General features: G+C 42.2%; 2 protein-coding genes and 1 long non-coding RNA gene across 3 annotated transcripts; 1 reads left to right on the forward strand and 2 right to left on the reverse strand.

Annotated features, from left to right (window-relative positions):
• Positions 1-27,607: 27,607 nt before the first annotated feature.
• On the reverse strand, positions 27,608-34,532 carry hsd11b1lb (hydroxysteroid (11-beta) dehydrogenase 1-like b). The gene is made up of 7 exons (XM_023976956.2): positions 34,252-34,532; positions 30,074-30,204; positions 29,741-29,852; positions 29,545-29,636; positions 29,338-29,431; positions 28,545-28,710; positions 27,608-28,072 (listed from the first exon to the last, which is right to left on the reverse strand). The coding sequence occupies exons 1-7, from the start codon at positions 34,331-34,333 to the stop codon at positions 27,895-27,897; spliced, it is 855 nt and encodes a 284-aa protein (XP_023832724.1). The 5' UTR covers positions 34,334-34,532; the 3' UTR covers positions 27,608-27,894.
• A 3,878-nt stretch (positions 34,533-38,410) lies between these two features.
• Positions 38,411-40,922, forward strand: LOC139023516 (uncharacterized). Its single transcript, XR_011474638.1, has 3 exons — positions 38,411-40,709; positions 40,780-40,791; positions 40,912-40,922. It is a non-coding gene; the product is annotated as an uncharacterized lncRNA (long non-coding RNA).
• Positions 40,923-41,381: 459 nt separating this feature from the next.
• Positions 41,382-46,478, reverse strand: LOC111957309 (spindlin-W). The gene is made up of 5 exons (XM_023978120.2): positions 46,372-46,478; positions 44,883-44,924; positions 43,369-43,634; positions 42,262-42,495; positions 41,382-41,575 (listed from the first exon to the last, which is right to left on the reverse strand). The coding sequence occupies exons 2-5, from the start codon at positions 44,900-44,902 to the stop codon at positions 41,514-41,516; spliced, it is 582 nt and encodes a 193-aa protein (XP_023833888.1). The 5' UTR covers positions 44,903-44,924; positions 46,372-46,478; the 3' UTR covers positions 41,382-41,513.
• Positions 46,479-57,569: the final 11,091 nt, after the last annotated feature.

Genomic DNA, 57,569 nt, shown 5'->3' on the forward strand with positions numbered 1-57,569 from the left:
AAAACAGTAGCTATAAAAAGTGATTGAGTAGGCCGCATAGATTTCATGACTAGAAGCTCAAAAGACGAAAACGTCATTTTTTTTTGTAAATTGAAATTTGCTATCGTAAATGTTAGCAACACCTCCGCCTTTGCGGGATGCACGGGGGATATGGTCACTAGTGTAACCAGGAGGTGAGCCTCATTTAACACAGTAAATTCATCAGGCTTAAGCCATGTTTCAGTCAGGCCAATCACATCAAGATTATGATCAGTGATTAGTTCATTGACTATAACTGCCTTTGAAGTGAGGGATCTAACATTAAGTAACCCTATTTTGAGATGTGAGGTATCACGATCTCTTTCAATAATGGCAGGAATGGAGGAGGTCTTTATCCTAATGAGATTGCTAAGGCGAACACCCCATGTTTAGTTTTGCCCAACCTAGGTCGAGGCACAGACACAGTCTCAATGGGGATGGTGAGCTGACTACACTGACTATGCTAGTGGCAGACTCCACTAAGCTGGCAGGTTGCTAACAGCCTGCTGCCTGCCTGCACCCTATTTCATTGTGGAGCTAGAGGAGTTAGAGCCCTGTCTATGTTGGTAGATAAGATGAGAGCACCCCTCCAGCTAGGATGGAGTCCGTCACTCCTCAGCAGGTCAGGCTTGGTCCTGTTTGTGGGCGTAGTCCCAGAAGAAAGAGGGCCAATTATCTACAAATTCTATCTTTTGGGAGGGGCAGAAAACAGTTTTCAACCAGCGATTGAGTTGTGAGACTCTGCTGTAGAGCCCGTCACTCCCCCTAACTGGGAGGGGGCCAGAGACAATTACTCGATGCCGACACATCTTTCTAGCTGATTTACACGCTGAAGCTATGTTGCGCTTGGTGACCTCTGACTGTTTCATCCTAACATCGTTGGTGCCGACGTGGATAACAATATCTCTATACTCTCTACACTCGCCAGTTTTAGCTTTAGCCAGCACCATCTTCAGATTAGCCTTAACGTCGGTAGCCCTGCCCCCTGGTCCCTGCCCCCTGGTAAACAGTGTATGATCGCTGGGTGATTCGTTTTAAGTCTAATACTGCGGGTAATGGAGTCGCCAATGATTAGGGTTTTCAATTTGTCAGAGCTAATGGTGGGAGCCTTCGGCATCTCAGACCCCGTAACGGGAGGAGTAGAGACAAGAGAAGACTCGGCCTCAGACTCCGACTCGCTACTTAATGGGGAAAACCGGTTGAACATTTCTGTCGGCTGAATGAGCGACACCAGTTGAGCATTCCTACAGCATTTCCCTCCAGAAGCCATGAGAAAGTTGTCCGGCTGCGGGGACTGTGCGGGGGGATTTATACTAACGTTACTATCTGTACTTACTGGTGGCACAGACGCTGTTTCATCCTTTCCTACACTGAAATTACCCTTGCCTAACGATTGCGTCTGAAGCTGGGCTTGCAGCACAGCTATCCTCGCCATAAGGCGACCGTTCTCCTGTATATTATAAGTACAGCGACTGCAATTAGAAGACATCATGTTAATGTTACTACTTAGCTTCGGCTGTTGAAAGTGCTGACGAACCATGTCCAGATAAAGCGTCCGGAGTGAAAATGTTGAATGAGGGAAAAAAGTTGTGATGGAAAAACWAAAAATATAAACGGTAATTAAAAAGAAAAAAAAATAATAGTAAAGTTGTCAGCTAGCAAAGTAAGGTTGGCAACAAAACGCACAGCAACAAAACGCACAGCAACACGTCTGCCAACAATAAACACTACACAAACAAACCGTGAAGCTCAAAGGCTATGTGCCCTAAACAAATTCAACTGATCATGACAATGGGATGAAACTCCAGTCCTATTCATGCATACAAAAACAAATAATGAAAGAAAAGCAATGTAAGTTTTAATTTTGTAAAGTCAGTGTGGGAGAGGTGGAACATTATTGATAACAAACAATAATGACAAACCTCCTGGCACTGACAACTTAGATGGAAAGTTACTGAGGATGGTGGCTGACTCTATAGCCACTCCTATCTGTCCTATATTTAATCTGAGCCTCGAGGAAGGTGTTTGTCCTCAGGCCTGGAGGGAGGCCAAAGTCATTCTGCTACCAAAGAATGGTAAAGCGACCTTTACTGATCCTAACAGCCGACCTATCAGTTTGTTGCCAGCTCGTAGCAAACTGTAGGACAAAATGGTGTTTGACCAAATACAATGCTATTTCCTTGCAAAACGATTAACAACAGACTTTCAGCATGCTCATAAAGAAGGGCAATCAACATGTACTGCACTGACACAAATGACAGATGGTTGTTAAAGAGACAGTGATACGTTTTCACATTTCTGTTTTTCATAATGTAAAATGCATATTCCGTATTATACAGTCTATGCTTGATATTTTATTCACCATAGGAAGATTGTGGGAGCTGTACTGTTAGATTTCAGTGTAGCCTTTGATATTATTGACCATAACCTGTGTTATGGTATTTTCAACCTCTGCTATATTGTGAATTCAGAGGTATCTATCTAATAGAACACGGAGGGTTGGTTTTCTTTAACTTCTTATGGCTGCAGGGGCAGTATTGTGTAGCTTGGATGAAAGGTGCCCAGAGTAAACGGCCTGCTCCTCAGTCCCAGTTACTAATATATGCATATTAATATTGGTATTGGATAGAAAACACTCTAAAGTTTCTAAAACTGTTTGAATTATGTCTGTGAGATTAACAGAACTCATATGGCAGGCAAAAACCTGAGAAGTTCCACTTCCTGTTTGGATTTTTTCTGGGGGTGCCATATTTTCAACCAAGCTCTCATTGAAAATACAGAGAGATATGGATGGGTTTTCACTTCCTACGGCTTCCACTAGATGTCAACAGTCAATAGAACTAAGTCTGATGACGCTAATGTGAAGGGGGGTCGAAGGAGACAGAAATTAGTAATCACTGCCATGAGGTGACCATGCATTCAACACGCGCGTTCACGTGAGAGGCAGCTCCGTTCCATCTCTCAATTGAAGTCGATCTAATTCTCCGGTTGGAACGTTATTCAAGATGTATGTTAACAACATTCTAAAGATTGATTCAGTACATCGTTTGACATTGTTCTACTGACTGTAACGGAACGTTTGGACATTTCGTCACGTTATAGTGGTCGCGCTTTGAGACTTTGGTTAGGGTGTTTGGTAAACAATTCGAAAGTAGCTAATTGGACATAAATAACGGACATTAACGAACAAATCAAGCATTTATTGTGGACCTGATTCCTAGGACTGCATTCTTTTCAATTTAAAGTTTTATTAAGTTTTCAAACAACCAACCAAACACATTCCACATTCACAGATGTGACAGACTTAAAAAAATTAAAAATAATAATAATAATAATAAAAAAATTTATAATATATATATATATATATATATATATATATATATATATATTATATATTATACATATATACATACCTACATATACATACATACACACATACACACAAATAATAATATAACAAAATTTAAAATGTAGAACTTCAGCAGCACTATCAAGGTTCTTATTTGCTATTTCCAGCCTTAGCTGAGATGACGAGCCAATGATTAGTTTTTAGATTTTACAGCACCTTACACAACACGCATCTGCTCACCTCCCCGATCCCCCATTCACTCTGTCCAATTTGAGATATAGTGGAGTAGTGGAGACCAGAGTCTATCAAACTTGGGCTGTCTCTTGCGGAGGTCATAAGTGAGCTTTTCAAGAGGGAGAAAGTCAACAATCTGGTCAATCCACATTTTAAATGTAGGAGAGGTACTAGAGGCCCACAATAGAAGGATACATTTCTTAGCAAAGTATGTAATGGTCATGAGCAAATTTTCTCTGTCAGGATCAAGAACAAAGTCCTGCTGGGCATTAAGAAGATAGAGACACGGGGTCCTATCAAACTTACATCTAGTATTTTCTTGTGCAGCAGTATGTATAGATTGCCAAAATCTGGCAATCTCTCTACAGCTCCAAAATACATGCATATAGGTTCCACTTTCAGAGGTACATCTTTTACAGTTAGGAGAAATGTCTGTTTTCATTTATGGAGTCTCAAGGAGTGTAATAAAATTTGTACAAAAATTTGTAATTCGATTCTTTCATTTACATTAGTAGAGGAGCAGTATACCCTGTCGCAAACCTCCGCCCATAACTCATCACTGATAGTCAGACCAAGGTCCTTTTCCCAGATTATTTTCAAAGGAGTAAAGAGGAGCCTCCTTTCTCAGAAAGGAGTCTATAGATATAGGATATTTTGCCTTTAATGGATTGTGCTGTGACAAGAAGGGTTTCAACTTCGTTCAACTGAGTTCTAAACCTCCTCTTGGAAGTAAATGAGGAGATGACATGCTAATTTGAAGATATTTAAAAAAAATGGGATCTTGGCACATTGAATTCACTGCAGAGCTCTTGAAAGGATTTCAGTGTAGTGGTCTTCTGATGAAATAGGTCTGAAAAGGTCCTGATTCCTAGAGTATGCCAAAGATTAAAGTTGCATCCCTCAGGGCTTTTGGCAAGTCTGGGTTGCCTACTATAGGCGAGTGAGAGCATATTTGGGAGGAGATGCCCAGGTATTTCTTACAGTCCCTCCACGCTAGTAGGGTGCGTAAATCACAAATGTTTTGGCTATGTTGCCCACTTCACTAAAGTTATTAATGAATATAGTTGAGCTTAGTGGCAATGAACCACAGGATTGGGCTTCTATCTGGATCCACGTTGACTCTTGTCTGTTTGTGATCCATGTTAGCATGTTGCGGATTTGGGCAGACCAGTAGTACAATTGAAGGGAGGGAAGGCAAGACCGCCCAGATTCAGGTTTCGATAGAGTGGAGAGCTTGATCCTAGGTTTTTTATTGCCCCATATAAATTTGGTGATGCTTTGGTTAATGTTTTGAAAAAGGAAGCTGGGAGATAGCATGGGAGCATCTGAAATAAATAGTTCAGTCAGGGAGGATGTTCATACGGATTACATTAATTCTTCCTACTAAGCTAATTGGGAGGGGAATCCAGGTTTGGAGGTTGTTTTTGATTCGATCCAGGAGTGGAAGATAATTCTCCTTGAAAGCCTATTCAGATCTGGTGTTATGAATATCCCAAGGTATTGAAACCCCTGTGTCTTCCATTGGAATGGGCATAGTGTCTTCATAGAACTGGTGAGTGTAATATTGAGAGGGCAGACAGTGAGTTTGTTAAAATTTATCTTATAACCTGAAAACGTGCCATACTGAGCAATTGTGTCTAAAATGGGAGGAAGGGATTTCTCAGGGTTGGATATTTAGAGCAAGACATCATCCGCGTAAAGCGAAATCTTGTGCTGCAGGCCGCCTGCAGGAACACCTGTAATACTTGAATTGCTCCTTATCAACTCTGCCAGAGGCTCCGCCCCCAACAAGTAGAGCAGGGGGATAGCGAGCACCCTTGTCTTGTGCCCCGTCCCAAAGGGAATCTGTCAGAGTTCAGTCCGTTAGTAGTCACCATGGCATTTGGATGAGAGTATAGTGATTTGATCCATTAATAAAGTTTGGGCCCATATTGAACTTTTCTAAGACTGAGAACAAAAAGCTCCACTCCATCCTGTCGAACGCCTTCTCAGCATCCAGTGAAGCCAGCAGGACAGGGGTCTTCTGTGCGTTTACTTGATCAATAATATCAAAAAGACGGCGAATGTTATCAGAAGAGTATCTGTCTCTAATAAATCCAGTTTGGTCCGCTTTTATTATTTGGGAAGAAGAGTGTTTAGTCTTTTGGCCAGCAAATTGTAATTATTTTGTAGTCGAAATCCAACAAGCTTATGGGCCGGAAGGAGGAGCAGGATAGGGGGTCCTTGTCTTTTTTGAGCAACACTGTAATGCGAGCTGTGCGCATTGAGTCTGGGAGAACTCCGTTTTGCAAAAATCCCTCCAGCATTGGCATGAAATAGGGCTAAGCTGGGCCAAAAAGCTTTGTAGAACTCTCTGGGAATCCATCTGGGCCTGGGGACTTGTTAGGTGCATGGAGGTAATTGCCTCCAGGATCTCCTCAGGAGTGAAGGGGGAGTTGAGATCTTCTTGGTCAGTCTCTGATAGTTTAGGTAGCGAGATTCCCTCTAGGAAGGAGTGGAGTTCTGCTTCCGTGTGTTTTCTCTCAGGTATATAGTTTGCAGTAAAAATCATGAAAAGTTAATTAATGATCTTTTTTGGGTCATATGTGACCTCGTCCTCTGCTGTTCGGATAGCCATAATTGTACGCTCTGACTGCTCTTTTTTTAATTGATAAGCAAGCAATCTACTAGGCCTATTGCTATACTCATGGTATTCTGTTTTAGTAAGAAAACTTTTTTTTTAATCTCCCGAGTATAGTCCAAATTCAGTTTGGCTTGGCTGCTTTAAGTTGACTCCAGGAGGTGCTGTCTGTGGATTGTTTATGTACTTTTTCACAGCGTTCCAGCTCCCTCTCCAGATCTAGCCTGTGTGCTTCCATTGCTTTTTTCTTAGAGGAAGCATATGCAATTAGATGACCTCTTAGTGTGGCTTTAGCAGCGTCCCACATTGTGGCCAGAAACAGGAGAATCTTTGTTGTCTTGGTGGTAGTTGTCTATCCATGTAGTTACCAATGTATGGAATGCTTCGTTTGATAGCATGGAGGTGTTGAATTTCCAGCTCTTTGACCTCGGGATGTTTTTGCAGAGGTCAAAGCGGAGGTGGACAAAGGCGTGATCCGAAAGCGCTATGGGTCCGATTCTACACGTGGCTGAATTTATGAAACTCTTTGGGAAAAAATGTAATCTATACGGGAAGTAGTTATGGACATTAGAGTAGTATGTATAGTCCATAGATGAGCTATTAGTCTCTCTCCAGATATCTATCAGTCCCATCTCTTTAGTAAGAAGTTCAACATCTTTGCAGATCTAGGATTTGTGGTGGGACTTGAGATTATTTGTCTAGGGTTGGGTTCAGGGTACAATTAAAATCTCCGGCCAACACTCCAAAGGAAACACAATGCTATTTGAACAGGGTTATCATTTTCGACATAAAAGCAGGAGTATCTGTGTTAGGGGCGTATATGTTTAAGAGAGTAATTGGTTGCCCATACAGTGACCCAGTTATCAAAATAAATCTCCCCTCCGGATCAGATATGTTTTTGTCAATTATGAATGGAACATTCTTATGGATAAGTATGGCTGTGCCTCTACTGTTGGATTTGAAAGATGAGAAATACACCTGTCCCACCCAAGCTCTGCGGAGTTTGGCATGTTCAGCATCACAGAGGTGTGTCTCTTGCAATAGCGCGATGTCTGCTTTTTCCTTTTTTAGAGCACATAGTATCTTTTCCGTTTTATTGCATGACCTAGACCATGGCAGTTCCATGTCAATAGATTTAAGGTACTAGTCATCGTCATCGAACAGTAATCGAACTTTAGTGCAAGTCATCTCGGGTAAAGGTGGATAGTAGTTACAGCTGCGTTCACATAAAAGGAAAATAAATGGTTTACATAAAATAACAGTCTCTGAACACCCCAGCCGAGTTCCCAAACAACTCGCCATATCCCGTTGGATCTATTACCTCCCCGCTCAGTCACAATTCTGTGTTCAACAACAACAACAAAAAAAACCGGGAACAGTTAGCAACGCACAACGTCTCCCCTCCCCACCAAAGAAATGCCTCATCCTCTCCGCCCCGCATTGGGTAAATGACAACGTAGCCCCCGTCCAGACCACATTAAAAATGGGAGAAAATAAAATCAATAGCCCAGCCTACATATAGTAGGCCTAGGTTATAATATGGAGCCTATCCCTCTCAGCTAAAGGACATAAATATAGATTAGACGGCTATAATGACATTTAGCAGGGCGGGTGGTCTTTGGATATCGGCTATATGTTGTCTTACCTCCTTTAGTAATAATAGTAATCGCATTTAGCATTGTCCATTTCTCATTGACCGGGGTTGTCTTTCAAAAAACGTTTTGCCTCTTCGGGAGTTTTGAAGTGTCGCAGGGCTCCTTGGTAAAGAACTGAGCTCGTTTGGGTATTTGAATCCCCTAAAGATGCCTCGGTCAATGGAGCATTTCTTCACCTCGTCAAACTCTCGGCGCTTTCGGCGTATTCCAGCTGACAGGTCCTGGAGTAAGATGAGTTTGGCGTTTCCCACTGTAATGGTGTTGGTTTTCGCCGCCTGTAGGACTCGTTCCTTGTCGGTGAATCTCAAGAAACGTATGGTGATTGGCGCGGTGGTTGTCTGGCTGCTGGTGGGGGCCTCAGTGCTCGGTGAGCTCTCTCGAGTTCTATTGGTCTGTCGGTGACAGGTGGAGCCACTCGGGAAGTTTGTCTTGCAGGTAGCGGATCAGTGGCATGTTTCCTTCTTCTTTTCGCCCAGATTTAATAGAACACAATATTCCTTCGCCCCCTGTTTTCCAGTCCTCTGTTTTCTCTTCCAGCTGCTCTATTTTTTTTTAGCATATGCTATTGTTTCCATGGCGTCTGTCAATAAGTTTTCCGTGGATAGGATTCGCCCCTCTGCCTCGTCCAGGCGCCCCGCGTTTATGGTTATCTTGTTGTTTTGTCAGGCAAAGCATTTTCCAGGATTGTCACCTTGCCCCTATCGCACTGAGCTGAGCGTTAATGGCATCTAGTTTAGTGTTGAGTTCTGTACGTTGGGATCTCAGCTCAGAAAAGATGTCTTCGACAGAGTGCGAGGTTGGCCTTCGTTGGGCCTCGGGGGAACGGGTCCTCTTGCTCCTGGCTAATGGCGCTAGCTTTTTCTGAAGCTAGCTGCTTCTTGGAGGCTTTTTCCGTCGCTAGTGCTCGAGTCCGGGTAAAAATGTCACCTGTAGTGTCGCCTTTTGTAGCCGCCATGACTTTTTGACTAAAGCTAAATGAGTTTAAACTTGAAGTGGAGGTAAGATTAGGAATTGGAAACTACTTGTGCGGAGCTCCTAGTTCATGCGGCCATCTCGTTCAGGGTCACGTGATCCCTCCTAGGACTGCATTCTGATGAATTCATCAAAGGTAAGGAAACATTTATCATGTATTTCAGTCCAACATGGCGGCTAATTTGGCTATTCATCTGAGCTCCGTCTCAGATTATTGGCATGGTTTATTTTTCCGTAATTTTTTTTTGAAATCTGACACAGCGGTTGCATTAAGGAGAGGTATATCTATAATTCCATGTGTATAACTTGTATTATCAMCTATATTTATGATGAGTATTTCTGTTGAAACGATGTGGCTATGCAAAGTCACTTGATGTTTTTGCAWRTAGTGAATCTAACYCSTCAATGTAAACTCAGATTTTTTTATATAAATATGAACTTAATCAAACAAAACATGCATGTATTGTGTAACATGAAGTCCTATGAGTGTCATCTGATGAAAATAATCGAAGGTTAGTGATTAATTCTATCTCTATTCTGGTTTTTGTGAAAGCTATCTTTAGCTGGAAAAAATGGCTGTGGTTATTGTGGTTTTGTGGTGACCTAACATAATCGTTTGTAGTGCTTTCGCTGAAAAGCCTATTTGAAATCGGACACTTTGGTGGGATTAACAACAAGATTACCTTTAAAATGATATAAAACACATGAATGTCTGAGGAATTTTAATTATGAGATTTCTGTTTTTTGAATTTGTCGCCCTGCACTTCGACTGGCTGTTGTCATATCGATCCCGTTAACGGGACTGCAGCCATAATTAATGGAAGCTTCTCTAATGTTAACATGTCAAGTGTGGTGTACCGCAGGGCAGCTGTCTTGGCCCTCTACTCTTCTATTTTTTTACCAGGAAGTCAGCAACCACATATAGTGAAATCACTACAATCCTAAACAAATAGTTGCGGTCAGTTCTAGAATGGGTGGCCATTAATATACTGGTCATGAACATCTCTAAAACTAAGAGCATTATATTTTGTACAAATCATTCCCTAAGTTCTAGACCTCAGCTGAATCTGGTAATGAATGGTGTGGCTGTTGAGCAAGTTGAGGAAACTAAATTACTTGGTGTTACCTTAGATTGTAAACTGTCATAGTCAAAACATATTGATTCAATGGTACTAAAGATGGGGAGAGGTTTGTCTATGATAAAGAGATGCTCTGCTTTTTTGACACCACACTCCACATAGCAAGTCCTGCAGGCTCTAGTTTTATCTTATCTTGATTATTGTCCAGTCATATGGTCAAGTGCTGCAAAGAAGGACCTAGTTAAGCTGCAGCTGGCCCAGAACAGAGCGGCATATTTTGCTTTTCATTGTAATCAGAGGGCAAATATCAGTACTATGCATGCCAGTCTCTCTTGGCTGAGTTGAGGAAAGACTGATTGCATCGCTTCTTCTTTTTATAAGAAACATTAATGTGTTGGAAACTCCAAATTGTTTGCATAGTCAACTTACACACAACACTGACACACACACACTTACCCCGCCAGACATGCTACTGGTGGTCTTTTCACAGTCCTCAGGTCCAGAACAAATTCAAGGAGACGTAAAGTACCGTAGAGGGCCATGATTGCATGGAACTCCCTTCCATCTCATATAAGGCAAGTGAACAGCAAACCTGGATAAAAAAACTACAAAAGAAAGCAACACCTCCCGGCACAATGCCTCTCCCCATGTGACCTACCTTTTGTGTCTATGTATTGGCATGTATATGTAACTGACAGATGCTTACACACACACACACGTTTTAAAATGTATGTCAATTGTAAAGTCTTTTGTCTCTAATGTCTTTTTCGTTATGTGTTGGACCCCAGTAAGACTAGCTGTTGCCATTGGCGTCGGCTAATGGGGATCTTAACAAAATAAAATCCAAGCTAACGTTAGCATTAGCCACAACAAATTGTAATTCGTAACATATCATGTTTTGTAAATTCGGGAACATATAGTTTGAAATGCAATTCGTAACATATTGTACGAATTGTAATTTGCAACATATCATACAAAATGGATGATGAACATCCAGAAATGAATACATACTAAACAAACAAAAAAACATATGATACTACTTGGAGTGTCCGGGATTTACTTTTACTATGTTACGTCTACCCCTGAGTCCAGGTTGTGGATTATTCTGATTGGGTGAGTGTGCAATGACAAAAGCCTGCAAACACTGTGGCTGTCCAGAGCCCTTCAGAGCTATTTCGCTAGCTCCCACCCCTTCAGTGTTCACAGGTGTAAAATGACTGGGGAGGTGGGAGGAATATGGTGCTTCTGCTTCACTTAGTACCACAAATGGCTACAAAGATTTCCCACAATATTGTCCTTAGACACCTGCCAACACCAAAGGATCAGGAACTGGTAATGTTCCATTTGGGCCCATAGGACAGCTGCATCCTAATAGTATTGAATTGCTTCCTTTACTTGTCTCCTTTTCTTCATGACCACTGAACTGAAAGGAGAGGCCTCTTTACCTTTCACTGTTTATGGTGAGGTAGAGGGGATGGAGGCTCATTCTGAAAACAACCCTTACCAAGCTCCATCCCTTTATCTAACCTGGTTGCTTGCTTACTAATCTGAAGGAACACAACTGGTTTAAGCAATATAGTGACTGGTCCGACATTGCTTACACCTATCCAGTCCATTCAGATCTGCAAACACAGAGAGATTAGCAGACAGGGGTTTGTTTTTGGACCGGATAGACAATTGGAAACTACTGGAGATTATTGGACCACAGACACAAACAGAAAAACAATGAAGGATCAAAGCGGTGTGTTCGGCAGACAGATAATGGATTGTGTCCGCTGTCTACTGTAGAACCCAATCATAATCCAATGCAAATTACACATATGTATTGTGATGTAGGCATACAACAGGGCATGCAAAGTGTTACATCTCTGCACCCACCCGCTCCAGCTTAGTTGCTTTACCATTAAATTAAGCCTTGAGAGCAGGCTGGAGAATAGAGGGAGATGTGTTCATATGCATAATCCTGCCTCCCGATGAGTCTATCAGGAGACGGCCCAGAGAGAGAGAGGTCTTTAGGTTCCATATTGAACCCAGCTGTAGTGCTAATCACCACCAGACTGCTGGGCTATCAAAGACTCTGTTATACCTGCTGTTCACATGCGTCCTTCTTCCTGATCTTGTCCCGATCTTGCCTGTTTACACTTATAAGATCTGATCACAATTAGATTACAATGCGTCTTTTAATCATCTACAATTGTCTAAACATGTGGGCGCAATCAGAATGTGGACAAGATCAGGACAAAGGCTACATTTTAGAACCAGGTATAAACAGGGCTAAAGGAGCGTGGCTTTGTGTTGGCTACCCAGAAAGACCCAGGCTATATCTTGGGTTGGTTTTCAATACAACTGGGGACCAACGAACTATCATGGTCCAAACACACCAAGACAGTCGTGAAGAGGGCACGACAACGCCTTTTCCCCATCAGAGACTGAAAAGATTTGGCATGGGTCCCCAGATCCTCAAAAAGTTCTACAGCTGCACCATCGAGAGCATCCTGACCGGTTGCATCACCGCCTGATTTGGCAACTGCTCGGCATCTGACCGTAAGGCGCTACAGAGGGTAGTGCGTACGGCCCAGTACATCACTGGGGCCAAGCTTCCTGCCGTCCAGGACCTATATACTAGGCAGTGTCAGAGGAAAGCCCCAAAAAATGTCAGACTCCAGTCACCCAAGAAATAGACTGTTCTCTCTGCTACCGCACGGCAAGCGGTACCGGAGCGCCGAGTCTAGGACCAAAAGGCTCCTTAACAGCTTCTACCCCCCAAGCCATAAGACTTCTGAACAATTAATCAAATGGCCACCGGATTATTTACATTGACCCCTCCCTCCATTTGTTTTTTACACTGCTGCTACTCACTGTTTTTTATCTATGCATAGTCACTTCACCCCTGCCTAAATTACTTAAACTAACCTGTACCCCCACACATTGACTCTGTAAATATTTTCTTCACTCTTTCTTGAACTGCACTGTTGGTTAAGGGCTTGTATAAGCATTTCACGGTAAGGTTGTATTCCTGTTGTATTCGGAGCATGTGACAAATAAAGTTTGATTTGATTTGACACTACATAGCATCCTTAGTCCTTACAGACTCATGCCCAATATGACATATTGAGAAATAGGGTGTTCAAGTGATACAGTCAGAGATATGATTTTAAACTGCACCCATTTTGTACCTCACATTTGTATTTGTACATGTTTTTGAGTTTGCATGGCTCCGGCCTTTTGGGGCCCTCTTGAGGCGCGAGCGGGACTCTTCACAATTAACAGCGACCTTTACAGACAATGCTCCTGCGTAATTGAGTTTATTCACAGGAAGGGCAGTGGTGCACCAAAAACATCCTTCAAGGCCCTCAGATGGGAACATACTCACATTTTAGATTTTAGTCTACAACACATTGGCTATGAGACGGCTTCAACCTTTTTAGTAATTAGGTATTTGTGTGGTATAAGGGGTGGGGGGGTTAAAATGAGCATTGAAATGGAAAATAGAACCACTTGGGTTTTCCAAATATGTTTATCTGAGAGAGGAGTGAGATGAGCAGCATCCACAATAATGAGTCACACATAACCGTCGGTGGTTATTGAAAGTTTGGCAATCTATTTGAAGAGTGCACCCTTGCGATCTGTTTGCATATTATTTCCTATTTTCTTTATTTGTTCAGGTAATTCCAGGTAGAAAAATACAGTATGCACACATTCATATGATCATTCATCCTGTTGGTGTACTGCCTTTTAACTGTCTGTAAAGTGATCATACACTGTGGCCATTTTCTGGGGCAATTTGCAGAACATTGGCTCATGAATTTCACCTTTTCTCAAGATAGGGGATTTAATGCTTACAAGAACAGCCTTATATGATCAATCAATCAATGAAATCTATTTCATAAAACCCCTTTTCATCTATAATAAATGTTATACATTATATAATGTGCGTGTAAGCCTATTTGCCTTCTAGATAATTTATGTTTCACTCCATTGGTTTTTATTTGTAATTTCAGGTCATAATTTGTTGGGGCCGCACCCATGATTTTCAAAAATATATATATAAAAAAAATATCGAATCTCAATTGGTCTTTTCCTGTAGTCGTGATCTGCATTGATCCAGCCCCCTTTCTGGTGTCCGGACAATATATAAACGGACAGAATTTCATCTCTCGCTGAGCTACCTAGTAACATCCTAATAACCATTACGTGGACCGCAGATGCAGAGGGTTTACAGCTGAGATTGACGTGTGTTTCAATGGCAGCCGGAAAGAGAGAAAGCGGGGCGACAAGACAACCCAATAGAAACGGTACCAAGGAGTCACCTGTTGATCCGTAGGCTTTATGATGGTAAGTCAGACGTCCTCTATTTCACTTTCACATGTTAGACAGGTAAAAAAAATGTTAACTTGTTGTAAAGACGTTGCCATTGTAGAGAGAATTGTACAGACAATATATTGTGATGTTTACACAATTATGGTTGAAGGGATCCAGGACGTGCCCGAAAGAAGAAAACGGTCAGTGTGAGAAGTATATTTGTTAGTATCATTGGCAAATTAAGAGTGGACTCCATATTTACAGCAATTATTCTGAAATGCAATGTCATTCTCTCGCTCGTTTGCCAGCATATAGCTTGAGCCCCGAGAAAAATATTCCTGGTCCCGTTGCTGTTTTTTTTGTCGAACAAATCTCAAAATGTTGTGTACCGGTTAACTTTCAGTAGCCTATTTACGTGTTTTGTCTTCATTTACGTCGAATATCTAGGTTTTTTAAATCAGCATTAGATGGAAAACTTTCGTGCAACATGTGGTTTTCGGGGCCGGTGTAAGGAAAGGCGAGTCTGATGCTGGGGATAGGGCGTCATTCAGCACTGAGCCACTGGACAGCTCACACGTCCACAATGTCTATTCGACAATCAATAACAAATATCGTTTATAAAAATTTAAAAAAAATCGCTACTAGATTTTCAATTTGTTTGTTGGTCCTGTTAGCAACAAGATCAGACCATGTAATGACATCATTAGTAGAATACTGGTTCCTCCACAACACCTTTCATTCATCTGGCCTTGTTTTCTTCATTGAAATCCCCAGTTACTTTCAAGTGGAAAGCTTCATGAAATCCATGTCAAAAATAGCCATTGAGATGTTCATATATAATTTTACATTTGAGTGTCATTTAAAAAATATATATGTTACTGTCAACAGAAAATTAAGGAAAGGCATGACTTGGAAAGTAAGACCTACTTTTCCACATATGACACATCTCCTCTAAATGATCTGTTTTCCTGAGAGAGAGCTTTCTCCGCCTGTGATCAGCCAGCCTCTCTACAGACCATGGTTGCCAACATTTACTGTCATCCTTTCTTCCCCCCAACCTTCCCTTCCCACCCCCCAACCTTCCCTTCTCTTCACTTCTCTGTACTAAATTGTCACCACCACCCCACCCTCCTCTCCCAGTTGCTCCCAGTCCTGTTGCATAGCTACCTGCTCTGCCCATGAAACCCACTGGAGATGGAAGAAAATGATTATAGCTGTGAGCGTGCACGCTATCCAGATGATTAAATCAAGCCAAAAGCAAACAAAAATTGGATTTATCTCCTTGTGGAAGTTCAGTCTTTGACTGTCGTCTGTTTTCCTTAGTGGTGACAGTAACGTGTAGATAGTGTAACACAATATGAACACTATGATAATGTAGAACCGTTTTCACAACTATCTACAGTGTGTAGCTCAGGCAAACCCCATTATTAATTAAGGACATCTCTATTTCTTTAATATTGGAATTTGACGACATGCAGTAGCAGTGCTTTAGCAAATAGGGTTTATTATTAGTGCTATGTTCCCCTCCCCCATATCCCCTCATACTGCTGTCCTCCTCCTCTTCCCCCTCTCCTCCTATCTTCTCCTCTGCCTCTTTGAGAAGGGCTGAATGGTTGGCATTAGAACAAAGGCAGAACGGAATGTCAACAGGCTACATACAGAAACAGGTAGAGAGAGGGAGATGGAGAGAGAGAGAGAGAAAACACAGGGATACGAAAAGGACAGTGCCAAATAAACCTCTCACCTCTACACCCCTTGTCACTTTTCATATCTTCCACTAGAGTTTCAACTACAGCTCCCAATAAGTATGAGTAGTAGAGTGTGGTATTTACATGTTGAGTGCATACTGTATAAATGTGGATGTGCAGAGCGGGAATAAAAATGTTAGGTGGGTGCATATGTGAAATGTCAAGTGGAATGGGATTTTTTACCCTCATAATCTGTGTCAAGGCTCTGTGCTATCATGTCTTTCTTAATATTTTATTTCAGCTGAAGCAAGGGATCCGGAACATCAGACGGATGGATGGAGAGAGAGAGAGAGACACCTGATCCTAGTGCTGTGTGGAAGACTAGTGATTTTGTTGTGATGCTGAGCAATGAGAATAACAACAAGTCCCAGTCTGCCCCTCAGCACAGGGCACTGGCCTACAGTCTGCAGCATACTACAAGTTCAAGTCCCAGTCTGCCCCTCAGCACAGGGCACTGGCCTACAGTCTGCAGCATACTACAAGTTCAAGTCCCAGTTTGTTTTTTCGTCATATACACATGATATACACAGAGTACCCAGTGAAATGAAATGCTGACTTGTAGGTTCACGTCTTGACAGTGCAATAACAATAGAAAAAGTAAACAGGTAATAAAACAATCAAATGAAAACTCAATGGGATAAAATAGAGTAGTAATTTAGAAAGAATATATTATAAAATATAATGCAAGAATGCAAATTAAATTAAGACTGATATTTACAATATGTGGTGGGAATTGTGCAATGATAATAGAGTCTAGTAACATCAGTCGTGTGAGTGGGAAGGTGTGTGTTTGTGTTGTAGGTGTGTGTGTGTGTGTGTGTGTGTGTGTGTGTGTGTGTGTGTGTGTGTGTGTGTGTGTGTGTTGTGTTGAGTCTATGTGTATGTGTGTGGGTGAGTATACAAACACTACGTGTGTGTGTGTGTGTGTGGCTTTGTGGTCTAATGGAAGTTAATTAACACTGGAACATTGATAAAATACAAAAGAGGTACAAATGGTCACATCCATACAATCAGAAAATACATCAGAAATGTGAATCTCGTGATGACACATGCTTGATCAGTTTCCAGGCATTCTGCTCAAAGGGAGAGGCAGCCATTTCCCCTGGTAATCTTTTAAGACTAGCATTTTAATCTGATATATTTTGAACTAGGGCAAACTTACAGTTCAAAGTACAGAAGGCCCGCAGTGTATGGCTCTATGACTACACCTCATAGAAAAACACTTCTAGAATTGCTTTATCTGACATCAAAGGATGTAAATGTGGATGTAAAAGAGGACATTTTAAATGGTACATTGCTGAACTGGAATAATTCAATGACATGCTGTCCAGCGTGTCATAACACCAAGCCTGGGTTCAAATATGTGTATTTGAGTATCTTGTATTGAAATATTTTTAATGGTTATTTGAAAAATCAAATAGTCGACCAAATTGTATTTAAGAGGATTTTCAAATATTTATTTCAAATACTATTTTCAAATTCCTGGGTTAAACACATAGGAATGTATTTGAGTCAGTGTATTCTAGTTTTCAATACATTCAAAGTGATTTCCAAATACATGAATATGTTCAACTTCTTGTCTTTTCAAATAAAATATATCTGAATACTTACTTCGAATGGATGTGAAAGTAATTGAGATATTTGAAATACCATTTGAACCCAGGTCTGCAACACACACACACACACACACACACACACACAACACACACACACACACCACACACACACACACACACACACACACACAACACACACACACACACACTCGTCAAAGGTCTTCATGTTACATCCCCACTTCAAAATAAAGGAGAGCCGCCACTCTAGGAGCTCAGATGCAAAAATGTAATACCAACGTTTCGACAGCCAAGCTCTTCATCAGGGTATAATCACAAACACTGCGGGATGGCTCATTTATTAGTGTCAAAAGACACACAGTAGACTTTGATCTGAAGCCATTCTTGTGATTATTGTGACTTGCCATTGTAATTGTTTGTAAGCTTGTGTAGTATAAAATGAATCTTTGATCATATGCTATCCATTTGTTTTTGTATGCTGTTCTTTGTATGCCATTTTAACATTTGAGAATTAACCAATGATTTAGGCCACCATGGCCATGATTACCGACACCTGTGTGTCTTTTGACACTATATAAACGAGTCATCCCGCAGTGTTTGTGATTATACCCTGATGAAGACAGCTTGGCTGTCGAAACGTTGTAATTACATTTTGCATCTGAGCTCCTAGAGTGTGCGGTCTCCTTTATTTTGAAGTTTCTACTCCGTAGCCAGCACCTCCGCCTAAATAGGTGTGCGTTCTTTTTCTTCTACATCCCCACTTCAACCTTCCGCTGAGCCCCTAGTACTAAATATTTATTTTGTATCTATTTCTTCTCGACACCATTTGTCATGTTAAAGGACGCGTGGTTAGAAGAACCCATGGCTAGAACACAATACTTTCATGCCCCTGCGCATACCACCTGGAGGGGGCTTAAATTAAGGTGGCCAATCTGAAATCAATGCCCATTTTCTCAAAATTGTACCATTAAAGCAGCCCAATTGCACACTTGTGACCACCATAATGAGATATAGCAATATTGTTCAATCAATTACAGCCTGCTTCCCTATACCCACCCACGTCCTCCGACCAGGTTAGTCTGATTAGTCACAATGGGTTGCTGCACATCGCTAGTGGATAAGGAGCATTCACACTCCCCCCATTACAATGGAAAGTATTCACCACTCCCACCCCATTACAATGGAAAGTATTTACCACAAACGTTCTGGCATTCACCAAACCAAGATTTGTCTGTTGGACTGCCAGATGTGTAAGCGTGATTCATCATTCCACTGTCTCCAGGTCAAACGGCGGCGAGCTTTACACCATTCCAGCCAATGCTTGCTCAGCCTTGGAAACCCATTTCATGAAGCTCCGACTTACAGTTCTGTGCTGCGTTGCTTCCAGAGGCAGTTTGGAACTTGGTAGTGGCAGAAGCACACCATCCCAACAGTGAAGCACAGGGGTGCAGCATCATGTTTGGGGTGCTTTTGCTGCAGAGGACTGGTGCATCTCTACAAAATTAGATGGCATCATGAGAAAGTAAAATTTTATGTGGATATTTTGAAGCCAAACATCTTCAAGACCATGTCATGAATGAAGTTAACAGTTGGCTCGTCGACCACTAGTGGCTCTTCCGACGAATGGACAATGGTACCGCTCAAAGCATACCTTCAGTTTTGTGCAGCAAAAGGGCTTTAAGGAGCGAAACAAAGTCCATAGTTATTTGGAGTGGCCATCAGCAAAGCCCTGACCCTCTGAATCCATAGAAGATGTGGTGGCAGAACTGAAAAGGTGTTTGCGAGTCAGGGAGGTCCTTGCAATAACCTGACTCATATTATCACGCAGCTCTTGTAAGAGAAATGGGCAAGATATTCACCCAATTATGTGGAAGCCTCTGTGGAAATGAGTCTACCCTAAATGTTTGGACTCCAAGTTAATACAGATTTTAAAAGTAATTTTTATTTTTTTTTGTTTTTGTTTTATTATTTTTTTTTATTTTTTTTTATTTTATTATTTTAATTATTTGCAATTGTCTTCCAAATACTAATGAGTGTATGTAAACTTCTGACCCACTGGGAATGTGATTAAAGAAATAAAAGCTGAAATAAATCATTCTCTACTATTATTCTGACATTTCACATTCTTAAAATAAAGTGGTGATCCTAGCTTGGATTAAATGTCAGGAATTGTGAAAAACTGAGTTTAAATGCATTTGGCTAAGGTGTATACAAACTTCCAAATTCAACTGTATATAGTGTATAAAAAATGATAGTTTTAACCATGTTTTGAGGCTGTATAGTGTTTGTTTACATTGACTTTGTTAACAAACATTTGAGTAAAACATTTGTGGACCATACTCAAACTTTTGCTTCGACCCGAGGTTTATACCTGTGGTCTGTGGCTAGATGCTAGCTTTTCTCATAGGCCAACCTGGCACCATTAGCCACTACACTGAGGACAACCAGCAGAGCACATAATTATATCTGTTAACAGAATAATAGATACATTTACCAACAGGGTAGGTTAGGTTACTTTCTTAATTTGATCCATTAGAGTTACATGTCCAACATTGTAATCAATAACGTAACTAATGTAATCTGATTACTTTCAGTTACTTTTAGATGACTTGCCCCTTACGAGGCATTAGAAGAAAAGAAAAAGGAATGTTACAAATTCAACAACATCTATTGCAGGATAAATCAATGTTAGCGTTTACATAGCTGGCCATAAACAGATGTTGCATTTTATGGGTTATGTAGGCTTCTAACCCATTACTTTCTCTTCAATACAGATAATAATACAATTAGGATATAACTTTACATTAAAAACCAAAGTCTGTCAGATTTTCAGTCATTCCAATTACTTAAATACCCCTTGATCTTCAAGAGTGTGTCATCAAAGTTGTCTCTGACTTGTGGTAAGGCTCGCTAAGACAGAATAAACTTTAACTTGTGCCTCTTTTCAATGGTGATTTGAATGTCATTGAGAAAACAGAAAAGTGTAATTTTGTATTTAATTCCTCAAAAATCACAATTTCTGAATTTAAAAGTAATCTTAGAAGTAATGTGTAATCTGATTACAATGCTTRTGCTGGTAACGGAACTGATAATAGTTAATAAATAAAAAATCTGTTACATGTAACAGAATACATGTACAGTATAATTAAGCAATAAGGCCAGTGGAGGTGTGGTATATGGCCAATATACCACGGCCAGGCGCTGTTCTTATGCATGACGCAATGCAGAGTGCCTGGATACAGCCTTAGCCGTGGTATATTGGCCATATACCACAAACCCCCGAGGTGCCTTATTGCTATTATAAACTGGTTACCAATGTAATTACAACAGTCAAAATAAATGTTTTGTCATACCCGTTGTATACGGTCTGATATACCACGGCTGTCAGCCAATCACCATGCTGTGCTCGAATCACCCAGTTTATAATTACTAGTGGTGCAGTCTGGAAAGGTAGGAAGTTCAAAGGGATACAACAGCTGTGAGTTCGAACCCCTCTTGGGGCATTTTTTTCTTAAGGAAATAACGTTCTATTTCTGGTCCTCAAGTCAAATAACACATATGTAATGAAGTAGAGCATTATAAAAATGCATGTAAAAGGATATAGGTCTACATAGGTGTACACATCCATGTAATATATGTATTATAATGTGATTATTAGTAATGTGTCTGCAAGCAGGGCCAGGCCCAGACATAAGCATGGTCTTAACTTACAATTGAGAGTAAGAATAGTAAAATACACCAGGTGCAATTTAGAAATGTGGTTGTTCATCAGCAGTTTCTCTTGTTATGCAAGTCACTCAATTAGCTGACAATTACCCATGTCAATCTTTTGATTGGTAGTTAGTCTAGCCAGCTATCTAAACTTGTAGTAATCATGGCCAAATACCGACCGAGTACACAGGGCATGTGCTCAGGGGCCCTGACTTCTAGGGGGCCCCAATTGATTTTGTTAGTCTCTCAGTCAGATATCATATTAACACGTCATAAGTGACTTAAATGTAAATGTAAATGTAAATAAGTCATGGCAACATTTGTAAAGTTGTAGGAATTTAGCTTTTAGAAGGCAATGCCGCCCCTATTTTCACGTAATTCCTGTCTTGTTTAGGTTCCACCTCTGAAGAATGACGCAGGCTGCAAATACTTATTCACGAACTGGGGGTGGGAACTTTGTGGTAGACAAATAACAAGTAGGGCACTGACAACTGCTAGCTAGCATGCCAACATTATCTAGCTAGCTAATGTTATCATTGTCGCTACACCGTATTCAAAAGATTAGCCAGCAGGAGCTGGATTTGTCACATGCATTTAGGGAAAACTTCGCCACAAATGGATAGGGGAAACCAGTATCTTTGACTTTGCCATCTATTTTTATCTCCAAAGTTTTGGCATGTTCCATAAATCGTCTTGTAGCATCAACACAATCAGTCATGATATTTTCATCTGATTGTCAAACAAATCACTTCAAAATGTAGGCTACCTGTGCACATTCGTCTACTCCAAAATAATTCCAGCATCCAAACTGAATGTAGCCTACAGTGCATTCAGAAAGTATTCAAACCCCTTGACTTTTTCCACATGTTGTTACGTTACAGCCTTATTCTAAAATTGATTAAATAAAACATTTTCCTCATCAATCTACACACAATACCCCATAATGACAAAGAGAAAACAGGATTCTCTGATTCGATGAAACCAAGACTGAACTCTTTGGCATAAATGTCAAGCATCACATCTGGAGGAAACCAGGCACCATCACWACGGTGAAGCATGGTGGTGGCAGCATCATGATGTGGGGATGTTTTTCAGCGGCAGGGACTGGGAGACTAGTCAGGATCGAGGGAAAGATGAACAGAGCAAGAGTTCCAGAGCGCTCAGGACCTCAGACTGGGACAAAGGTTCACCTTCCAACAGGACAACAGCACAAAGCCAAGTCAACATAGGAGTGGCTTCGGGACAAGTCTCTGGATGGGAACCTCAAGGACATTCAGAGCCCGGACTTGAACCCGATTGAACATCTCTAGAGAGACCTGAAAATAGCTGTGCAGCGACACTCCCCATCCAACCTGACAGAGCTGGAGAGGATTTGCAGAGAAGAATGGGAGAAACTACACAAATAGCAGGCATGACAGTACACCCCCCACCCCCCCTAGGGCGAGCCTGACGGGCCGACCAAGGCACAGGCGCTGGACAAGCCGGTTGGGCGTAAAATCCCGACGATCTGGCTGAGGCGTGGGAGCCCGGTGACCTGGCTGAGAAGTAGCAGGCTCGAGAGGTTTCCTTGCGCCGGTTGGCTCGGCAGGCGCCCTTCCCGCATCAGGCCTCAGCCGGATTGTCAGGTTTTTACACCCAGCTGGCTCATCAGGCTGCTACGTCTCAGTCAGGTCATCGGGCTCCCACACCTCAGCGGGATCGACAGGCTTTCACGCCTCAGCCGGGTTGCCAGGCTCCCACACCTCTTCCGGTTCTTCGGGATTTTACACCCATCCAGCTTGTCCAGCGCCCGTGCCACGGCTGGCCCGTCAGGCTCGCCCAGGTGGGACACCGGGTGGCGCCCCTAGAGGGGGGGTACTGTCACGCCTGCTCCCGCTCTTCCCTCCTGGCGCCCGCACTCCACCATCCCATCTCTGGGGTACATCATCTCCACCGGGGATGTCCAGATGGATCCCTGGAAGGTGAGAGCGGTGGTGGATTGGCCCCAGCCTTCGTCCAGGGTGTAGGTGCAACGTTTCCTGGGGTTCGCCAACTTTTATCGCCGCTTCATCCGGGGTTACAGCACCCTGGCTTCCCCCCGTCAGCACTCACTTCTTCCAAGGTTTTGTTCACGTGGTCCCCTGCTGCTGACCGGGCGTTCCGGGACCTCAAACACCGCTTCACCACTGCTCCCATCCTGGTTCATCCTGACCCTTCCCATCAGTTCGTGGTGGAACGCCACGGAGAAAAACTACGATGTGGGAAATCGTGAGCTTCTAGCAGTGAAGATGGCGTTGGAGGAACGGAGGCACTGGCTGGAAGGGGCAGAACATCCGTTCATCGTATGGACCGACCACAAACATCTGGAGTATCTCCGCACAGCCAAACGCCTAAACTCCAGGCAAGCTAGACGAGCCCTGCTGTTTACATAGTTCAACTTCTCCCTCTCATATCGGCCGGGATCCAAGAATGTCAAGCCAGATGCACTGTATATAGCTTATATACTTATAGCCCCACGGCTATTACCCTGGAGCCCAAGACCATCCTTCCCACATTGTGTCTGGCAACGGCACTCAGCTGGGGTATAGGGAAACAGTTCCGGGAGGCACAGCATTCCCAGGGGGGGTCCCAATAACCGGATGTTCGTGCTTGACGCGGGCCCACTCCTCCAGACTAGCCTGCCACCCGGGGTCCCGCCAAACCCTGGCATTTGTGCGACGACACTTTGGTGGCCCACATGGTCCCTGACGCCTACATCGCCGCTTGCACAGTGTGTGCTCAGAACAAGACTCCTCGGACAAGCTCCGGCTGGCCTTCTACAAACTCTGCCTGTCCCTCACTGTCCCTGGTCCCACACATCCCTGGATTTCGTCACGGGTCTCCCCCCATCTGAGGGCAACACTGCCATCCTGACTGTGGTCGACCGGTTTTCCAAGGCTGCCCACTTCATTCCTCTCCCCAAACTACCCTCACCCATGGTGATGGCCCAGCTCATCAGCACGTCTTCCGGATCATGGACTGCCCGTGGACATGATCTCCGACCGGGGTCCTCAGTTCTCGTCCCAGTTTTGGAAGGCGTTCTGCACCCTCATTGGGTCGTCGGCCAGCCTGTCCTCTGGGTTCCACCCCCAGTCCAATGGCCATTCGGAGCAAGCCAACCAGGACCTTGAGACAACTCTGTGCTGCCTGGTCTCCACCAACCCCACCACCTGGAGCCAGCAGATTGTGTGGGTGGAATTCGCACGCAACTCCCTTCCTTGCTCTGCCATGGGCCTATCGCCCTTTGAATGTTCCCTGGGTTATCAGCCCCCTCTCTTCCCCGAGCAGGAGGAAGAGGTCGGCGTACCTTCTGCCCAGATGTTTGTCTGCCACTGTCGTCGTACCTGGAGGAGAGCCCGATCGGCCCTCCTCAAGACCACCTCCAGGTATCGACAACAAGTGGATCGCCATCAGACCCCGGCTCCCCGGTATCATCTCGGGCAGAAGGTATGGCTATCCACCCAGGATCTGCCTCTCCGGGTGGAATCCCGCAAACTCTCCCCCCGGTTTATTGGCCCGTTTCCCATCTCTAAAATGATTAGTCCCTCTGCTGTTCATCTTCTGTTGCCCCGTGCCTTTCGTATACACCCCACCTTTCATGTGTCCCTTGTTAAACCCATGTCTCACAGCCCTTTGTCTCCTGTTTGTCAAGTCAACCAGCGTTTTTTTGTATCAGCTCCTGCTTTTCCCCAGTCTCTCTTTTCTCGTCCTCCTGGTTTTGACCCTTGCCTGTCCTGACCCTGAGTCCGCCTGACCACTTTGCCTGTCCTGACCCTGAGCCCGCCTGCCTGCCCCTGACCCTGCTTGCCGTCCAGTACCTTTGCCCCGTCTCTGGATTACCAACCTTTTCCATGACCTGACCCATAGGCTACCTGCCAGTACCTTTGCCCCTGTTGCTGTAATAAATATTGTTACTTCGACGCGATCTGCATCTGGGTCTTACCTCATCCTGATAGAAATATGACTTACACTCATCCTCTTGCTTAAAAACTGAAGAAACTAAGAAAGAAAAACAGCTCAATCAAAAACCGTCTAACCTATAGACCTCTTTCTAGTAGACAACACACTGACGTAACATACAGATGCCACTTCTCTTGGCTGCAGTAAGAAAGCCATCGCCATCTACTCCCATTCAATAGAGCCTAGATTTACATTTTTATTACATCTAAACAAAATCACTTTTTTGGGGTTCTTATACACTTACAATGATGTTTTGATTCTTGCTTGAACAGTCGTTAAGATTATATTTGGTTGTGATCTTTGCAAAATAACTATTTTGGATGCAGCAGTTGTTAGCTAAAATGCTAACGCTCATTGGCATAGGCTGTAGCAAAAGCTATCCGAAGAGCCGTTTTACTGGTACAATGCAACAAGTACAATGCAGTTGATCAAATGGCAAAGGAAAATCTATGCAAGGAGATCAACTGAGGCCAAAGCTGCAACTTGATCTCATAGTTTCAAATCAGGATTTGACGTAATGTGGATGAACGTCAAATTTTGACCCATTAATTCCGCATTGTTACAGGGTTCATTCCGTGTGGTTACAGGGTTTGAACAGAAACAACTCAAAGGGTTACGGTTAGAGCTTTGGTTTGTGGAAAGCATAAAACAAAATACAACAAAAAATGTGTTTCCATTTAGTATCATCAAATACTCTCCCTGCTTGCTGAAGAATTGTGACGTGTTCTAAGCAGCTCGCTCTGGGTCTGATTGTCGTGAGTTAGAGCCCAGTGCTGTCCCATAGTTGTTTTTTTATGGAGGGATGGTGGGGGGGGGGGGGGGGGGGCGGGGCTGGAAATTCAGCACACTGAGTGGACAGCACTGCCACATATAAAATAGATTGTTTAACAAATGACTTGTAGGGGTGTTCGTTTATGTTCATGACACTTCATGTATTGTGAAATGCATAATAACTGCCTTCATTTTGCTGGACCCCAGCAAGAGTAGCTGCTGCAGGAACTGATGGGGATCCATAATAAATACAAATACAGTGGGGCAAATAAAGTATTTATAATTGCTCCCACAGTTGATTTCTTCAAACCAAGCTGCTTACCTATTGCAGATTCAGTCTTCCCAGCCTGGTGCAGGTCTACAATTTTGTTTCTGGTGTCCTTTGACAGCTCTCTGGTCTTGGCCATAGTGGAGTTTGGAGTGTGACTGTTTGAGGTTGTGGACAGGTGTCTTTTATACTGATAACAAGTTCAAACAGGTGCCATTAATACAGGTAACGAGTGGAGGACAAAGGAGCCTCTTAAAGAAGAAGTTACAGGTCTGTGAGAGCCAGAAATCTTGCTTGTTTGTAGGTGACCAAATACTTCTTTTCCACCATAATTTGCAAATAAATAAATTWAAAATGAATTCTGGATTTTCTTTTCTCATTTTGTCTGTCATAGTTGAAGTGTACCTATGATGAAAATGACAGGCCTCTCATCTTTTTAAGTGGGAGAACTTGCACAATTGGTGGCTGACTAAATACTTTTCTTCCCCACTATTTGTATTTATTATGGATCCCCATCAGTTCCTGCAGCAGCTACTCTTGCTGGGGTCCAGCAAAATGAAGGCAGTTATATACAATTAAAAAAACATGACATTTCACAATACATGAAGTGTATGCCCTCTACTCTACTACCACACATATACCACATAGCTCCCCGTGTACATTTAAGGCCCAGCCATGCTGCCCTGTTCTGAGCCAATTGTAATTTTCCTAAGTCGTTCTTTGTGGTACCTGACCACACGACTGGACATTAGTCCAGGTGCGACAAAACTAGGGCCTGTAGGACCTGCCTTGTTGATAGCATTGTTAAGAAGGCAGAGCAGCACTTTAATATGGACAGCTACTGTTGCATCAATATGTTTTGACCATGACAGTTTACAATCCAGGGTTATGTCCTCAACTTGCTCAATTTTCACATTATTCATTACAAGATTTAGTTGAGGATTAAGGTTTAGTGAATGATTTGTCCCAAATACAATGCTTTTAATATTTAGGACTAACTTGTTTCTTGACACCCATTCTGAATCTGACTGCAGCTCTTAGTTAAGTGTTGCAGTGATTTCACTTGCTGTGGAAGCTAATGTGTGGAGTCATCAGCATACATGGACACACTGGCTTTACTCAGTGGCAGGTCATCAGTAAAGATTGAAAACAGTAAAGGGGTCTAGACAGCTGCCCTGGGAAATGCCTGACTCTACCTTGATTATGTTGGAGAGGGTTCCATTAAAGAACACTCTGTGTTCTGTTAGACAGGTAACTCTCCATCCACAATATAGCAGGGGATGTAAAGCAACATATTATGATCAATAATGTCAAAAGATGCACTGAAGTATTAACAAAACAGCTCCCATAATCTTTTTATTATAAATGTATCTCATCCAATCATCAGTAATTTGTGTAAGTGGGGGATACTTATTACACAGATACAGTCTTACACAGATACGTACATGTTGAATGCCCTTCCCTATAACCGTGCTGAAAATCTGTTGTTCATTTGTTTACTCAAAGGTTGGTAAGGCAGCTGAGCCAGTAAAGAGTGCTTTGCTATTCTTGGCCTGAGGACACACACGTTCCTGTAGGCTTAGGTACCTCCTTAAATAGGGGTATGGTGGCTCCTTCAATATGTGTAGGAGTTCTGGATGATGATGTCTCTGAAGAAGGGGAACCAGTCTCTGCACAAGCAGGCGAAGTAGATGTATCCAGGGTAAAATGACTCCTTCTGCTGGGTGGCCCCGGCCTTGATGATGTGGAGGGCAGCATCGCTGGCTGGGTAGGCCGTCATGTTGGTATATCCTCTGGAGGTGGCATAGAACAATGTAAAGACATGCTGCCTGCAGGGTGTTTGTAAATGCTTTAATCAGGACTCCATCTGAAATGGCCTATTCCCTATATAGTGCAGTACAAGGTACAATTTCAAATGCACACCAGGTTATCTCAATGGTTTGAATAAAGGTTGCATAATAAAATAACGACACATTGGTAAGACCTACATGATACCTACTGTAATGTTTTACCTTAACTCCCCATTACACTTTAACTAAGACCTACTATAAATGCAGCAGTTACTGAACCACCAGAAATATATACCATTACACAATCACTCAATACAACTCATTCATGTTATGTTTCTCTTACGTGACCAGTCATTCAACATCACAAGTACAACCAGTCTTGATGTCATGAATCTATTTGGAAGAGATGAGAGTTGTAGAATACAAATCTCTTATTCTGTTGAAAACCCAAGTGTAAATGGCTCCTGTGACTAACCTGATTTTGTCCATGGCTGAGTCTGTGTCTATCAGGCCCAGTGTGGTGATGGTCAGAGACACATTGCTGCGCTGCATGGCTAGCTCATGCTGCATGGAACCAAAGAAACCGTTCACTGCAAACTTGGTGGCCGCGTAGGGCCCCACAAAAGGAGTGGTTATCTTACCTGTAGAGGAGAAAGGGAAGAGAAAGGTGGTGAGTTCACACAGTATCCACAGTGCTTGTCTGAGTACTTCAGACTGAGAAGAACAGGATTTTAAATTGTATTCCCCCTATAAGGATTACTAGTGCAGTTGCATCTGTATAAGACTGTATCTGTATAAGACTGTATCTGTATAAGACTGTATCTGTATAAGACTATATCTATATAAAACTATCTATATAATACTATCTATACAAGACTATCTATACAAGACTATCTATACAAGACTATTTTTTAAGACTATCTATACAAGACTATTTTTTAAGACTATCTATACAAGACTATTTTTTAAGACTATCTATATGACTATTGGTATAATACTATCTGTGTAAGACTGTATCTGTGTAAGACTGTATCTGTGTAAGACTGTATCTGTGTAAGACTGTCTATTATAAAACTATTATCTGATATAAAACTATATCTGTATAAGACTATCTGTATAAGACTATCTGTATAAGACTATCTGTATAAGACTATCTGTATAAGACTATCTGTATAAGACTATCTGTATAAGACTATTGGTATAATACTATTGGTATAATACTATCTGTGTAAATCTGTATTGTATAAGGCTGTGTGATGTGTACTCACCCAACAGAGATGACACTACGATCATAGACCCTGCACTCTGCTCCAGTACTGGCAAAGCTGCGGAAGCCATGTTCACATAGCTGAGGAAATTCAACTTTGGAAGACAACATATTAAAAACTACACTCATAGAATGACCTTGTCTCGCTTGGCCAGACACAAGACTTGAATTATAGCCTAATATGAAGAAGAAGAAAACAAAAGCGTACCTGCATCAGTTCCCTGACGTGATCCCCATCTCCGTTCCACATGGCGAATGGGGTGGATCCAATGTGATTTAGAACCAGGATGTCAAGACCTCCTGCGAAAAAGAGAAACAGACACTAGTGTGCCTTATGAATCTCTAACATAACATAATAAATACTCACAGTATGACTGAATGTATTCTTAGTGATCAGTCCTTACCCAGTTGTTCGACAGCCATCCTCACCACTCTCTCTGGGTCTGAGGACTGGGACATGTCCCCTGTCACATACAGAGCCTTCTGGGCCCCCAGGCTTGTGCAGTTCGCTGCCACCTACAGGACAGAGGGAGCAATGACAGACTGGTACAGAGGCTGTCACTATCTATCTGGTCATCATGAGACAGTAGAAAGGATAGAAGTTCATAGTCAGTCAGTCAGTCAGTCAGTCAGACAGAGACAGCCAGAGACAGACAGAGACAGACAAACATACAGACAGACAGACACAGCAACCGACACAGATAGACAGAGAGACCGACACAGACAGATCCTCAAACCTTCTGTAACGCATACTCCCTCCTGGCCGTGATGACGACCTGGGCGCCCATCTTGGCATAGTGGTATGCCACCTGTTCTCCGATGCCTGTGCTGGCCCCAGTCACCAGCACCCTGGCATTACGAACAGATTCTGAGGGGAAGGACAGACGGACAGACAGGCAGTCAGTCAGGCTGCGTGGGGTGAGAAAGAATACTGACGGAGAAGGAAGATCACATGATCACAGTGACTAAAATAAAATAGTGGTGTTTTAAGGTTAAACACAAACTTGCGTAAAATACTTAATTGTCATCATGATCATAACATACTATTAAATACTTTACAAAAATATAAATGCAACATGTAAAGCGTTGGTCCTGTTTCATGAGCTGAAATACAAGTATATTGTTGGTCCCCTGTTTCATGAGCTGAAATACATGTATATTGTTCCCTGTTGTCATGAGCTGAAATACATGTATATTGTTTGCCCTGTTTCATGAGCTGAAATACATGTATATTGTTGGTCCCCTGTTTCATGAGCTGAAATACATGTATATTGTTGGTCCCTGTTTCATGAGCTGAAATACATGTATATTGTTGGTCCCTGTTTCATGAGCTGAAATACATGTATATGTTGGTCCCCTGTTTCATGAGCTGAAATACATGTAATTGTTGGTCCCAGTTCATGAGCTGAAATAAAAGATCCCAGAAATGTTCCATACGCACAAAAAGCGTATTTCTCTCAAATGTTGTGGACAAATGTTTACAACCCTGCTAGTAAGCATTTTCCTTTGCCAGATAATCCATCCACCTGACAGGTGTGGCATATCAAGAAGCTGATTAAACAGCATGATATTACACAGTGTAACTTGTGCTGGGACAATAAAAGGCAACTCTAAAATGTGCAGTTTTTGTCACACAACACAATGCACAGATGTCTCAAGTTGATGGGTGCGTGCAATTGCATGCTGACTCCAGGATTGTTCACCAGAGCTGTTGCCAGAGAATTTAATGTTCATTTCTCTACCACAAGCCGCCTCAAACAATGTTTAAGAGAGTTTGGAAGTACGTCCAACCCAGCGTTGTGTGGGCGGGTGGTTTGTTGTTCAACATTGTGAGCACAGTGCCCATGGTGGCGGTGGAGTTATGGTGTGGGAGAATAAGGTACGGACAATGAGCACAATAGCATTTTATCGATGGCAATTTGAATGCACAGAAAAAGCGTGACGAGATCCCGAGGCCGTTGTGAGGCCCATTTTTAAGATATCTGTGATCAACAGAATCATATCTGTATTCCAGTCATGTGAAATCCATAGGATTAGGGCTAATTCATTTCAATTGATTATTTCCTCATATGAACTATATACTCAGAAAATCTTTGAAAGTGTTGCATGTTGCATTTATATTATTTTCAGTATACTTACTACTTTTTAGCTAATTTGCAACTACTTAGCAAATTAGCTAACCCTTTAACCTAACTCCAACCCTAGCTTTAACCTTAACCCTAACCTTAATCCCTAGCCTAGCTAATGTTTAGCCACCTAGCTAACATTAGTGTTGGCGACTACCACCTAGCTAACATTAGTGTTGGCGACTAGCCACCTAGCTAACATTAGTGTTGGCGACTAGCCACCTAGCTAACATTAGTGTTGGCGACTAGCCACCAAGCTAACATTAGTGTTGCCGACTAGCCACCAAGCTAACATTAGTGTTGCCGACTAGCCACCAAGCTAACATTAGCCACAACAAATTGGAATTCATAACATATCATACGTATGGCAAATTCATAACATAATGTATGAATTGTAATTCGCAACATATCATACGAATTGTAATTCGGAACATATTCCAAATGGATGATGGACATTCAGAAATTAATAGATACCATACCAAACGTAGCATATCATACTAATTTGAGTGTCCCGGATATTTATTTACTATGTTACGTCTACCCCTGAGTCTAGGTTGCACTACTATCATAGCACAGCACACTGTGTATGCTGGAACATTGGTAACACTGTGGGAGGCAAGCCGTCTGGAGAGACTATGTATGGACTGATTACATAACAGGGAATAAATACATAGCTGCACCGGGGATGGTCAAAGTAACTTATGTTGATATCAAGGTAAGATATGAAAAATTAAGATAAGATTTGTCATATCAAGAARTTGGGACTATAAAGGTTATCTGCAAAAAGATGAGGAGTTCATTGGCTTTAAAGTACCGAACTCTCATTGGTTGAAATGGTGTCAGAAATGTTATCTCGTATTCTTTTTAACTTAACATGAATTGGGGTATTTAGAGTTGTATATAGGTAGAGAATATGGTACAGAACAAGGCTATGTCAATAACTCAATTTGCAATTAGAACTTTAGTCCCAAATTCTCAATGACAAATTAAGATTAGAAATTAAGTGTTATACTGTTACACATTAAGTTTAAATATGATCCATACGTTGTAGATCCTGACCATATTTCACACTCAGTTATGTCTYCCCTAAAATGGACAGATCTGCCCAATAGCCACATCTGCAAACCCTTCAAATCTACCAAGTCTCCACAGTCCAGTCTAGCCCAGTCCAATCCAGTCTAGATATTCTAATGGGTATCTGCAGTCATTAAGTGACTAATGTCCATTGTGGATTGAAACTGTTCAAGAACTCAGGTTAAATTGAATTGACAAAGTGAGTGGTGTCCCATTTGATGTCATCAAAGTTGTTTTCTGATTATATTGTAAATGATGACAAGTTAAATCTAGTGCATTAAATCTTAATTTAGTTTAAAAACTTGAAATGGAAAATGCTAATAGAACACTGGGAAATGAAAATTACATTTCCTGGATGGGGGAAATCTAAACAAACAAGAACCTTAAATGAGCTAAAAGGTGTGTTGTCTGTCTGTCCTATGGAGCACTGTTGTCTGTCTGTCCTATGGAGCACTGTTGTCTGTCTGTCCTATGGCAGCAACTGTCTGTCTGCTCTGTCCATATGAAGCACCTGTGTACTGCCGTGTCCTATGGAGGCACTGGTTTGTACGCACCTGATCCTAATTGGAGCACGTGTTGTCTGCTGTCCATGGAACTGTTGTCTGCCATGTCACTATTGCGCAGCACGTTGTCTGCCTGTCCTATGAGAAGCCCACACTCGTCCTCTGCTCTGTCCTATGGAGCACCTGTTGTCTGCCGAGCCTGTCTGCCTTCCTAGGAGCATGTTGTTGCCTGTCCTATGGAGCCTCTGTTGTCTGCCTGTCCTATGGAGCACTGTGTTTGTGGCCTTGCCTATGAGCACTGTGTGTCTGCCGTCCCATGGAGCACTGTTTTGTCTGCTCTGTTCCTATGGAGCACGGTTGTCTCCTGTCCTATGGGCACTGTGTCTGCCTGTCCTTATGGAACACTGTTGTCTGCCTGTCCTATGGAGCACTGTTGTCTGCCTTCCTATGGAGCACTGTTGTCTGCCTGTCCATGGAGCACCGTTGTCTGTCTGACTATCAGACGTTGAGCATGTGCTTGTCTGTCCTAGAGACAGTGTTGTCTGTCTTCCTATATGAGCACTGTTGTCTGTTGTCCTATGAAGCAACTGTTGTCTGTCTGTCCTATGAAGCACTGTTGTCTGTCTGTCCTATGTAGAGCACTGTTGTCTGCACTCATCACCATTAGTAGGTGTCGGGGTCCTGCCTTCCAGACCCTGTGTTTATAGATTTCTTGCCCGCTATAATCACCATTCTGTTGATGGCATGGCCCCATAGCTTGGACCTTAAACTTTTGTTTGTACTCCACCATTATTGGGTGTAGGGGTCCTGCCTTCCAGCCCATTTGATTATATATTTCTTGCCCGCTATAATCATCATTCTATTGCTGGCACGGCCCCATTGCTTGGGCCTTAAATTTTCATTTGTACTCATCACCATTAGTAGGTGTCGGGGTCCTGTCTACAGGCCCCTTTGTTTATAGATTTCTTGCCCGCTATAATCACCATTCTAATGCTGGCACATCCCCTTATATACGCAGCCACTGTCTCGGCCCTGAGCCCCACGCCGAGGGGAAGGAAGAGACCGGAGAGTCGCAGTCTCGCGCCGTTTACCCACGCTTCATCTTCCTACTTCGCTCGATCTATATTCTACTGTGGCCCTCCGGTCGACGTCTGCCTGTACTATGGGGCACTGTTGTCTGCCTGTCCTATGGAGCACTGTTTGAGGACTCACCTGGATCAAATGTGTCCCTCCAGAGGACTGCCATCAGGCAAACGGCAAAAATTAAAAACACGGTCTTCATCGGGACCTGCATAACAATGTTGACTTCTATTCAGTGCCGCAGGTGATGCTCAGGTAAGACACGTGACTTTAATTGGTAAAACAATTTCGTGCCTGTGCCAATATCCTACTTCATCGAACTGTAAAAACAAAACGGTCCCGTAAGGTTATTCTAAAACTCCATCAAGTTCTGTAAAGCATGCTATGACCACAATGCTGCAAGCCACGGACAATGTGGTTCTTGCCTTCCACCTCAAACATTTTGTAGCCTAACGCTTGTCTTGCCTTAAAGGGGCAGCGACACTTGGACGCCAGCCATGTAAGTTGGCACATACAGTTGACGTCTGAAGTTTACATACACCTTAGCCAAATACATTTAAATTCAGTTTTTCACAGTTCCTGACATTTAATCCTAGTAAAAATTCCCTGTCTTAGGTCAGTTAGGATCACCACTTCATTTTAAGAATGTGAAATGTCAGAATAATAGTAGAGAGAATGATTTCAGCTTTTATTTCTTTCATCACATACCCAGTGGGTCAGAAGTTCACAAACACTCAAATAGTATTTAGTAGCATTGCCTTTACATTGTTTAACTTTGGTCAAACGTGTCGGGTCGCCTTCCACAATAAATTGGGTGAATTTTGGCCTATTACTCCTGACAGAGATGGTGTAACTGAGTCACGTTTGTAGGCCTCCTTGCTCGCACACGCTTTTTCAGTTCTGCCCACACATTTTCTATAGGATTGAGGTCAGGGCTATTGCGACTCCAATACCTTGACTTTGTTGTCCTTAAGCCATTTTGACACAACTTTGGAAGTATGCTCATTGTCCATTTGGAACTTCCTGACTGATGTCTTGAGATGCTGCTTTAATATATCCACATAATTTTGCTCCCTCGTGATGCCATCTATTTTGTGAAGCGCACCAGTCCCTCCTGCAGCAAAGCACCCCAACAACATGATGCTACCACACCTGTGCTTCACAGTTGGGATGGAGTTCTTCGGCTTGCAAGCCTCCCCCTTTTTCCTCCAGACCAGAGGATATTTCTCCAAAAAGTACGATCTTTGTCCCCATGTGCAGTTGCAAACCGTAGTCTGGCGCTTTTATGGTGGATTTGGAGCAGTGGCTTCTTCCTTGCRGAGTGGCCTTTCAGGTTATATCGATATAGGACTCGTTTTACTGTGGATATAAATACTTTTGTACCTGTTTCCTCCAGCATCTTCAGGTCCTTTGCTGTTGTTCTGGGATTGATTTGCACTTTTCTCACCAAAGTARYTTCATCTCTAGYAGACAGAACGCGTCTCCTTCCTGGGCGGTATGACGGCTGCGTGGTCCCATGGTGTTTATACTTGCGTACTATTGTTTGTACAGATGAACGTGGTACCTTCAGTCGTTTGGAAATTGCTCCCAAGGATGAGCCAGACTTGTGGAGGTCCACACATTTTTTTCTGATGTCTTGGCTGATTTAATTTGATTTTCCCATGATGTCAAGCAAAGAGGCACTGAGTTTGAAGGTAGGCCTTGAAATACATCCACAMGTACACCTCCAGTTGACTRAAATGATGTRAATTAGCCTATCAGAGCTTATAAAGCCATGACATAATTTTCTGGAATTTTCCAAGCTGTTTAAAGGCAGTCAACTTAGTGTATGTAAACTTCTGACCCACTTGAATTGTGATACAGTGAATTATAGGTGAAATAATCTGCCTGTAAAACAATTGTTGGAAAAATTACTTGTGTCATGCACAAAGTAGATGTCCTAACCGACTTGACAAAACTATAGTTTGTTAACAAGAAATGTATGGAGTGGTTGAAAAATGAGTTTTAATGACTCCAACTTAAGTGTATGTAAACTGCCGACTCCAAATGTATACAGTACCAGTAAAAACTTTGGACACACCTACTCATTGAAGAGTTTTTCTTTATTTTTTATTATTTTCTACATTGCAGAATAATAGTGAAGACATCAAAACTATGAAATAACACATATGGAATCATGTAGTACCCAAAAATGTGTTACACAAATCAAAATATATTTTATATTTGAGATTCTTCAAAGTAGGCACCCTTTGCCTTGATGACAACTTTGCGGACTCTTGGCATTCTCTCAACCAGCTTCATGAGGTAGTCACCTGGAATGCATTTTAATTAACAGGTGTGCCTTGTTAAGTTAATTTGTGGAATTTCTTTCCTTCTTAATGCGTTTGAGCCAATCATTTGTGTTGTGACAAGGTAGGMGTGGTATACAGAAGATAACCCTATTTGGTAAAAGACCAAATCCATATTATGGCAAGAACAGCTCAAATAAGCAAATAGAAATGACAGTCCACCATTATTTTAAAACATGAAGGTCAGTCAATTCGGAAAATTTCAAGAACTTTCAAAGTTTCTTCAAGTGCAGTCGCAAAAACTATCAGGCGCTATGATGAAACTGGCACTCATGAGGACCGACAAAGGAAAGGAAGACCCAGAGTTACCTCTGCTGCAGAGGATACGTTCATTAGAGTTACCAGCCTCAGAAATTGCAGTCCAAATAAATGCTTCACAGAGTTCATCAGACACATCTCAACATCAACTGTTCAGAGGAGACTGCGTGAATCAGGCCTTCATTTATTTTTTTTATTTTTTATGTATTTTTACCAGTGGTGTGTGTGTTTTTTTTACCAGGTAGTTGACTGAGAACCTTTCTTCATTTGCAGCAACGACCTGGGGAATAGTTACAGGGGAGAGGAGGGGGATGAATGAGCCAATTGTAAACTGGGGATTATTAGGTGACCGTGATGGTTGAGGGCCAGATTGGGAATTTAGCCAGGACACCGGGGTTAACACCCCTACTCTTACGATAAGTGCCATGGGATCTTTAATGACCTCAGAGAGTCAGGACACCCGTTTAACGTCCCATCCGAAAGACAGCACCCTACACAGAGCAGTGTCCCCAATCACTGCCATGGGGCATTGGGATCTTTGTTTAGACCAGAGGAAAGAGTGCCTCCTACTGGCCCTCCAACACCACTTCCAGCAGCACCTGGTCTCCCATCCAGGGACTGACCAGGACCAACCCTGCTTAGCTTCAGAAGCAAGCCAGCAGTGGTATGCAGGGTGGTATGCTGCTGGCACTTCATGGTCAAATTGCTACAAAGAAAACACTACTAAAGGACCAATAATAAGAAGAGACTTGCTTGGGCCAAGAAACATGAGCAATGGACATTAGACTGGTGGAAATCTGTCCTTTGGTCTGATGAGTCCAAATTTGAGATTTTTGGTTCCAACCGCCGTGTCTTTGTGAGACGCAGAGTAGGTGAACGAATGATCTCCGTTCCCACTGTGAAGCATAGAAGAGGAGGTGTGACACTGTCTGTGATTTATTTAAAATTCAAGGCACACTTATCCAGCATGGCTACCATAGCATTCTGCAGCGATACACCATCCCATCTCATTTGCGCTTTGGGGGACTATCATTTGCTTTTCAAAAGGACAATGACCCAACACACCTCTAGGCTGTGTAAGGGCTATTTCACCAAGAAGGAGAGTGATGGAGTGCAGCATCAGATGACCTGGCCTCCACGGTCACCCGACCTCAACCCAATTGAGATGGTTTGGGATGAGTTGGACCGAAGTGAAGGAAAAGCAGCCAACAAGTCCTCAGCATATGGGAACTCCTTCAAGACTGTTGGAAAAGCATTCCAGGTGAAGCTGGTTGAGAGAATGCCAAGATTGTGCAAAGTTATCATCAAGGCAAGGGTACCTACTTTGAAGAATATAAAATATATTTTGATTTGATTKACTTTTTTGGTTACTACATGGTTCCATAAGTGTTATTTCATAGTTTCATGTCTCCACTATTATTCTACAATGTAAAAAATAGTAACAAAAACCCCCCAAAAAACCTTGAATGAGTAGGTGTGTCCAAACTTTTGACTGGTACTGCATGTATAATTATTTTTTAATGTCAGATAGGCAAATACACAATGTAATTGTATGCCCTCTTCCTTATACTCATTCTACTTCTCCCGCTCGCCATATTCTCATGCACAGGAATATGGGAGATGTGCTATGTACCAGGAGCTGGGAACACACACCTTGTGAAAAAAATATCTCTTTTATTATCCATGATAGTGTTGTTACACAAACAGACAAAACGGAGAATTGAACACTTGTAAGCTTACTAAATAATCAACTTTTGTAGAAAGCAGCWAAATAACATGGTAAATATATTTCCTCTGAATCTCTCGACAGTCCTGTAAACTTGCAAACTACACAATAAAGCACCGTAACAACGAAGGAGAGGGAGGAGAGAAAATTCTGATATTTTCCCAAACAGAGCTTTTGAATACCACTGACTGTCTGATGGGCATGATGAAATAATGAATGGTTTTAATACCTAGCAAACACTGTGAGAATGACAGAGCAGAACACAAGAGAGGAGGACAACAAGTTTCCACATTTATGTAGAATTTAAGATCTAAATTAAGTGTCATTTTGAGGTAACATTACTTTTAACCTAAATTGAATTATTTAGGGCCTTCTAGGCATTGTAAAATGTTATCTCTCTGGCAAAATGCCACTACTGGTAGGGAATCTTCACCGGTCACAGAGATTTAAAGATAAAAGGTCTTTATCTTTGTTCAACTTCTCTCAACAATTGCTAGTTTCAAAAGTCAATTTCAACATCAACCTTTTTAGTGTGGATAAATAGCCCCATTAAAACATATGTGAAGCTTTACAAAAGCATTCACATAAGGGACATTTTTACACCTTAATTTCTGAGGTGAACAAAGAACAAAAACTAAGCTAGAAACATGAAACGGTTTTATTACCTTTTATGTTTAATTCCTTACTGAAAAAAAAAGGTTTAAATGCTAAGTAAACCTGGCCACTAGTGGGGAAAAATAATGAACCAACAATGGCTGCAATCGCGAAATAAAGCATTATTCAACATCAAACAGGAAGAGCAAATAATACCAAAGCATCTTTGCAGTATTTTTAAAAATGCGTCACACATTACAGGTATTTACAAAAAGTAAGTACAGTTACAGTCATGACGGTCTAACAACATGACAGAAATATTTGATTATTCAACCATGACTAAGGGTTGATTGTAATCCAAAATGTCTTAAACATGACTCTCTGAATTTATGAAACTAGTAGCTAAGTCAAACAATTCCTCTCAAATTAAAATGTGAGCTTAGCTGGTGTGGGTGGTTCTGAAACATGASCAGGCAAATCTTGGCAATTGTTTATAATTTCTATTAAATAACATTATTTTCTTGCACTATTCAAGCAACACATTTGAACATTAACATAGGTCATTTTCACTGATAATATCTACTTCCTTAGCCAAACAAAACACGAATTCTATTGTCCATAGTAACCAAGTCATCAACCATCAGTTGGGAATACATTGTATCAAAGCTTTTGCCCTGGTACAAAGTTCATATCCATGTTTTATTTCAGAATATATAAATAAAAATGATAGCTAAATATGTTTTAAAATAAGTTGCACATAGAGATAAGAAAAATAAAACATTGCTGCTTCATCTCTTGTTTCTTAAAGTAACTGTCGAGTGAAAATGTAACTTTAAAAAAAGTTAATATTCTGTTAAGCCAAATAATGTTGTTGACTCGTCCTATACTCATGTGGCCAAAGCATAAATTGGAGAAAAATAAACACTTCAAAAACCCCACCTCAAACTTGTATCTAAAACAGACAGTTTAAAAACTGCTTGCTATTTCCTTATAGAGTATGATGTCATACTCCTGAGGAGGATGAGCTGTCCAATCAGCGGCCTACTCGCATTAAAATTTGTGATGACCAGTATACGCCCACACCATTATGTTGTTGGGGTACGCACACACCATTCAAATACAGAAAAGCTGCTTTTTAACATACTTTTTTTTGGAAGGAAAACTATTTTACTCATATTGTAAGTAATTAATTGTCATATTTCATTGAAATCTGGAAAAGTTTGACAGTTACTTTAAATGAAAAATAAATAGATGTAAGCTTTGAACTGTTTACAAAAGCCTAGTCGATCTAAGTCACAGATTTCACACTTTTAGCAAACTTCTGACCTTGGTAGTCCTTCTCCCATTAGATGAGACAAGGCAGGGAACATGTCCACAATAATGACAGTAAGTGTCATGTTTGCAGAGTTTCATTTCAATCCAGTCAATTCAGGGGAGGTATTCAAATTGCATTGATGAATTAAGCTTCTCAATATTTCAATTTGGTAAATACTGAATTTTGAACTCACTTCCTGAATTGACTGAGTTGAAATGAGAGTCGACCTCAAGGTGGGTGTACAGGTGTGAGGGTCTGAGGTGGGGGGACTAGAAAGTCCTTTCTAGGTAGGTTTGACCGGGTCGGGTTGTATTCTAGGTASGTTTGACCAGGTCGAGCTGATTTCTAGGTCGGTTATTGACCGAGTCGAATTTTGTGTATTCTAGGTTGGTTTTTGACGAGTCGAATTTGTATTCTAGGTGGTTTGACCGGTCGAGTGTATTCTAGGTGGTTTGACGGGTCGAGTTTATTCTAGGGTGTTTGACCGGTCGAGTTGTATTCTAGGTGTTTTGACCGGGTTCGGTTTGACTTTGTAGGTTGGTTTGACCGAGGGTCGAGTTGTGGTATTTTAGTTTGTTACGGTCGGTTGTTTCTAGGTGGTTTTGACCGGTCGAGTTGTATTCTAGGTGTTTGACCGAGGTCGAGTTGTTTCTAGGTGGTTTTGACCGGGTCAGTTGTATTCTAGTGGTTTTTGACGGGTCGAGTTGTATTCTAGGTGGTTTTGACCAGGTCAAGTTGATTCTAGGTGGTTTTGACCAGGCGAAGTTGTATATCTAGGTGGGTTGTTGACCAGGTCAATTGTATTAGGTGTGTTTTGACCAGGTCAAGTTGTATTTAGTGGTTTTGACCAGGTTCAAGTTGTATTCTAGGTGGTTTTGACCAGGTCAAGTTGTATTCTAGGTGGTTTTGACCAGGTCAAGTTGTATCTTTAGGTGGTTTTGACCAGGTCAAGTTGTACTAGGTGGTTTTGACAGTCAAGTTGTATTTAGGTGGTTTTGACCAGGTCAAGTTGATATTCTAGGTGGTTTTGACCAGGTCATAAACCTGGATGTGGAAGTCGTCGTCGTATTTGATGTAGTAGCGAGGTTTGGCGGGAACCTGGTAGATAACCAGCCAGTCCTCTTCACGCCTTATCAGTGACGTACTCCCCTGCTTACCCACAAGGCTCTCGTCTCTCGCCTGGCTTCCTGTCCGCAGGCAGCAGGTGTTTGTTCTCTGGGAACGGGAAAAAATAGAGAGGAAAAAAGAGAATATGCATATGGTGTCTGCCGTTTTACTTTCCATCCCAGAAAAAATACTTCCTCCTCTTTCAGGTCCTCTACTCAGCAGCTAGCACGTAAGACATGTGTTCCAGTTCTCATGCTCTCAACAGAACGAACCATTTCACCCAGTAGCCTCATAAGCCATTCATGACCTGTTTTTTGATTTGTCTTCTGGATGTATACTGATCACGTGTGTTATATCTCTTCTGTATATCTTTTCCTTCGCTTTAATCATGTCAACCTGCCTTTCATTCAGCTTTACAACAATTACTTCATCCTCAGGTTCTGATAGTACTGTGGACATGGCTCCCTCCCTGCCCATCCACATACTGTGCTGTATGTCCCTATTTCAACTGCTCTATGCAGTGAAGACCATTTCTATTTCTTCTTAGGGAGATAAGATGTGTGGGTTAAGTCTTTACAATGACCTTAATTAATGTTAAAATCAGGTTTACAAACTCCTATTATAATGTTAAAAATGGTTTCCTTGTGTCAGCCTAACCATTGCAACAGACTCGTGATTTTCGTATCTCCTCTGTCGCGTCTCTTCTAAAAGGTTAAGATAATTATATGGAGTAAATAAAAGTCCTCTTCTAAAGGTTAAGATAATTATATGGAGTAAATAAAATACTTTCTCACCAGCTTCAGGCAGGATGCGGAGGTCTCCGTCCTTATAGTCGTCCCACAGCTGGTACATGTAGAGCACAGGGTCCTTCTCATAGGTGATGTAGTACCAGTTGGTCATGACGGGGGCGCGAGAGAGCACCATGCCCCGCCACTCATTCTTCTCACCGTCCTCCTTCTCAAACAGGTGCTCCACAGCCTTGCCCACCAGCTCTGGCGCATCGTGGGGCACCTTGATCTTGTTGTTTACTATGGAGGTAAAGAGAAGGACTTATAGTTTTGAAAAACACTAAAATAGCAGCCTGGTCAAGAATACGGAACACTGCGCTCACTTTTGGTTTCAGATTATTTCATTTAACTAGGCAYGTCAGTTAAGAACAAATAAGGGCCTACCCCGGCCAAACCCGGACGACACAGGGCCAATTGTGCGCCACCCTATGGGACTCCCAATCACAGCCAGATGTAATACAGCCTGGATTCGAACCAGGGACTGTAGTGACGTCTCTTGCACTGAGAAGCAGTGCCTTAGACCGCTGCGCCACTCGGGAGCCCCAAAACAGAACGTGAGCTGGTTCCACCAGGCGACTAAAATAGTTATTTAACTTAGACTGAGAGAATTGCTCTTTTTGTGTACTTTGGGGGCGAGAGGTAACATGGGGAAACAAATACTCCATAAAAAAAATAAACAGCCCTAGGCCCTTTCGATCTGAATGGATAGGTGTATAGGTCCAATCCTATACAATTCTTCTACATTGACACATATACAGTACAAGCTAGGTGCTGGGGTTGAATAAAATTATCTTGCATCGAGTTGACAACACCTTTATCTTGTAGTTTGCTGTACAGGAGATTACAATTAGCAATGCGCGGAAAGGTCACATGATAACCAAACGGTAGGTCATTAACCTGGGGATAATGGTATGCAGGCTTTTATTTACAATTAGGCCTTGATAAGATTAATCTGTTGTGTACATACTGACCTGGAACAAAGACCAGCACACACTGTTCTTTTGTGTTTTGTACATATTTGCTTGGTGGTCATTCCAGGTCGAGAATTTCTTCTCTCATTACCAACATGCTTAAATCAAAGCTTCAACATACTCAAATAGTAGGTGAACCCACCGACTTTCTCTGTTAAAACCTGCAGGTTGGACACCCGCTCGTCTTTGAACAGCTCGATGCCATAGACGCAGTCGAAGCCGTCGTATTTGACCATGTACAGGGAGGTGTTGACGGTGAGGCGCTCCAGCACTGTGCCTTTCCACTTGGTCAGGTTGCCCTTCTCCCTCCAATTGTGCTCAATCCGCAGGCCCAGCAGGTTGTTAGCGTCTGGGGTCGACGACAGAGACAAACCTGAACTCTCACTCAGCTCGCCGCTGCTACGCTTTCTGAGAGAAGAATATAGGTGTAAAATAACATTTCAGTTAAAGCAAAACAGGAAATACCCAAAACAGTACTCAAATACCAGTGAAATACCCAAAACAGTACTCAAATACCAGTGAAATACCCAAAACAGTACTCAAATACCAGTGAAATGGAAGGGTTATATCCTTCCTGTTTGGCCCTGTCCGGGGGTTTCTTCTGATGGGGCCACAGTGTCTCCTGACCCCTCCTGTCTCAGCCTCCAGTATTTATGCTGCAGTAGTTTATGTGTCGGGGGGATAGGGTCAGTTGGTTATACCTGGAGTACTTATCCTATCTTATCCAGTGTCCTGTGTGAATTTAAGTATGCTCTCTCTAATTCTCTCGTTCTCTCTTTCTTTCTCTCTCTCGGAGAACCTGAGCCCTAGGACCCCCATACCTGTCTCTTATACACATCTAGATGTGTATAAGAGACAGATATAAAATAAACTTGATTTGATTTGAAATACCGATTAGCATTGTTATGCTGGGTTGGCATGCCACTGTGTCCTATACCTGTCTCTTATACACATCTAGATGTGTATAAGAGACAGCAGTTGGTTATACCTGGAGTACTTATCCTATCTTATCCAGTGTCCTGTGTGAATTTAAGTATGCTCTCTCTAATTCTCTCGTTCTCTCTTTCTTTCTCTCTCTCGGAGAACCTGAGCCCTAGGACCATACGTCACGGCAAACCGGGCATGATGACTCCTTGCTGTCCCCAGTCCGCCTGGCCTTGCTGCTATTCCAGTTTCAGCTGTTCTGCCTGCGGTTATGGAACCCCTACCTGTCCCAGAACTGCTGTTTTCAACTCTTAATGATCGGCTATGAAAAGCCAACTGATATTTATTCCTGATTATTATTTGACCATGCTTGTCATTTATGAATATTTTGAACATCTTGGCATAGTTCTGTTATAATCTCCACCCGGCACAGCCAGAAGAGGACTGGCCACCCCTCATAGCCTGGTTCCTCTCTAGGTTTCTTCCTAGGTTTTGGCCTTTCTAGGGAGTTTTTCCTAGCCACCGTGCTTCTACACCTGCATTGCTTGCTGTTTGGGGTTTTAGGCTGGGTTTCTGTACAGCACTTCGAGATATTAGCTGATGTACGAAGGGCTATYTAAAATAAACTTGATTTGATTTGAAATACCCAACACAGTACTCAAATACCAGTGAAATACCCAAAACAGTACTCAAATACCAGTGAAATAACCAATAACAGGTGTTTCAACCTACCTGCCCCTTTTCTTGGACATATTTCCAGAAATTCACACAATCCTGTGGGCAGAGAGCAAAGAGAGTGTATTATTTCAATGCAAAACCTCAAATAATGTAGCAAAAGGCAGGGCAGGGCAGCGAACCCAGGTCGCTGGCTCACATAGTGAGGATCGCTATGTTGCACCCTCAGAACGGAAAGGTGCGTCCCTATGCCCTCGACAACTCAGCCCCCTAACACTTCTGTGCCGTAAATTCACAAACACCATCCCACTTCTGACACCAGTGTAGCGAACGGCAGGGCAGGGGAAGCGAGCCCGGGTCACTGGCGTAAAAGGCATACACCCTGCGAATCGTGCCAATAGAGTTCACCCACTTAGTGGGAATAATAATGTGGCTAATATACCAAGGACCTCTACCATAATCTCAATCTGGAGAAACTAACTTGATACAATTGTATTGAGTGTAGGCTAATTATGAATTAGCATTTCACTAGGCTATATTGATAACACATGGACTGTGTCACGGGGTAGAAATTCCTATCTTCAAATGACAAATGTTAGATGGCACATTTATCTCGAGACATGCAATCTGCAAATCATAACAAGATAACCTGTTACAGTGTATCATATAATGAATTATGGCTACGCAAGCAATAAACCCACACCCACCAGTGTACAAGTACTGGCGAGGATGGGTTATTTTACCCAGGTAGCCCTAGTTTCCCGCGAGTATACCACAGGCGTTGTTACATGGTTGCATGGTTTTGACCGAGTCAAYTTGTATTCTAGGTGGTTTTGACCGGGTCGGGTTGTATTCTAAATGGTTGCATTTACACAGGCAGCCAAATTCTGATATTTTTCGAACTAATTGGTGTTATGACCAATTAAATCAGCTCTAAAAGCATCTGATGTGATTGGTCAAAAGACCAATTAGTGGCAAAAAAATATCATAATTGGGCTGCCTGTGTAAACGCAGATTAAGTAGCCCTACCGGATGTCAACAAACAATGTCGCCCTCTCCCTCACTGCATAACCTCCTTCAACTGCTGCCTGTGCAATTGTCTGTGAAATCATGTCATGTCTCTAATGTAATTTTGCGGCGGACCACGTTTCGTAAGATTGCAGCAATTTGATATTTTTGGACAAGCCAGAGATATTCCTGACTACAACATCAAGGTGTAAGCATGCCTGTAAGCAGAGGTGTAGGCCTAGCTTTTCACATGCACGATTACGTTCAGATGTTGCCAATTGCTTTTCAAAGACGCGCGTGCCTATTTGCGCAAAGCGAAACCAATAATAGAACATTCAACGTCATGTAATCATGTGCGGTAATTTTGTGCCGTAACACTGAACACTGGTATACAGTAAAACGACCAACTGTGTTAGCGTTTGCATTACAATAAATAACGTAGACAAAATTGACACACTGGAGGCCTTGAAATGCATTATAATGTAGTGCAGTAACACGATTATCAAAGTAGAAAGCATATTTAGACAAAGAGAGTTACCTGGCCCCTATTTTCATATCTACTTCCCTCTGCTGAGCAGAATCCGCCTCATGAAGGCTACAAGGAAACAGTCTGACTACGGGAACTACAACTACCAAGATAGGTTTATGACTAAACTCTGTAAAAGTGTTGTCCTTCGCACAGGCCGCTGGGAGTTGGTGTACTTCACGTTACCCACCCCATTAAAGCCATTACAATAAATTGGGTTGTGTAACTCACAAAGGYGCAAAAACGGTCTTTAGTGGAGCTGTACATTGTGGCTTTGGCAAGCAATTAAATATTCAGTGTGTAGGCCTGTCTATTTCAGGAAAACTGAATTAACATAAAAAGTATCCATTTTGTTTTGCCTATCCGGTAGTAAGCTTGTCGGCCAAGCGTGTAGGTTGAACTACATTTCCCACAATGCAATACATATCACGGATTGGGTTGGGGAAATTCCTTTACAGCTGCACTATGACATGTATTTTTCCCTTAGCCCATACTTTCTTTGTCATGCTATTCAACTGTGGGCCCATATGAATAGCTATGCCTGCTTTAGGAAATAGATGTTTACATAGTCTAGACCTACAATGTGTGAGTACTTCTGTAGAATGGATACATTGCATGTTTATATTTATATCAAATTATATAATATTGGCTACTAATAATAATATGTTAGCAATTATAAAATGGATCAATGTTGAATCAAGACTTGGAAGTGGTGGTGTGAATGAGTCAACCAGGTGTTATTTGCAAGAAGGTGGAGGCACACAACCACACACACACACACACACCACCCACACACACACACACACACACACACACACACACACACACACACACAACACACACACACACACTCACAGAGACACACACACAGCCTCAGGAAGTAGTTGGGGGGGGGGGGGCGGTTGTGTATGAAGACACTGCTAATAGCTAAAACAGGCCTAGTAAAGGACTAGTGCAATACTTTAGTATTTTTTTCAAACTACATGAGTGTTTACCAGCATTTGTAACTTTTTTCTGATAATAATCTGTACAAAACAGTTCATCTGATAATACTTGTGGAATATGAAAATACTTGCTTCATATGTTTTCCAGTTTCTTGAAATACTTTGAAAATGCAACTTATTTCTATGTGAAAACTGAAATGGTATTTTATTTCCTTTTCCATAGATYCTCTTATCCAGAGCAATTTACAGTAGTGAGTGCATACCTTTTCTATACTGGTCCCTCATGGGAATCAAACCCACACCCCTAACATTGCAAGCGCCATGCTCTACCAACTGGGCCACATCATATCATCACAAACCACGTGATGCCTCAATGTACTCAATTGCTGTATTGGTCATTGTTTTTCTTCATAGTGACAAAAAGTCTACAGGTACAAACCTAGATGACCAGCTTACAGTGTAAGGAGGGTAAATTAATACTGCACAAAAAGTGGTTGTTTGCCATGTTATTTGATCAAGAAAAATATTTAATTTGTCTTGTTTTGGCCGGTGTAGACCGTCATTGTAAATAAGAATTTGTTCTTGACTGACTTGCCTAGTTAAATAAAGTTTAAAAAATAACTTTGCACCTTTTGATGTAAATGTTTGAGGACAGGGTTTTCTGGATTCCATTAGAATGACAGAATCGCAGAGAAAGGGACATAGCAACAACTCTTACAATTCCAACTTTTGAATCCTGCAAGATACTGTTCTTCATTATACAACCACCTTTTTGCTAGAGACATCTATATCGGTCCACTAATACTAGTAAAGGCCTAATACTAGTAAAGGCCTAATACTAGTAAAGACCTAATACTAGTAAAGGCCTAATACTCGGAAAGGCCTAATACTAGTAAAGGCCTAATACTAGTAAAGGCCTAATACTAGTAAAGGTACTACTTTTGTGAAACTTTTTTTTCTGCAAAATATACATGATTTTTTCATGATTTTTTTGTTTATTTTGTATTTTTCAGTGGGTGCTGCTGTAACAGTTTAACTTTAGTCCGTCCCCTCGCCCGACCCGGCTGCGAACCAGGGACCCTCTGCACACATCAACAACTGACACCCACGAAGCATCGTTACCCATCGCTCCACAAAAAGCCAGGGGGAACACTACTTCAAGGTCTCAGAGCAAGTGACGTCACCGATTGAAAGGCTATTACGCGCACCACCGCTAGCTAGCTAGCCATTTCACATCCGTTACACTGCAGCACCTCAGCACCCCTCTTCCCAGGGCTATGCACACACACACACCACACACACACACACACAACACACACACACACACACACACAACCACACACACACACACACACACACACACACACAACACACACAACCACCACACCACAACACCACACACACACACACACACACACACCACACACACCACAACAGGCAGCAAGAGTACCTAGCTAACTAAATCAATCTCTGTCTGTCTCTCTCCTTCTCTCTCTCCCTCTCTCTCTTCCTCTCTCTGTCCCAGACTGCTGTGTCACTGTACATAATGAACTAGAGGTACAGACTCTAATCACTAAAAGACACTGCTACCTGCTGTGGGGAGTGATGGGAATATGAAGGACCTCCGAGTCTCAGTGGATGTGATCAGTCATTCTGTCCTATAAACTGAATTGACAGTTTTCACCACTAGATGTCAGCCACAGTCTCTCTGTCACAGCAGACCATTCATAATGAGCTGATTTGGACAGACTTGGTGGAAAAGGTACATAATTGTCATACTTGAGGAAAAGTAAAGATACCTTAACCCTCCTGTTGTGTTCGTTTAATGTTAATTCATTCTGTGTTCCCGGTCCAAAATGACCGCCCAATTATAGCTGATTATAAATCCATAATAATCCATATATTATCACCTAATGTTGTGTTAGATCATTGTATCAACTTAAGTTCTTGTGATCATTACAAGTTTTGAACTTCTATTTGCTATTTCTGGCCTGTAGGCCTCATTGACCTGAGCTCATACAACTATTTTTTGAGTAAAAAAAGCATCATGTATGGATTATTTGGACTATTACACATACTCAGATGAAACATATTGTGTTATTTATCACAGACTACTTTGTGTCAAAGTTTAACAATGACATTTGTTTTGAAACCATTTCAAATGTTTAAATAGTGGCAGGATTTTCTGTCATCAATCCGGGATATGGCGTATCTCYTTGGCCCTGGGGTCATCCMGATAACATTTTCAGCCGACAGCCGACCTCTCCTCTCAGGTGGGGATGAAGACCAGGACAAATTCCCYTTCTTTGACCAGAATGTAACAACAACCTCAGCAGGMSCCTCTTCCTCATCACTGGATTGTTCCACATCCGGTGTCTCTTGGTCTGGATCATATTCTGTGTTGTCTTCAACTTCTGACACTTCCTCCTCTAATGCATCTTCACTGTCAGGTTCCTGGCCTCTCTCCTCCTCACCAGTGTCATGATCAAAGATATGATCAAGAGCCTCACATACAGTATATTGTTTGGTCATTGTGCTGCCACAGAATTAATTGTGAGCAAGGCTTCAAAAAAGCTTTATATACCAGAGCTGCGAGAAAAGTTCTATATATTATTGAAACAATGTTGCGATTGTTTGTGAGAATGCCAACAGGTGTGGTTCCCGTGGGGGAAAGATTCTATTGGGGAAAGGTTGCCACTATTCAGTCAGAAATCAATGGCCCATCAACTTAAGGACTGACAAAACTAATTTGTCTCCACTTAGCGACACACAAGCCTTTGAATCGATTTTGTGAAGAATTTCTTTAACCACTCCCAGAAGGCTCTTTATAAATCATCTTCTGTCCTGGACGAGGAACTTCTGAAGAGTTTACTTCAATGGTAACTTCATTAAATGTAGTTGTTGTACCCTAGCATACTGGGGCTGGCAGACACTTAAAACCCATAACAGTCTAAGCCCTGTCTAAGCTGGGGGAGGGGGGTTCTACTAAGCTATATGGAATTGTTTTAAGAAGGTCATACCAAGGACCATTTAGCTATTTGATTTAGAATGTTAAGACCCATTGAAGTATCCCCCAAAAATAATAAAAAATAATTTAATGAAAACATATTTTTGGCCTTACTGCTACTTGCCTACACAAACACATTGAATAACATATTTACTACATGGAATTTGTTGAATTTCTTTGACATGTATTTAACCCCTTATTTTTGGCACAAAACAGACGCCATATACAGTATTCTTCAACTGGTTCTGGGGGCCATTCAGACGAGTCTTGTGAGGACTGTTGGCGTCCTAGAGAAAGACAACCAACATGTATGTGTTTGTGAGAGTCTCACCTTTCCACAGAGGGGAAACCCAAATCTGGGCCTAGTGTGTAGCCCAAACTGTTCGGACGCTACAGACAGAAGTTGTCAGATCGGCTGTAGCGACTTCAGACGAGTCCCAAGYCACATTTGGCGGTCAGAGAGCAAAACGGAGAACACCGTTGTGTTTGTGAGAGTCTCATATTTCCARAGAGGGGCCATAGGGGTCATAACCATTCGGTTGCTACAGGTGATTTTGTGAGAAGACTCTGTCACCTTTCACCGCAGATGAGGAAGTGTGACATCGGCGGATTTGGTGGATTAAGAGGCATCTAATGCAAGCTGATATCTCTAGCTTAAATTGACAGATTTTTATTGGGATTTTTAAATTATGCTAATTAGATTCCCGCGGGGCACGGACATTGACTCTAGGGGATTTAAACTGTGTAGTACTACGGCTCTATTCAATCTGTATCAATGAAGCATTAACATTTACATTTACATTTACATTTAAGTCATTTAGCAGACGCTCTTATCCAGAGCGACTTACAAATTGGATTGAAGTGTTGACACACCAGGGAATATTACCCCTAATTAGTACAAGGAAGCTATGTAGAAATACAGACAGTCTAAAGGGCCCTTCCCTCTTTGTTCCCTTCATCTGTACTGGTCTTAAAACAAAGGCTATGGTAAAACAATCAATCATTTATCTGTGCTTTCACTCGTCCAGTTTGATGCCAGTGCAGTTGGAGGAAAGGAGATGAGGAGAGGAAAAGCCACTTCACCCTATTGAGATACACCCGGATGAGTCATCTCTACCATCAGTCTCATCCCATTTCTCTCCCGTAATCCACTGTAGTCTGTGCCCTGAGCCCTATTCCAATACTTTTGCAATGCCTCCTTCTTTCTTACCTCCCTGTCTTGAAGTAATCCCCTTTCTGACATGAATGGATCTAAGCTCTTGTTTTCACCTCCCTTTCGAGGTTGGATCAGTGATTATGTGGTAGTCCCACCTAGCTATCTTTAGATTAATGCACTAATTGTACGCCGCACTGGATAACAGTGTATGCTAAAMGACTSAAATGTAAATGTAAAAAAATATATTACTCGGAGGGGACAAAGAGATGATTTATTGAACAGGGCTATGGACTGCTCTCTCAGTGGTTTGGATGCCAGTGTGCCTCCACCTTGGCTCACTCTGCAACACTGGATCTGGCCAGAGAAGCCTGTGGGTCTGGCTAAAGCTTGTGTACAATCCACCCCCACAGCCATTCATCATCACAGACACAGAACATCCAGAACAACAGAGTTGATTGTTGTTGTATAAGGCTAGAGAGAGACTAAAAGCCTTGTACACAAGGTTATAGGATTTCACTAGCATTTTACTTGAGCCCTTTGGCCTACGTCCTAGTAATGATGTTACAGACATCATAAATAGTCAAGAGCTATAACTCATGTCATATTATGGCAGCTATCATGAGTCATGAATCCTTAGGAAATCTGTTATGTGGGTACAATGAAACCGTTAGGTTGTCCTTTTGAAAAAAGGTTCAAGTAGGCCTAAAGTGCATTTTCTTACGTCAGAAACAGTGACTGAGTTTAGGCCTACTCGAATCCTTTTTCAAAAGGGCTTCCTGTCAGCCGAAGAACTAGCGCTGCACCAAACATAATATCTTCAGATGTTTACAGTGGAGATGTGTAGCCAGTGTGCGTGTGAGTGAGTCAGAAAGTTAAGCTGACAAACCGTATGTGTGGGCCTTGTGTCCTCCTCTCTGACTGTGTACAAAGCTTTCCTGCTGGCCAAGGTTGCCTGTCTACATTCCTGGCTGCCTGTGATTGTCACAGCAACRGAGCAAAAAGCATTGAGCTGAAAAGGCACTGCTATGTTGTTTCACCAAATAGCTAAAAGTTGCCATGACTAATGGAATACCTTGTTTTATATTTGTAAGAGTGAAGCAGGATGATGACGGTGCTATTCCGACTCACTTCCTGCTTTTTATTCGGCACACAGTCATACACTGCGGTACAGAATGGCTTTAGATATTCAGTAAAATACAATTAACTTTATTATGCTCTTAAATATTTGACAGTTCATCACATAAGAGCAAGGATGAACATTTTAACATGTTTCCACTCAACACATGATCTTTGGTTGATCATTTGATCAATGAATCCCATTATGGTATATTACCAAAAACTGTACAGTATTATCTAATAATATTCACTCTTAATCTAATGGTAATCCAAATTGGGGATCGGGATAAACTGGCAGGTCATGGCTGGATCACTCGTGTCAGTAGCCAACAAAGTTTGCAAACCACTGCTTAAAACCAAGTAGCTTAGTGTAATCCTAAAAAGTCTGGAGGGAAAGTAGCCTTGGCTCCATCACACACACACACACACACACACACACACACACACACACACACACACACACACACACACACACACACACACACACACACACACACACACACACACACACACACACACACACACACACACACTCTCTCTCTTCCTTTCTTTCTCTCTCTTACACATACACATAGATTGCATCCAAATCCCTGGTCTGTCCCACACACAGTCAGGTAACTCTCTCTGCTGCTGTCTCAGCTGCTAAGAGGTTCCTCCTGCAGTGGTATCCTAGGAGGGGAGCCAGTGGATGCGTTCTCCCCAGGGGCACGCTGCGAATCTCGCCTTTAAAAATAGAGTACTCCCGCTCTCCCTCCATCTCACATCTCCAGGTATATGTCAGTTCAATTTTCACTGCAGGAGAGAAGACACTCACTTGCCAAAAGGGTCAGGTAGAGTTTTCTGACGATGGAAGCCTTTGCACATAGGTGGGATGAGACAGAATCTTTGACAAAACTTTTCCCTAAGCTCCCAGAATATTTACAATGAACAGAACAATAAACAAAACATTGTGTTTTATCAAGAACCTAGATAACATTTATTCTGGAACTCAATATAAAGAACAAGCTAGACTGTGTCTGGTTTATTTCTGGCAACTCCCATTCAGTTTTTCTATTTCTCAAACCAAGGAACCTCAATCCCAGCCACCACACTCTTCCTGTACCTCTTCTGCTTTTATCAAAAGATCTCCAGGCCTGGTAGCCATGTAAATTAGTTCCTGTTATAGCTGTACTGTCCTGCTGAGAGTGTTGATTGTGGTATGGGATGAATTGCAGAGGGGATATTATGGTGAAGGAGACATGTACACTCAAGACCGGTCATGTCTATATCCAAGGTCACACTGTGTGTGCGTGTGCGTGTGTGTGCGTGTGTGTGCGTGTGTGTGTGTGTGCCTGGATCACACATGAAAGAACAATTGATTGAGTGTCACATCCTGTTTCCATTGGTAGATCATGCAGTGTGTGTGTGTGTCTGTGTGTCTAGGAATACTGCTCTGTTTCAGCTGATAATGGTAGCATGTCCACATGGCAACAAGCTCTCACAGTCTCACTGCAGAGTTAGGCATTTATCCACATTTCTCCAAACATCAAATTTCGAAGTTGCTCCAAAACTAGTGTCCACACACGCACGCACGCACGCACCACGCACGCACGCACGCACGCACGCACGCACGCACGCACACACACACACACACACACATCCAGAGACATGGGATTATGCCCATTCACCACCCCGTCCACGCCCTAGCAAAACCCTAGCCTACTTGATGGTAATAGTGCTCACTGTTGTCCCTAGTGGGCGGGATTGAAAGCATTTCCCGACTTGCCCTGGCGTGCCCTGGATGTATGGATGTCCAATTTTGAAGTCACTCTTGAGCGATCTGCCTGCATATGAAGGAGGCCTTTACAGACTCCTGACTGTCAGAATGTAATAGATGGTTCACCATGGTTCACTGTTTATCCAAATAAAAGCATTTGTGTGTGTGTGTGTGTGTGTGTGTGTGTGTGTGTGTGTGCGGTTTTGTGGTGTGTGTGTGTGGTTGTGTGTGGTGTGTGTGTGTGTGTGTGTGTGTGTGTGTGTGTGTGTGTGTGTGTGTGTGTGTGTGTGTGTGTGGTGTGTGTGTGTGTGTGTGCACATGTGCGTTGGTGCATGTGCATGCCTGTGTGCATGTCTGTGGAATGTTATATTCTAAAATTGGAAATCACGCCAGTGTTAGGGCTAAAATCAGAATGTGCTGATTGCTGTTTTCACTGGGTTTAATTAGCGAGTCTACAAGCTGATTTTTAGCCTTAATCACACCTAACCTCCCTGTTCCCTTGCAAATGATGAAATGGCAAATTTAGAGGATGGTGTCTGCTGCAGTCTTTTTCTCAGGAGAACTTTCTGTAACAACCCCAAGACATTTTGTGTTTGAGAGCTGAATACATTTCGACAGGGTCAAGAAGAGTTTAGTGGGATGGGTGAACACATGGGACGACTGGGTTTGAAACCTAGATCTCCTGCGGCCTACAAGTGATTTATTTATTTATTTTACCTTTATTTATACATGTTAAATCAATTAAGAAGAGATTATTATTTGCAATGCTGATCTGTGTTAGCCCACTGAGCTAAAGTATAGGTATTAACCTGGATCGCTAACTGAAGCTTTTAGGTCTCAGGTATACACCCCCCCCCCCACCACCACCGACACAAAGAAACAAACTGAGCAATCATCCAAACTGATCTTCAGTCTACAAAACAGAAAGTTGACTTTAGAAAAATATCCCCAAAGAGAGTTCAGTACAAATATTTCATTTCCTGATGTAAATTAAACTTAGCATTCAATGGAGTTCTGCCCACTGAACAATCTTGACGATAGAGTTCCAAGTCATGTCCTCCACACAGGACATTGTATCTGTTTAACCTTTTCACAGTGAAGAATGAGGTTCACACGTGTGCACTCCTAATGAGTATGACCAGCCTATAAAAGGCTCCACTACGCATGTTTCCCCGTCCTTTAACACCATGTATGACCTCCACATAGCGTTTCAAGTGTTATGTTTCACAAGTTTAAGGACCAGACTTTGAAATGGGTTTAGAATATTTATTGAGGAAATTGATTTGCGAACGAAGATTCAGGAGGAGAATTAGAATGGACCAGATGAAGCCGAGGGCTGCAGATGACCCTCCCCAGGAGATCCTTGGAAGAACCTAAAAGATACTAGATAAAAGGTGAAGGGATGCAAAGACTTGATAAAGGTAGTAATGCATGGTGTAATGCAACACGTCATGCACTACAGAACATAGAGAAGGAATGTTCATTTGTCAGGTTAAAGTAGTGTGGCTGTGGTGATTAAGGAGATTGAGGACAGGTGTGGAGGATGATTGGCAGTTAGTAGCAGCTGGTGCTTGTTGAGTTGCAAGGGAGCAGTGTTCAAGGCAACTAGTTAAAGTGTTTCATGTTAATTCTTAAAACCACACGTGAGTTAGCAAATACCAGAGGTACAATAGAAGGAGCAGCACCACTATAACTTTCATTGACGTTTAAAAATATATATTTAAAAAAGTTAACAGCAGGCCTGCATTTGGCACTCAGCCATCTACTCCATTTGCATTTGCACACACTGTATATAGATTTTTCTATTGTGTTATTGACTGTAATGTTGTTTATTCTATGTGTAACTCTGTGTTGTTTTTTGTCACACTACTTTGCTTTATCTTGGCCAGGTCACAGTTGTAAATGAGAACTTGTTCTCAACTGGCCTACCTGGTTAAATAAAGGTGAAATAAAAATACAAAAATCTAAATCTAACTCAGGCTACGGGGATTTAGTTTCTTGCAATTAAGAAGAGTGATAACACACTAATTCCCTGCCATTAATGATTGGACTAAATGAAATGTACTATTTGCCCATAAGGTTGTATAGCCTTCCCTGTCACAGCAAGAGAGAGGATGCATAGGGAGCAGGCAAGTATGGTCAGATAGTGACTCTGGTGTAGAGGCTATAGGACAGCAGTATGGCAGATAGTGACTCTGGTGTAGAGGCTATAGGACAGGCCGTATGGTCAGATAGTGACTCTGGTGTAGAGGCTATAGGACAGGCAGTATGGCCAGATAGTGACTCTGGTGTAGAGGCTATAGGACAGGCAGTATGGTCAGATAGTGACTCTGGTGTAGAGGCTATAGGACAGGCAGTATGGTCAGATAGTGACTCTGGTGTAGAGGCTATAGGACAGGCAGTATGGCCAGATAGTGACTCTGGTGTAGAGGCTATAGGACAGGCAGTATGGTCAGATAGTGACTCTGGTGTAGAGGCTATAGGACAGGCAGTATGGTCAGATAGTGACTCTGGTTGTAGAGGGTATAGGACCTGCAAATACTGTGTTTTATTGATCTGTGTACTCTGCTGCAGTATGTGTTATTGATCTGTTTGTACTCTGCTGCAGTATGAGTTATTGATCTGTGTACTCTGCTGCAGTATGAGTTATTGATCTGTGTACTCTGCTGCAGTATGAGTTATTGATCTGTGTACTCTGCTGCAGTATGAGTTATTGATCTGTGTACTTGCTGCGCAGTATGGTTATTGATCTGTGTACTCTGCTGCAGTATGAGTTATTGATCTGTGTACTCTGCTGCAGTATGAGTTATTGATCTGTGTACTCTGCTGCAGTATGAGTTATTGATCTGTGTACTCTGCTGCAGTATGAGTTATTGATCTGTGTACTCTGCTGCAGTATAGTTATTGATCTGTGTACTCTGCTGCAGTATGGTTATTGATCTGTTACTCTGCTGCGTATGAGTTATTGATCTGTGTACTCTGCTGCAGTATGAGTTATTGTTCACTGTGGATGATGCTTTGAGACCTTTGGCTCCCCTCCACACAACAGAGTTATCTAAAAGTGTGTGTGTGTGTGTGTGTGTGTTGTGTGTGTGTGTGTGTGTGTGTGTGTGTGTGTGTGTGTGTGTGTGTGTGTGTGTGTGTGTGTGTGTGTGTGTGTGTGTGTGTGTGTGTGTGTGTGTGTGTGTGTGTGTGTGTGTGTGTGTGTGTGTGTGTGGTGTGTGTGGGTTA

The sequence above is a fragment of the Salvelinus sp. IW2-2015 genome, linkage group LG32, assembly GCF_002910315.2.
Source record: "Salvelinus sp. IW2-2015 linkage group LG32, ASM291031v2, whole genome shotgun sequence".
NCBI classification, from domain to species: Eukaryota; Metazoa; Chordata; class Actinopteri; order Salmoniformes; family Salmonidae; genus Salvelinus; species Salvelinus sp. IW2-2015.

Bases quoted from the DNA above. Each gene is read 5' to 3' on its own strand.
- hsd11b1lb (XM_023976956.2), bottom strand. From the start codon at position 34,333: ATGCAGGTCCCGATGAAGACCGTGTTTTTAATTTTTGCCGTTTGCCTG. The intron at 29,637-29,740 runs GTAAGGACTGAT...TCTTTTTCGCAG, and splicing joins GATGGCTGTCGAACAACTGG to GAGGTCTTGACATCCTGGTT. The intron at 28,073-28,544 runs GTTAGTCACAGG...TGCCACCTCCAG, and splicing joins TCAGCCATGGACAAAATCAG to AGGATATACCAACATGACGG.
- LOC111957309 (XM_023978120.2), bottom strand. From the start codon at position 44,902: ATGTCCAAGAAAAGGGGCAG. The intron at 43,635-44,882 runs GTAGGTTGAAAC...TTCTTCTCTCAG, and splicing joins ATGTCCAAGAAAAGGGGCAG to AAAGCGTAGCAGCGGCGAGC. The intron at 42,496-43,368 runs GTGGGTTCACCT...TTACCTCCATAG, and splicing joins GGTTTTAACAGAGAAAGTCG to TAAACAACAAGATCAAGGTG.